The sequence below is a fragment of the Beta vulgaris genome, chromosome 1, assembly GCF_026745355.1.
Source record: "Beta vulgaris subsp. vulgaris cultivar EL10 chromosome 1, EL10.2, whole genome shotgun sequence".
Classification (NCBI taxonomy): domain Eukaryota; kingdom Viridiplantae; phylum Streptophyta; class Magnoliopsida; order Caryophyllales; family Amaranthaceae; genus Beta; species Beta vulgaris.
Window position 1 is genome coordinate 56,378,670 of NC_079202.1, and position 72,089 is coordinate 56,450,758.

The 72,089-nt window shown below is 33.2% G+C and overlaps 4 protein-coding genes across 4 annotated transcripts; 1 reads left to right on the forward strand and 3 right to left on the reverse strand.

Moving 5' to 3' along the window:
• Positions 1-965: 965 nt before the first annotated feature.
• LOC104889507 (transcription factor bHLH110) lies at positions 966-8,805 on the reverse strand. Its single transcript, XM_010674748.4, is given in 8 exon segments — positions 966-1,492; positions 2,771-2,830; positions 3,288-3,353; positions 3,753-3,818; positions 4,331-4,462; positions 7,056-7,382; positions 7,384-7,795; positions 8,288-8,805. Coding segments are annotated over 8 exon segments (1,404 nt in total). The 5' UTR covers positions 8,452-8,805; the 3' UTR covers positions 966-1,315.
• Positions 8,806-23,423: 14,618 nt separating this feature from the next.
• Positions 23,424-32,800, reverse strand: LOC104889499 (cyclin-T1-3). Its single transcript, XM_010674736.4, has 7 exons — positions 32,614-32,800; positions 31,288-31,595; positions 30,937-31,018; positions 27,221-27,355; positions 26,952-27,127; positions 26,692-26,843; positions 23,424-24,324 (listed from the first exon to the last, which is right to left on the reverse strand). The coding sequence occupies exons 2-7, from the start codon at positions 31,497-31,499 to the stop codon at positions 23,777-23,779; spliced, it is 1,305 nt and encodes a 434-aa protein (XP_010673038.2). The 5' UTR covers positions 31,500-31,595; positions 32,614-32,800; the 3' UTR covers positions 23,424-23,776.
• Positions 32,801-34,977: 2,177 nt separating this feature from the next.
• On the forward strand, positions 34,978-38,989 carry LOC104889484 (hypothetical protein). The gene is made up of 3 exons (XM_010674715.4): positions 34,978-35,046; positions 35,311-35,393; positions 37,798-38,989. Exon 3 carries the CDS (start codon positions 37,801-37,803, stop codon positions 38,599-38,601), a length of 801 nt encoding a protein of 266 aa, XP_010673017.2. The 5' UTR covers positions 34,978-35,046; positions 35,311-35,393; positions 37,798-37,800; the 3' UTR covers positions 38,602-38,989.
• Positions 38,990-45,212: 6,223 nt separating this feature from the next.
• On the reverse strand, positions 45,213-50,181 carry LOC104889474 (alcohol acyltransferase 9). The gene is made up of 2 exons (XM_010674703.4): positions 49,452-50,181; positions 45,213-46,322 (listed from the first exon to the last, which is right to left on the reverse strand). Exons 1-2 carry the CDS (start codon positions 49,923-49,925, stop codon positions 45,387-45,389), a joined length of 1,410 nt encoding a protein of 469 aa, XP_010673005.2. The 5' UTR covers positions 49,926-50,181; the 3' UTR covers positions 45,213-45,386.
• Positions 50,182-72,089: the final 21,908 nt, after the last annotated feature.

The following is a 72,089-nucleotide window of genomic DNA, read 5'->3' on the forward strand; positions in this document are numbered from 1 at the left end:
GCTGGGCTAGGGGTGAAGAGGGGGATGCTGGGGTGGGGGGGGGGGTTGGGCGCAGGTGTTGGTAGTGGTGGCTAGAGGTGATCAATACCGGAAATTCTATGGTCAACTGGAAAATGATACTAGGTTTGTTTTTGAAAAAGATGCTTTATAAGGTTTTTTATCGCAAAAATAAACTCGTAAAAGTTTTTGTTTTTGGCAAAATTTCCGCTAATTAATAGTATTGTGATGGATTTTGATCCAAAAGATCTAATGATTATATGGGTCAACTGTTAAGGAGTCTTAAGCCCATTGGGCCAACTTTATTCAGGTCGTAGGGTCTTCAACAGTACGGGCTTTCTGATTTGGGTAGTGGCATGATGGATTTGGATAGCAGTATTCATCTGGGTGACTTCTATGTGTAACGGGAAGCAACGAAATTGGGCCCATGTGTAATCTAAGGGGTTGTGTTACTTGTGTTTGTGACTTCGTGTGTCTTCTATTTTTCTTATAACTCAATGCTTGTTTTTCTTGAATAACTTTTCCATGAGCCCTTATAATATATTCTTTCCGTACTTTTTTAGTTGCTATATTTGCAAATTCACATTTTCGAAATACAATTTCAAAGATTAATATATTAACTATGTATAAGAAAAAGCTTTATAAAATTATATATTTGAAAATTAAATATTGAGACAAATGAAATAAAACTCGACTTACGTACGTAGTACTTTATAATAGAAACTTTAGTAAGGAACAATCTTATAAAATACTTGTTTTTTTGTTTTTGTCTAAAATTATCCTATACCTTTTGTATCTTTTGTTGTTCCCACTTTAATTGTGTGCATTTGCCAATTCAATTCTTTAATCTTACATATTTTTCATTACATATTTAGTAAAAATTATAACGATCGAATATTAAATTTATCAAGTAGATTTATAAATAATGAAAGGATACAAATATACAAATTTGAGACAGGAAGCCAGCATAATTTAATTAGTTTGTAATCCACCTAAAAGTTTATTATGGTTACAACAATATATATCTAACCAAAAACAAGTCTATTTATATGTAATCTCTCATGAGTCATGAATAATGATGTTGAAAAAGAATCGCATCTCTACTTTGAGCAATTAACAAATATAACACAAAATATTTTGCCTTAGATGAATGGATCAAACATGGTCTAACTTGATCTTGCAAAATTATTTCAAGATGACCAAGTTTGCTCCATTAATCATACAAAACATATCTAATTAATAATCACGCATGATTATTAATAAAAACCACCATATTATCTCCTTATTTTGCAATTTGCATGCATTAAAATTATAATTATTAGAAGCCCGCTGCCGAGTTATAAGTAGAAGGTGGCCAAATACTAACATTACTATTAGTGGCATCACTTGCTATATTTATATAGGACATGCATGATACGGGCACAAGGCATAACCCTCGGCTTCTAAGGTCTATTGATTTTTGTTCTTCACTCTCACAATACTCATCATCTGAAACCTGCAAAGTTATATAAACCATTTAAGTTCGATTCACGGATGTACAAATATAATCCATGCATGAGTTACGGGCATGTTCTTTTCGGCATAAAACAGCTGAATTGAACTGAATTGAATTGAACTGAAAATAAGCCGGGGAGAACAGGCGCTACTAGCCTACCAGCTATACAATATATACTACCTTAGGGTTTTTTATATATATATAATTAGAAAATTTGTCAAAAGAAACCTTTTAAAGGTTCAATTTTGCGAAAAAAAACTTATAAAACATTCTTTGCAAAAAGAAACAACAAACTTAATTTTTCTTGCAAGAAGAAACCTATTCCCATTTTCTGGTGTATTTTTTCTCAATTCCGGTAATGACCTTTCTATCTTTTTTAACCTCCGATTTCCATTAACTGCAACACCACTCCTATGCATCTCAAAAATCACACAGAAAATGAGAATAGGTTTCATCTTGCAAGAAAAATTAAGTTTGTGGTTTTTTTTCGCAAAAAACATTTTAAAAGGTTTTTTCTCACAAAATCAAACATTTTAAAGGTTTTTTTTTGACAAATTTTCCTTATATTATTGCAGTTTGATATTTTACACTATTCACAAATTTTACTTTGACCATCATTTATGATTTATACGTGAATAAAAATATAGTCATGTGAGATCTTATTAGATTTGTCTTGATATGTATTTTATTAATATGTACTTTTTATCTGTTTACAAATATAAAATTAAAAGTATTAGTCTTCATAGTTTTGCATTGACATGCGTAAAAAGTATAAACGAAAAGAGTATTGTATTACCAACTTACCATAGCAACGCTCATGAAGTTACCCTAGACAATTAACTTGATCAATCATATTTTCTTAGGTCATTATCTTTCTTTCTTTTTTTTAATGTTGGTTTCAAAACTTTTCCCCCAAAACTTAAAGAAATAAGAGAGGCTATCCCAAAAACATGTTACATAATGGATAAATCAACTCTTTTTTTTTTTTTTTTTTTTTTTTTACAGTTAATACACATATACTACCTCTGTTTCTTTTTAATTGTTACACTTATACTTTTCACGCATGCCGATGCACTACTTTGAACCTTTATATCTCTAATTTTGTATTTGTAAAAAATATAAAAACTACATATTAAAAGATCTCACATGACTATGTTTTTATTCACGTATAAATCATAAACGAGGGTCAAAGTGCAATTTATGAATAGTGTAAAATGTCAAAGTGTAACAATTAAAAAGAAACGGAGGTAGTATGATGCTAGACATCTAAGCACTTACCCTTCGAGCGTTGGAGGCTTTGTTACGTGATGCTAACTTCATATATGGAACACTTAGTGTCTGCAAACACAAAATTCATAAATTTATCAGTTCATCAACAAATATTCGAGAATAAGCTAGAGTTGATTTTCTTGTCATGATTCAATACCCTAATTTTATAATTCTTTAGTTTTAGTAGAATAAAAACCCTCGTCTAATATAATCTTATAATTAGTTGAATTCATTTCGATCGAAAAAATTAGTTGAACTTCATATAGGTGTATCATTATATTCACTTATTAGTTGTTATCTTTCGTCATCTAAAATTAATTTACCTCAAACTTATTATTGTAAGATAAAAGATACAAATTTATAAGCTTTGTTCCTTTTTGTCAAAGAACCAACTCAATTAAAAGTTTAAGCTGATGGTTGAGATACCATGAATAAATCTATACTCTATCACGCCCTCTCATGTAAGAGCCTTTGGGCTTTGGTCAATTTTTTTAAGTAATAATGTGATATCTCTATATGTTTGTACCTCGATTTGGTTTTGAAGGAAATTGATATATCCAATTGCTTCCATCAATACAGAAGCTGTATCTGTCTGCCAATCACACCCACAAGTGCTAATGTTAAATAAATAAAGTATATCAGCATCTTAATCCCACTACAATAGAGAAAATCACACATTATAATATTAATAGCTATCACAACAATTGGAAAAATGGCAATTGTAAATTTGTAATTCAGTTTTCTTAGAATTTTTTAAAAATGCTTATGCCTTTAAGAAAAATCTTAGTATATATATATACATCAGCTTTATAATCGAATATAGGTCAGAATGAAAGTCTTAACTCGTTATTATATTGAAATGACTTTAATTTGATTGATACTCGTTAGTGAAATTTGTGAATAGTATAAAATATCAAAGTGTAACAATTAAAATGAAACGAAGGGAGTACTTGATATTAATTGCAATCACATAGGAGTATGTAAAGAGTACCTTGCCGAAGGGTGCCACTAGTTGTTGAAGTGCCGCGATTCTATCTCCTAATTTCTCTTTCCTAACCTGATGAAAAACATCAATTAGCAACAATGTCATAAATTTACTAATTAAATCATATATGTAATGAAATATTTATAAAAATAACATTTCTAAATTACATTTACTTTAGAAAATGGATTCTTATACTTTCTCCGTCTTTTAAATGTTACACTTTCACTTTCCACGCATACCAACAAAAAATAATTATAAAACCATAGGATTAAAACTAGTAAATTTAAATATATTTAGAAACCATCAGATAACTTTAAGACCAACTATATACTTCCTCCGTTTCTAAATAAGTGCAACATTTGCATAGTTATGTGGGATCTTGTTAGATTCGTCTGAATGTGAAGTTTTTTAATATCAACTTTTTATAATTTTTACTTATTGATAATTGAAAATATTAATGGTTAAAATAATGCATTGACAAACGTGAAAACAAGAAGTGTTGCACTTATTTAGAAACGGAGGAAGTATCTAGAATCAAGCTAATTTAAGGCGCACTGCGCATGCATGCTAGCTATATTACCTACCTTAAGTGGAGGGTAAGAAGTGCCGCGTGATTCAAACCGTTGCTTTTTGGATGCCATTTGATGAACTAAGTTTGGCTCCATCGTATACTTCTTTGATTCAGGTGTGACTCCATTATTGTTAAAGGAAGAAAGCTTTAACCAAAAGAATACTAATAAATATTAGTAGACTACTTAGAAAAGAATGAAACAAAAAACCAAATAAACTAAACTTTGAAAAAAAAAAAAAAAAGAAGAAAAGAAAAAGGCTAATAAAGGTTCTGAAAAGAGAGATTTTTAATCATATCAATGAATAAAGCTGAAAGCATCCTTCTTATGATATACAAAAAGGTAAATTAGGACCATTCTTTTTCTCATTCAATAATCAAACTTCTTCAACTTTCTAAAAAATGTAGCTTTTTCCATTCTACTTAAGAAGTATTTATTATATTAAGGATGTCTTAGCCCAATGGTTAAGATTTAGGTATTGTAAACGATATGTCACGTGTTCGAATCCCCCCTTCTTTTTTTTGTGTAGCATTAATTCGTAACTCATATGGATTAAAAAAACAAGTATTTATCGTAAAATTAATTGATTGATCACTTTAATTTATATATGTATTTAACATATATATTGTCCAAAGTCATTATTGTATGCTTAAAAGACAAACTCAAGCTTGTGAAAGGAGAAGAAACATTAATATTAGAACTTATACATGTGTTTTAATTATTTAGCAGTGTATTTAAATTTTAAAATTCCCAAATTAATCCACAATACAAACTGCAACTAAACGGATACCATTTTAGTTCATCAGCTGGCTAGGGATGGAGATTCTCTCCAATTACTTGATCATTTTATGAGATGATATTAAACGACATTAAGGATTTTTTGTCATAAAGTACTTTATAAATATCGTCAATGTTGTTAAAATCGGGATTATAGTTTGAATCGAAAACGAGATTTAGAATCGAATCGTAAAATCGAATCGTAGAATCGTAAGATTCTATAAACATGTATAATCGAGATATTGCACTCAATCTTCATTGAATATGCTAAAATTATAAGTCAAAAGATCTAAAAATTGGAAAAAATAGTTTTTACCCACTTTATTGACAATAACTAACAATATATATCTCTTATTTTCTTTGTTAGCATGATTTAAACTTGCGAGGTTTTTTCTAGTCAACAAAAAGGTATAGAATCATCTAGAATCGCGAATCGAATCGTCTACCATATTTTGAATCGTAAAATCGTAAGATTTTAAGATTTGAATCGCGATTTTTAATAACTTTGAATGTCGTTTTTGTGATAAAGTACCTTATATAAAATTGTTGTCAAAAAGTACCTTTTACCATGTTATTTATTGCAAAACAACACCTTTTGCCAGATTCCAAAAGTTTACCAAAACTCCAGCATTGACTACACCACGTGCTTGGCCCCTTATCACTAAACCAACCAAAATGACCCACTCCCATCAACCCAACTCATCCCTCACCCACTGCCACCACTACCTCCCCTTCCCCACCCACTATACCACCCCTTCACGACCCATTGCCACCCCCTAATATTCCCACGCACAACCTCAAAATTTCCCCTCGAACCACTACCATCCTTGCACTATGAAATCCCTCCTCCTCCTTCGTCCTTTCGCTTCTCAACCACAACTTTTCCCCTCCCATTCCCCCACCCTTCTTCCACAGTCCTGCAAACCCCCTCCCCTTCCCCCGCAACTCAGCATTGCTCTAAAAGCTCCATATACCCTTCGGAAACTCCTCGCAAAATTACCGGGAAACTCAACAACACTCGCATTCTCTCTTATCCCAATTTCATATATGCCCTCTCATTGAACACATCTTTTTACCCAAAAATGGTATGCGTGACTGCAGGCGGGAAAAGGGAGAAGGGTGGGGTGCACGACTGCAAGGGAAGGGGACGGGGGCTACGAGGGAGAGAGGGAGGTGTTTTCGGTGGATGGTGGTTGTTTTCGGGTGGATGGATAAGGTTTCGTGGGGGTGGGATTGTTTTAGTTGGTGGTATGGTTGTTTTGGTTGGTGCTGGGCCGGGGGTTTTTCGTTGGTTTTGGGGTGGAGGGGCTGACAGCTGTGGGTGGGCAAGGGGAGGGAGAGGTGGCAGTGGATGGGCAGAGGGGTTGTTTTGGGTTAGTTCAAGATCACGTGCCAAGCACGTGGTGTAGTCAATGTCGGAGTTTTGGTCAACTCTTGAAATCCGAAAAAAGGTGTGATACTTTTTGACAACATTTTTTATATAAGACTTTTTCATAAAAACCATATTTATAAGGTACTTTCTGACAAAAAATCCAACATTTAAAAGAGATTATGAACATACGTAGTTCCTCTCTTTTCTATACGTAATACATGCAACAACATGGACCTTATGTGGCCAATTTTTTTAGCTTCGATTTTATTTGCCATATGACATCTTATTATAATTCGTTTAAATTTATATTTTCAAAAAAATAATTTCCTTTTTTCATCAACAGTGTATCTTGGAGGTTGTGTATAATTCAATGTTGCATGTATTAAGAAAGGAGAAAAAAACATTATAGAAGCATTTCTGTCTCTCAATCCAATAATTGGTCCGATGGTTTAATAATAACTGAAGAGAATCCTATCTTTCCCTTGGCTACTACTGGGAAAAAGAAAACAGGTAAAAAGGAAAAAAAAATAAAATAAAGGATAAATTCAGGCAAAGTAATCATAATTAATAAGAGAAAAGGAATGCACTTACATTACTATTAGCAATATTATTGCATACTTTGACATCATTAGACTGCTGCAAATCATAATCAACGCCAAATTGAGGACTACCTTTGAACAGCTCTAGGAGATGATTAGTTGTTGGAGTAGAATGAGTAAGATTATCTCCACTACTTAATAATCGTGCGGTGGCAAAGAGATCAAAACCATCTTGAACATTATTAGCCATCTGATCAATTGTACTTGAGCTTGTAGATATTGATGATAATGAAGACATGTTATTGATCTTTTTATTACTCATGTTTGAAATATTTACACTAGGAAAAATCTGGCTAAAAGTAGTAGTTATTCCATTATTAGTATACATTATTATTATTATGATATTGTATATTTGGTTGAAATAACACTGAAGATTGATAGAGCTCCTTATTATTATTATTATTATGAGGAAGAATATGGTTTTTGTATGTAGGAGATAATGTGTTCTTGAGAAGTAATATTTCAGGATTAGATGAAGTTGAAGAGCTTAAGATATCACTAATTTTGGTGAAATTAGGATTTTCATGATCATTTAGGGAAGTTGAAGATGATGGTTCTTCTTTAATTTTATCATTATTAAGTTGTTGATTATGAATTTGGTGAGAAGTAGATTGATTAATGCTAATATTAATATGATCATTAGGCCAAGGAAAGTTCATGTCTTGTCTTATGGGGTTGTTGAGGGAATGAGGAGGAGCTTCATCACAAGGTTCATGAATATTGCCATTATTCCTGCATACATTAAAAAGAAGGAATTCTTAAACATGCATTCTTAGAAATAATGAAGGATTTTTTTTGAGCTTACTAATTACTTTATTAATAGAAAATACATTTACTCTAAAGGATTATAATTTGTACAAGGGGAGGGTAAACTATTCCATCTTTTTTGGAAATATTTCAAGAATTAGATCCCTAAAAAAGTAAGAGAACAAAGAAGAAATTAGGTAGAACTAACCACATCAAATTAAAAAGGTAATAATGGTGAAACCCTAATTTGAGAAAAATGCATGCAAGATTTTAGAGATTTTTTTTTGACATTGTTTTTAAAAGAATAAATTTAATTTCCTATATTAATCATCAAAATCAGAAAACACTAAAAAGAGCTCATTTATTATATATTCTCCTTAACCTAAAAGACAGAAAACAATTTAATAAATAAAATTTACAGATAAATGCTAAAATTCTCCCTTGAAAAAAAGAGAGAAAATGTTGAAGTTAACTTACAAGAAGAAAGAGGAAGTTCTCCAAGGATGTTCATTATTTGGAACATTGCTAAAACAAGAAGAAGGCAAAGAAGCAACTGGATTAGAAGATCCAACAAGCTCATCTTCATCTTCATGAAGCTGATGATGAAGATTTGTAGATTCCATGCTTATACTATCACACATTTAAGTATAATAATTTTCATAAAAAGAAAAAAGAGAGTTGAAAATCCCAAGAAATAAGAGTATATATGAATAATTAAATACTCTTTCCCATCCTAGCTTGCTCCCTCAAAACAGCAAGAATAGTTTCAGGTGACAGCCACAGCCCACAAACTCCAAGTTTTTGCATTGCTTTTTAACAACTTTAACACCCTCTCTTTTCTCTTAAAGCATCCTTGAAAAGTAACAAAGCTTAACTTAAGAGGAATAAGGGTATTTTATCTTTCTCCTATATAAGGACTTTTTGAAATATTGACAATTAATTAGTGTAAGAATAAACTATGTATGATGCGGATGTTTGCTTACTATGTGTCGGGAAAGTGTTTAGAAAGTTATTGCTAAGTTTATAAACTATGTGTGCATTTATTTGCCTTTTCTCCCCTCTCTCTGCTAAATGCAGCCCTTAGGGCTGCATATAAGCATTAAATACCTTTTCTAAACTAGTATAAAGTTGGTTATTTATGGCAAAAAGCATGCATTTATCAAGGTCATTAATGCTTGTTTTACAAAATAATTTCCATTTATTAAGGGCTGCATTTAGCTTTTCCCATATATATAAAGTTTACGTGAGAATACTTTTATATGAGAAAAAAACAATAAAAATATAATATATTTTAGTGAAAATATAATTCATTTTTAAAATATTATATGATAATTTTTTTTCTTAAAAATGTCTTTTTGAAAGATGGACCCATATGAAAGAAAAGGTTCATTATAATTTAGCTAAGATGAATTACTTATTTTGGTTAAAAAGGATTATAACAAAGTGTTCAAGTTGTAAATATAAGGATTGTTCTCAGGGAAACACATCCTTATCTATATACATATATTTTGCTTAATAATAGAAAGTTGGTAACAGAAAAAAAAGAAGGTAATTTTATGTTTGCAACTATCTTTTTTAGTTTTCATAATATTAAAATTGAAAAACCTAAAACTAAAAATGATAGCTAAAAATCTATTGAATTTCTAATTTTGTTATTTTAATTTTTATATATATCATACTTCATCCAGTCTAAAGTGCACCACTTCACACTAGAAGTTTCAAAATTGGTGCTCCAACATTACCTTATTTAATTAATAGATTTTCTGTATCTTTTCCCAGAACATGATATGGTCCGTTGTCGTTTTATCTCTTTTGGATATATCTTTCTCCTCATATATGAACATCTTCAGTATTATGTAATTTTCTCAATTTTCCCCACATCAGACTTATTATGAAACAGGATAAGTATATAGCTATTTGGCTAGTATACATACATATGACTTAATTTAATTTTTTTGTTATATAATATTCTATGCTTACATATAAACCTCTTGATCAAATCATCATTTCTATATGTGTGACTAAATTTAATTTTATTAATTAGAAAGAGGGAGAGATTAATGGAGAAATAACTAATTATGACATAGAGGTAGATGAAAAGATTGAAATAAGTTTTTTTTTTCTTCTTCAAGAGGAAAGATAAATTTCATTAATTGAAAGTCATACGACATCTACAATCAATATTAAAAAAAAAATGAAGCACAACCTAACTTGATCAAATAAATTCTTCTCCGATATAGCACACACAAATGTTTTTATACATTATATTATATAGTCTTTGTTGTTATATAGTACATATATAAAACATTTTCTATTTTCTGAATAGAAGGTAGTTTGAAAAAAACAAAAACACCCTATCACTCCATAACAAAAACCCAACAAAACAAAACAAAAAAAAAACCCTAACATCTATACCATATATATATGTGATCACAATTCACATTGTCTTATCCTTTTCCAATCACTATCATCTAGCATTTTTCTTACCATTATCTAAGAACAAACGAAAGAGTATTAAATTTGTCGGGCCAAAAAATCTTTTTTCTTTCTCTTCCCAAATATTTGTTTTGTTTTATATATACTCCTGTTTCATTTGGGAGATAGGGCAAGAGTTTTATTCTTTTTGGCAGTCTGCAATAACAGGAAGATGATTACTTTGCAAGATTGCAGCAACCGAGCAAGGTTATGATGATAATTGTCTTTCACTTCAATCTCAAGCCTTTTAAATAAAGGCTGTTAGGCTGTGGTGAGAAATTAATGATGCTACTCTTACCCTTTTTGCTTCCCTACTCTCTCACCCCGTCTTATTTGTATACAACTATACAAGTATGTAGACTGTTGTATTAATCAATTTTCTACTTAATAATATAATACTCCATCTTATGCTTTTGATCAGATAATAATAACAATATCTTATGCTTGGTCGGTTATGAAATATATTTGAGTAATGACTCTAGCTAGGAGCTTAATGGCCCCAACTATTACATCCATCATGAATGTATGTATTAGGGCAATTATGGCTTGTCTAAGCCTTGATTCTCTACCAAGATGAGAAATGATAAACCTCTAACTGCTAGATGTTTATAAACATCTAGCAGGGGTAAAATTGTCAATATACATGAAAAAAAGTTATTAGTCAAACAAAAAAGTAATCTCGAAAATTGGGCACTGTTAGAAAATTTCGATGCTAATATATGATGTTCATGCTACTACAACTTGTGTTCGTGTAACTATAACTAGTGTTTATGCAACTAAAAATAGTGTTTATGTATAAACAGATAATGTTCGTATTTTTTTTAATTGGACACTGTCAGAAGATTCCTATGCTAATATACAGTGTTCATGCTACTAGAACTAGTGTTCGTGTAACTATAACTAGTGTTTATGCAACTCACAATAGTGTTTGTGTATAAACAGATAGTGTTCGTATTTTTTTTTTACATATCTAAATAAGAGATAGAGAAGAGTAAAATAAAAATATGATGAAATTATATCAAGATGGATGTCTATTTGTAGAGAATAAAAATATATGAATATTGATATATTTTTTATTTTTTTCTAAAATATATTTTTTGAGATATACAAGTTTAAAAAATTGGAAAAAGTAATTTGTTTGGATAAAGAATATAATGACATGTGTACCACTTATATGTTGCCACATGAATGTTAGATGTTTGGCAAACATCTAGCAGTTAGAGGTTTATCATTTGTCCTACCAAGATAGGGAGTATAGGGACTATTCTATTTGTTTATAATTAGGGAAATTTCCTGAGGTACTCTTGAGGTTTGGCTTAATTCTGAAAATAACCTTATGCTATGTTTGGATAGCAAGATTTCATTTCAAATCCCGGATTTGGATGAAATCTATTGTTTGGATGACATGGAATTTGAAATTATGGAATTTGTCCAAATTCTCATCAAAAGCCTGTATTAGTAGAATTTGAAATTCAAGCTATTACCTTGTCATTTGATAAGGGTATTTTGAGCCCAAATATAAAGTTCAGGGGTATCTGAGTAATTCCCCAAATATGAGAGGTAATTTGATAATTACGTCAAACTTCAGGGTACTTGAGGAAATTTCCCTTATAATTATTTTAGATGTACAGTTACAAGTAGTATGACAAAACCATAAATTATTGGATGTAACTATTATTATATATCGTAATTTATGGTGTAACAATGCAAACACTATTGCTTCTTTTGTTTTTTTTTTAAAACTCCTCGAATGGCATGAAATAAATGAAAAAATCATCATTATTTGTATAGTACGTCATTTTTGTTGTAGACTATGTTGGCTATGTGTATTTATTACATAATAAGTTATGGCGTAACATTACACTCAAAACGCACTCTTTACCTGAAGACCTAATGTCCATAACATTAATATTGTAGATTGTGAGTGTAATTGCAGAATCAAAGAGAAAAATCAATTAGTAAGTTGAGTAATCTTCAAATAACTTACAAGTTTAAAGGAGATCCGAGATTTGATCTTGAAATTGTATGGACGTATTCCACCTCTTATTCATACTTTTATTTGGCAGTTCATGCCCTTCTTCGGCACCAAAAACAAATAAATTTGGCAGCTGTTGTAGTGCCTTTTTAAAGGCCATTGTTATCAGTAATTAATGCAAGCAAGTCAATCTACTCACGAACTCGCTTCGATGTTTTGTTGTTCTTATTCGTCAGATGGCAGTTGCCTAATTCATCAAATATCTCTAGCGGAAGTTTGAGGTCGTACAGTTCCGTTTGGAATCCCTCGTGTCTATAATATATTGTACCCCGAAAATTTTACAATGATCTATTTGAAAAAAAAAACTATCATAATACTTTAATGTGAGTCACGAATTTGTATACGTCATCAGTATGTATATTCCAATTATATGCTTATATTTTAAGCAGTTTGATGACATTTCAAAATTAGTTATAGATAATAACCAAAATTATACACTATAAAGTCTGAAATTAATATTTTTTATATTAAATTTTGATATGATAAACAAAATTATCCAATTATAATTTTATAAAATAGAACTTTATAATATAAGTAATTAGTTTATAATCGATGGAAACATATGACAATTTACTTAAACATTATTGTCATTCTATGGAAAAAAAAAAATAATAACGAACTTTTCTTATTTTAGTTTTTTTAATATATATAATTTGGTTTTGGATTATTTGTATTGATTTAGCGAGATTAACACTAGGACTATGTTAGGAAATAATGTATATGATATGTTTCCTTATGTATAGAGTTCTAGGTTTATATGGTTTTGTATTTTGTATAATATATATACATGATGATATCAATATAGAAAGGCAAGCAAATTAAACCCTAAACACTTCTTGACATGATATCGGAGCCGTATCATTTTTTCTCTCTCTATTTCCACTCGACCATCATGTACGACGACCAAGAAAAGCCGCTGGAAAATCCTTCTTCTAAAACCGACATTACAAATCCTATTTTCCTTGGCACCGGTGATAGGTCGGGCGATTTTATTACTCCCATGAGGCTTCGTTCGGATAATTATGATGATTGGGTGAGTGATGTTCAACTTGCTCTTGAGGCTCGTCGCAAATACAGATTCGTTGATGGCACAATCCGGGACTGAACTGAAGTGAACTGAACTTATTGGAGCTGAACTGAACTGAACTGAACTTATTGGAGCTGAACTGAACTGAATTGAATTAAATTGAATGTAATAAATATATAAATAATATTTTAAACAATAATAATATGAATATTAAAATAATAATTATAATGATAAGTAATAATAATGAATAATAATGAATATTAAATAATAATAATAATATTTTGGATATTTTTAAATGATAGTTATAAATAAATAATATTAATAATCATAAATTAATAATAATAATAATTAATGATAATAATGATAATTAATAATAATTATTTTATATTATTTGTATTAATATATTAATACTTGATGATGATATATAATAACAATAATATCTAAGAAGTAAATTAATATTACTATTTTAATAATTAGATTTAATAATATAAAATATTTAGTAATAAAAATAATGATTGGGTTGGACCGTGAAAATTACATCATAAACCGTCTTGACGCGATTTGACTGGTTTATGGGCTAAAAAAGTGGGTTTATTTGTGCTTTGACCTAAACCATGTTCCTCCTAATAATAATAGTAATAATAATGAGTAAAACTATAATAAACAAAATAATATATAGAAACAACAACAACAACAATAATAATAATAATAATAATAATAATAATAATAATAATAATAATAATAATAATAATAATAATACTTAATAATAATGATATATATTTTTGAATAATAATAATAATAATAAGAGTAATTAGTAAAATAAATTATACCAACATAATAATAATATTTAACAATGGTTATGAAAGAATGGAGCTGAACTGAACTGAAAATAAGTTGGGGAGAACAGACGCTTAATATGTATAGATTAATTACATATAGTCTCTCTTAGGAAAGGTATTGTAGTGTTTGATAAATGCGGAACAAATCAATGAAATAATATAAGAACGAGAAAATCAATAAAGAAGATAAACAAGAGAACACAAGGATTTACGTGATTCGGTCAAAGTAAACCTACGTCCACGGGTGGGGGATTCGAGCTTCTTCCTAAAATACAAAAGGCTAAAAGTGTGTGTCAAACAATGATCACCGAAAGGGTCCTTTTATAACATAAGGAAACCCTAATAAATCCTAGAATAATCTCCTAGTATAATTCTACTGACGACTTAAAAACATAGGGTTAAAAACAATATAAAAACCCGTGAAAAACACGTCGCCCGGTAGGGCGATAAAAAATCCAGTTCAACAGTTCTTCATAAAACAACCATAACTTTCTCGTTTCTCAGCGGAATCTGGCATATGACCTGTTGTTGGAAAGCTCTTGGAACAAGCTATATCACATCAAAACCATTTAAAAAATTGAGAAATACGTGTATTTAAAGTTAACCTTGTGCCATTTTCAAAAGATTTCAAGTCACAAATAACAATCTCATTACTATTAGTTGCCTATCCCCGTAATTTATTACTATCCCAAAGCTACCTATGAGTTGTTATCAGTTGTCTAACATATAAGCTTCAATAGTATTTACAGTTTATGTAAGAATTGATAGTTGTTTAACAAGTACTCCCTCTGTATTTTTTTATCTTTCTCACTTAGAATCTTGACACTATTCACAATTAGATAGAATCTTTTAGATTTTTCTCAATATATAAGAAAAAATATAGTCATATGGGGTCTTGTTTGATTCGTCTCAATGAGTACTTTATTAATATTCAATCATCATAATTTTTACTAATATGTAATGAAAGATATTTAATGTATAATAAGTGATTTGATAAACGTGCAAAGTCAAAGTAGGAAAGATAAAAAAATACAGAGGGAGTACTCTCGAGTCTCGATTTTCATTCTTTCTAATTTACTCACTTCACTTTGGAGGAGAATCAAGGAAGAAATCCAAAAATAAGATAGCAAAATTGAAAGGCGGAAAAATAAATAAATTTAAGAAGGCTTATATATTTTAAAATACGTGGATGGAAAAAGAAGATAAAATAGATGAAATATATTACTAAAAATAGAAAAAAAATATATATAAATTTTTTTAAAAAAATTGTAAATTAAAAAGAAACAAAAGTAACATAACAATGATTTAAATGACTAAATGAGATAAGACAGATGAATTAATCAGTCCCACAAAAGCTCGCATCAGAGTATAGACCAGAGAGAGCGGGATGATAAAGATAACAGGGTATGGGAAACTTTGGCTTTATTTTGTCACCTTTTTGCTTTTACCCTTCAAGAATCAAGAGTTCAAGGTATCCTCATTCCTCATTCCTCGCCCCAAAGTCGTCCATCCTTCCATTATGCAGTTGCACTTGCACCTCCAAAAGAAAATTCCCATTGATATATTAGTTGTGTGTCTTGTGCTTTTACATAACTTGGTAACTAAAGAAAAATATTAATATAATTGGCCATCGTGTATTCATATTGTTTTACAAACGTGACAATAGTGATGATTTAAACACAATTTGTTAAATGATATGGGTGTACAATAAGTTATTTTGAGAAAAAGAGTAATTTTTTGCGCTATATGAACGTGCAAAACCCTTTGATCTATATCGGAAGCCAACCTGTTTCATAAAATGGTCATGTCGTGTCAACCCACTTATTTAATCGTTTGTGTTGTATTAGTAACCATATTACATAAACGCGTAAAACAGTTTGACCCAAATCCACTAATTTCGTGTCGTGTTTGTTTTTTACAACACTAGTAAAATGTGTACATGAATCAAAATAAGAAGTAATTTTATTCTTACGTTCGAACAATTCTGAATTCATGTGGCTCAATTTACTAATCCGCACCTGCAGTGCACCATTTATGAAATGCTCATTAAGTTATTTTACTACTTATGCAGTACGTTATCTTTATTTATCCATGATGAAACAAAATCAAACCTTGCATTATTTTTAAAGTCATAAATGTCATATAGTATTACTTATTGAAGAGTAATCTACAAGTCTATTTTTTTTTTTGTCGACATCTGGATTCTTCCTTGGATGCATGTGTCTTCGATCTTACAATAATAATGCAAGAAAAAGGGACATAGTTTTCTGCCAAACTAGCTAAAATATGCATAACCACTGCCAAAAAAAAAACGTCATTTGCAACTTATTTTTTTACAACAGATCTAAATTGCGCGAATTACAGTTAAAGTCGTATTAGCAAACGGGTATATCCACGCACTATTAATGGTAGAAATAGAATATATGAGCTATTGATTTTTTATTTAATGGTTAATATTGCTCAAACTCTACCTTATAGAGTTATTTTACAACTCTAAAGGATCTAAACACAGAGTAGATATATCTGTTAGTGATTAGTTCTTGAAGTAGCTACGAAGTTTAGAAGGTAAGTTATGATAAAACTAGCTCTTCATTTCCCCTAAAAAAAATTAGCTCCTTATTTGATTTTTTAGGGATTGTAGTATTCTACAACTAATGATGGAGCAAATGATAAATTATATACTTTTTATGAGAAGTTATCTCATATTCTAACCGCTATCTTTTGGGTACCCGGTCTATTTCTTATTGATATTCCTAATTTGTCAATTTGACTTGCATATATGTCAATGAACATCTTTGACTATTAGTATATGTAATTAAATAGTAGTAAAATCAATGAAAACTTAGTTAAAAAGCCTAATTTTATAATAACGTATTTAATAAACCATTAAAAGGATGATGACAACTCCAATTCAGAAGAAAAGAATTAGGGTTTTTTAGGAGGAAGAAGAGAGAGGGGAGAGGATAAGGTGGCTATGATGAAATCTAGTTGTTTAGAAAGAAATGTCTGAAATCAAGAAATGATGTAAAAGAGAATCGGTTTTAAACTTTTTGTATTGCAAGACTTTATTAACTAAATTTGTTTTTCCAATATTTTCATTGTCGATCAGTGGCTTGACTCACTTGGTAAGAATTCCACCTCATGACCTCAAGGTTAGGAGTTCGAATCCACCAAGTGAGGGCACTTGGAGGAGAATTCCCCTTACAACTCCCCTTCATTCCAAGTGCTTGGTGTCTGTACGAGGACAAGTGAGCAACCTATAAGTTATTCATCTTAAGAATAAAAAAAAAGGATAGGAGCTAGCTCAAGTGGTTAGAGTGTTTCCCCTTGGCCCTTGAGGTCAGGGGTTCGATCCTTACCCCCAGCATTATGCTGGGGTATTTCCTTAGCATGCTATGCATGTCTTACCGGCCAATGTGTTGGTAGTTCCTACAGGCTAGTAGCCTGGTAGGGGTTAGCTCTTGGGCTAACTTAATTTCCTAATAATAATAAAAAAAAAAAATCTTAAGAATAAAAAGAAAAACACAAATACGTACTAAAGAGTATAAGTGTGTGTAATATCTTTCAATATATCATGATCTTTAATTTTTAAACATAAAAGATATCCACTTTTTCCTTAATTTTCTTTCACGATAGCAAAATTGTCTCATCAGAATTAAGCTGCAGAAGTATATCGTGATTGGATTACACTAGATCATTCAACTTTCTTTTAACAGGCAACAAGATCAATTCAAAGATTTAGAAGGCACTTAAAATTGCAGTACCTCTTCTGCATCAATAATGCACTAATGTTAGTCCCACGTTAGCCAGTCCCCATAAAGTGTAACTAGTGACACCATAGTATGTACCTGTTTTTCTTTTCGTTTGGTCCTACTCTTGGCTCGCAAATTAGATCCTACACCGAGGTGTAGGATGAACATCCTACACCTTGCCCATGTAGCTAACTTTTGGCAATATTTTTGAAAAGTGGGTCAGTTCTTTCTCTCTCATCACGTGAAACAATTTTTTTAGAAATGCATAGGGGGTATAATAATCTACGAGTGTACATTTGGGGATTTTCAGTGATCAAAGCAATGACCATCAATGTACATTGTGATTTTATTGAATTTCGGTATGAGATTGTAATTGTACATATTGAATTTCATTAGTGAACAAACATCAAAACACCAGTGTACAAAGAATGGAAATTACTCACTTGACATATTTCGGTATGGGACTGTAATTGTACATATTGAATTTCATTACTGAACAAACATCAACACACCCAGTGTACAAAGATTGCAAATTACTCACTTGACATCAACTTCATGAATTGGGTTACTTTCAGCTGGGGGTTGTCATTGTACATTTTGATTTTATTAATGAACAACCACGAAGCCAAGGATGTACAAGGAGGTTGAGTGTGGAAAAGAGAGAAGTGGTGAATTTCGGTATGAGACTGTAATTGTACATATTGAATTTCATTAGTGAACAAACATCAACACACCCGTATACAAAGATTGCAAATTACTCACTTGACATCAGCTTCAGGAATTGGGTTACTTTCAGCTGGGGGTGTCATTGTACATTTTGATTTTGTTAATGAACAACCACGAAGCCAAGAATGTACAAGGAGGTTGAGTGTGGAAAAGAGAGAAGTGGTGAACAGTATATGGGGGACATCAAATCAGTTATTAAATGGTGAACAGTAACTGTCAAATCAGTTACTTTTTGTATTTTTGACATGTACACTGGATGTAGTGGGAATGTACATTAGCTGTCAAATCAATTACTTTTTTGCATGTTGAATGGTGTGTTTCATTCTTATTTCCTTGCGTTTTGGAGCTGGTGTAGGATACTCATCCTACACCTTGGTCCATGATCTACTAATTGCTCTTAGTTGTCAAATCAATGTACATTGTGATTTTATTGAATTTCGGTATGAGATTGTAATTGTACATATTGGATTTCATTAGTGAACAAACATCAAATACACCCGTGTACAAAGAATGGAAATTACTCACTTGACATATTTCGGTATGGGATTGTAATGTACATATTGATTTTCATTACTGAACAAACATCAACACACCCAGTGTACAAAGATTGCAAATTACTCACTTGACATCAACTTCATGAATTGGGTTACTTTCAGATGGGGGGTTGTCATTGTACATTTTGATTTTATTAATGAACAACCACAAAGCCAAGGATGTACAAGGAGGTTGAGTGTGGAAAAGAGAAAAGTGGTGAATTTCAATATGAGACTGTAATTGTACATATTGAATTTCATTAGTGAACAAACATCAACACACCCAGTGTACAAAGATTGCAAATTACTAACTTGACATCAGCTTCAGGAATTGGGTTACTTTCAGCTGGGGGTTGTCATTGTACATTTTGATTTTGTTAATGAACAACCACAAAGCCAAAAATGTACAAGGAGGTTGAGTGTGGAAAAGAGAGAAGTGGTGAACAGTATATGGGGGACATCAAATCAGTTATTAAATGGTGAACAGTAACTGTCAAATCAGTTACTTTTTGTATTTTTGACATGTACACTGGAGTAGTGGGAATGTACATTAGCTGTCAAATCAATTACTTTTTTGCATGTTGAATGGTGTGTTTCATTCTTATTTCCTTGCGTTTTGGAGCTGGTGTAGGATGCTTATCCTACACCTTGGTCCATGATCTACTAATTGCTCTTGGCTATCTCAAATTTTTGGGTTGCATTACTTCTTTAGAAAATAATTCCCACTTTCCAGAAGGTAAAACTAATTTCTCATTATAGGTTGGAGATCAAAAAAAAAAAAAATTAAGCTGAACTACTAAATGAGATAACGATTTTAATAATAAAAAAAATCTTTAGTAGAGTGAAAAAAATTTCAACGAGTGATATGGATAAGTTGTGGTGAATCTAAACTAAACCACTACATCCGATGGCGATTTAACTAAAATAATTCACTATATGAATTAACAATTCATGAATTTTGACCCGCTAAATCAGGTAGTGGTTTTTTAGTAAAACTAGTACCTGAAATAACTGTTCTTATTGGCTAACTGCTAATAAGTCACTTAGAGCATTCCCAGTGGTGATGAGTTTGATCACCAAATTTTTCTATTTACTCATGTTTTGATCATTTCATGATCAAATGTATCACCTCCACCCCACTCATCAACAAAAAAAAACCATCAAACTCTATTTTATCTCTCCTACTTTTCACTACCTCACCTGAACTTTCTCTCTCCTATTTCTCTTTCCTACTTCAATAAATAATATAATTTACATATTAAAAATAAAAATGAACCATCTTATGATTACTTAAAATTATAATAATTAATTACCAAAATTAATTATCATTATTGGGTTATTAGTAAAATAATAATTAATATAAATATCTTTAGAGAAAAATGAAGTATAAATATTTTTAGAGAGAGAAAGGTGAAGAGGAGAAGTGTTTTTTTTTTGTTCTGAAATATATCAATATGGGTATCATTTTATAGAGGAGAAAAAAAAAATGAATTTTGGTTTTTTTTTTTTTTTTGAAATAGGAATTTTCTAGTAAATTCCGTGGATATTTCCACGAAATTTCCCAAAAAAACACAGCAGCAGCCACGTGGCAGCTTGCCACTGGCTGGCTGTGTGTGACAATTTTGTCTTCAATTTTTGCACGGTTCAAGCTTGCCACATGGTGATGAGTTTTTTCACATGGTGAGCAATGACATGATTTGTTACTTGGTGATAGGTTTTGTATCACCAATGGGATGCTTGTTTTTTTTTGTTCAACTCAAAATTTCTGATGATGGATTATATCACCATTGGGAGTGCTCTTTTGGGTTGAACAAAAAAAAACAAGCATCCCATTGGTGATACAAAACCTATCACCAAGTGACAAATCATGTCATTGCTCACCATGTGAAAAACTCATCACCATGTGAACCGTGCAAATTGAAGACAATGGGATCCTTGTCACACACAGCTAGCCAGAGGCAAGCTGCCACGTGGCTGCTGCTGTGTTTTTTGGGAAATTTCGTGGAAATTTCCACGGAATTTCCCAGAAAATTCCTATTTCAAAAAAAAAATATACCAAAATTCATATTTTTTTCTTCTGTATAAAATGATATCCATATTGATATATTTCAGAACAAAAAAAAAAACTTCTCCTCCTCACCTTTCTCTCTCTAAAAATATTTATACATCATTTTTGTCTATAATTTTTACCTTCTCCTCATCACCTAAAAAGAGGAAAAAAAAACTCATATTTTCTAATAAATATTTTACCTTCTTTTACTAAAAAAAAACATCTTTAATCCTCCTCCCTCTAAATAAAAATACCAAAGTTCATAATTTTTGTTGTTGTTGTTGTTGTTGTTGTTGTTGTTGTTGTTGTTGTTTTTATTATTATTTTATATTATTATTACTATTATCAGTAATATTTGATTTTTCATTATTATTACTATTATTAGTAATGTTTTATTTTTCGTTATTATTACTATTATTAGTAATATTTTATTTTTCGTTATTATTAGTATTATTAGTAATTAATCATCGACTAATGAAAGTAATTATCCGATAATAATAATTTTTCTGGATTTGATACGCGATAATTATAATTACATTATCGTAAGTAATTATTATTTTACCCGCCATGCGATAATAATAATTAATTTTTTGTAATTAATTATTATTTTACTAATAACCCAATAATGATAATTAATTTTGGTAATTAATTATTATAATTTTAAGTAATCATAAGATGATTCATTTTTATTTTTAATATGTAAATTATATTATTTATTGAAGTCGGAAAGAGAAATAGGAGAGAGAAAGTTGAGGTGGGGTAGTGAAAAGTAGGAGAGATAAAGTGGAGTTTGATGGTTTTTTTGTTCATGAGTGGGGTGGAGGTGATACATTTGATCATGAAATGATCAAAACATGAGTAAGTAGAAAAATTTGGTGATCAAACCCATCACCATTGGAATGCTCTTAGTGATTTTGCATCATTGTTTTTCTATAACATAGCGCTCTCTCTCCTACATGGACAATATGCAAGGAACTGTTTTTTAATTTAAGAGCAAAATGAAAATTGTTATGTAGAATAACACTATTGTCGGAAAAAATTTCGCCATCTCTATATGTTATAGTAAATTCTTATTGTTAATTCATTATTTTATTTTTTTGAGGGGGATATTATCATTTATTTTAACGTGAAGTATATATAAGGTGAATTCATCTCAAAAGAATAAGTCTTTGGATTGATTAGCTATTATAAGGGATGGATATATTTAGGCCTAATCAAGTATAAACATAAATGAAATCATGACTAATCATGTTGAAGAAGTTTGATTTGAATAAGTTTAAGTGAAAATATGTGCGACTCTTAAGGCACATTGAATTTTTTGTTGAACGAAGTCACTCTGATTGCATTGAACTGAGCCAAATTTGACATGATATAACCTAGTATGATTTGATCTGATTATAACAAGTTCAAACTCGTTGAATAGCTAGTTTGAGCTTGGTCCCATAACAAATTTTCGTGTTTGAACCAGCCTCAAACTTTGCTCCATAAACAATATTCAAAGAGTATCACAAGTTGTTATTCCTTGGCTTTGTAATAGTATGTGACTTGGCCAAAACGCTATAACATATACCTTTTCTTTGCAAGTACATAAAAAAGTTTTAGCCCCCGGGAGCCAGCACTAAGAATGTCAAATACTTTAGTATATAAGTATATGACCAACTAATTGACTCGAGTGGTAAACAATTTAATACCGTTTAAGCCTTTAAGATAGGTTTTGGAGTCAAATCTCACCGTATGTATAACTCTTAAAGAGACTCACCCACCATAAGCTAGGTGTGCAACCCAAATAGATCCGGATGTAGTAGCAACTAAGCTCTACTGAACAGGATATGCTATGCATAAAAAAAACTTTAGAATATGGAAAAAACAACAAATATTTCCCTCGCTCTTGTAGCGTTCTGTATTCATTTTGTTACTATAGCTTGTCATCTGTCACCACTTTAAATCTTTAACAAGGGAAATAGCACACGATTTCGTGGATTAAAAAAATTACACAATATGCATCATGAAACTTCATGGAAAAACAACTATTTGGGATAAACAACACAATTGTAGAATACAAAAAATGATTTATGTTGATGCCACTGCCATTTGTAAGTTATTACCAGCTTACATTTAAAAAAAAAAAATTAAAATGCTCTAACTCAGGAGCTGGTGAGTTTTTCCTTATGTATCATTAATTCATTATTTCATTATATACAGAAAATCAAAATTTTGTGCCAGCATTGCAAGCAGGGCTTAATATTTACATCCAGATTTACTAGCATACAGCTTTTCTCCATCAAGGTTATACATAATCATGCAATACTTGTAAAGAACAAGGCAACTTTAGCCGGTTTGCTGTTTCAAAAGAAGGGTACTAATCTAATCTCTAACTAGACCACCGAAACGAAACCTAAATGATTAAAACGAATACCTCGATGAGGGGTCGAGATGAAATCCATTGGCAAGGAAGTCTTACAGCCTCATCCGAGGATTGATTAAATAATCACGAACGAAAATCCGCCTAGAAATATATCAACTTTCACGTCAGTCTTGAATCACCTTCTGTCTCTTGGCAGCAGTCAGATACTCGAGTTCTACTCCTTTCTCAAGTTCGCTCTCTATGAAGAGATCACTCTCCAGTTTGCTTTCTGCTGCTGCCATGCCCTTAATACTCTTAGCGCATTTTACACGCTTTGCTCGCTGAAATGCCCCTTTGAGACGATCCACATCGATTTTGCTGAGCTCATCATCTACCCGAGCAGCTTTGGAGCTTGTATCAACACTTTCACAGTCAATGACACTACTAATTCCACTACAGCAATCACTTGACAGATACTCTGATGCTGCCTTCTTTATAAGTTGGTTGCTTTCAGTTTCAGCTGTCCCCTTCAGCTCACACTTGTAAGGTTGAGGTTTCTGGTCCCGGCTAGCTACTGGAGCAGCCTCCTCCTCAGGATCTAAGCCAACTGTAACGCCACTCTGTGCACTCTGACTTTTGGCATTTTCAGTATGCTTTATTACACTGATAGGCACTTGTTGGACTTTCTGTTTTTCATCATGCTTGAAATACCGCAGCATTTGTTGCGTAACTTCTGAGATAATGCCAAGGAACAAGACAAAGCAAAGTTCAGTCAAGACGCATGAATCATACCAAGAAGCTTCACTAATTTTGCACTTTACAAGGGGCCAAGCATTTCTCCTGACAGCCACCCCCCTCAAAAGCATATGTTTCCCTATTTTTACAAATAATCCCTAGGTGCCAGAGGAGTTTGCATTGACGCCATTTAGCATGGTACTAACTAATTTCAAAGCATTTGTGTCACCAAAAAAAAAGTCATGCATTATTTTTATTAACCATACAGCATCTGGCATCAACCCAACATTGTACTTTTAGAATGTAGAGTGAGAAGCTTAATACTTCCACACCGACCTGTAGACCACTCAGTACTTGCTGCTGATTAGAGATTGTCATTAGAAACTACATCTAAAAGACAGCATGCACTCTTAAGGGATACTTTTGGTTGGGTTGGAAGAATAGACTCGCAATAGACAGTTCATCCAATTCCTTGTGTTGTATGTTACTGTAGAAAACTACTGGGCCAAAAACTACTCCACATGATCTTGCTGAAACCCAGAAAGGACGGAACCAGTTCCATCAACTCCAAACCCCAGATTAGCTCACAAGTTCCCAGCCACAGCACCATCACCATTCTGAGATACCCACACCCAGGGCACCACTCTCCAATTAAACCACCTCCAACAGCCAACATTTCCCCTCCCTCCCTGCTCTGCCATGCCCTTCTTACTCGAAAGACAACTTTTTTCTCTCTCAACTATATATGCCCACCTAATCTTACCTACTCTGCATTACATCTCGCAAGCGTGTATAAATTGAGCCATTCAAAGTAGGACATATCACCAAACAATATATATAGGGCAATCAAAAGCCAAATTAAGGTCACCCAAGATATCAGGGTGAAGGCAAAATGATGGCAGTGAAAGACTCCAAAGATTGTTTGAGGATTGTTAGCTCGAGTAGGGGCAGAAGGTAGGAAAAAAGAAAATAAAAAGAGGCTGATAATAATTAAAAGGTGGGAATCAACAAAAGCAGATTTGGGGGGGGGGGGGGGAAGCCTCAGGTCCCATAAGCAAGATAGAGATTCAGGCAGCCTTTTCCAGTAAAGAATAGTTGTGGTGTATCTGATATCTAATAGAAGAGAGATAAGGTAAATAGGAATGAACTGACTAGACAAATGTTTTTTGTTGATAACCTCAGACCAATTAATCGAATATTGATTAATACGTAATCGATCGAACCACTGTAACATAATTCGCTATATATAATTCGCTTTTCTAGTTCGCAGTTAACCCAAAATGGGGAAAAAATAGGCGAACACTGACCATAATGCGCTTTTTTCGAATCACAGTTCGCGGGGAGATTAAGGAATAATGTTACATTGGATCGAACACTACTTGAAAACGACTCTTCTGCTGAGAAATGAATTACAAATGACAAGCACTTAAGAACCAAAACATAGCTTAATGGCACGCTTGGTAAATGGTAGTAATGGTAATGAATTTTGTTATAGTTTGGTGAAAGATTTTTTGTCCATAACTACATTAATTACACTTTTTCTGCGAGAAACTACCATATTTACAAAATTTTGTACAAAACTACCTTTGTTACGTTATTGTTTGTTGACCACTACCGAAAAACTTTTCAAATGTTCGCCTGTAGTTTTCCGGTGAGTAAAACCCATGTGCAGGTCATGTCACTTGTTATTTTCCTTATTTTATTCCCCCATTATATATTATTCCTCACTTTGTACAAAACCCATGTGCATCCTTAGTTAGGTGAGAGAGAGTGTTAGTTTAGAAAAAGGAGGGAAAAATAGAAGGGGGAAATAAAATAAGGAAAATAACAAGTCACGCGACCTACACATGAGTTTTACTGACCTGAAAACTATAGTTAAACTTCGGAAAAAGTTTTAGGTAGTGGTCAACCAGCAATAACGTAACAAAGGTAGTTTTGTATAAAATTTTGTAAATAAGGTAATTTCTCACAAAAAATAGTGTAAGGTAGTTATGGACAAAAAATCCTTTGGTAAATAAAAAAAATCATATCTATGTCCATGGTAATAAAAATCCATTTCTCTTGCTTGCTTACTTTCTTCATAAAACATGTTTATGAATAAGATATCATTACCATGGTCCATGGTAATGGGCAAGTCATTTTCCTTGCAATTGCATGTATGCTTATATTGCCTTTCACCAATTAGTACTACCTACCAAACGAGCCATAAAAGTTCACAAAATCTCTTAATGTTCTCTAAAAACATGGAGTCCAAGTTTTCCAAGATTCAGGTAATATTACCTTTCCTTAAGTTTGACTAGCCAGTCACAGTTTCCATAGCAGACAAAAAGCATCTGAAAGACTTGAAAATCCAAAAATTACAAACCTTCTAGTTGCTTGGGAGATACATCAAACTGCAGCCACCAAGCTTTCCCATCGATCACTGGTAGTTTGAAATTCAGAAGCTTGGCCGCAACTGACAAGGAAGCAGCAGCAGTGTAGTGGGGTTTATACTGCAAGCATAATGTTGTTCTAAGCCTACAAACCATATTGCATATGAGATAATTTAGTTGAGCAATTACGAAGTATAAATACCATCTTCAGCCCAATTGCAGAAACTTGAATTATACAACAAGAAGTCATTACCATTCATTCACAAGATTCCAAGCTGCCTTTGCAACATCATTGTTTGAGATCTTCAGTCTTTTTAAGGCATCAACAAGAGGCCTAAATGGGTGTTGAATAGCCATATCAAAGTCAATTGTTACTAGTAAAAGGTTTTCCGCAACTAGAATCAGCTCCTTCTGCTTATGATAAACTTCCTACAAAATGACAGCATAACAAGAACTTCAAAGTCTGCAACACCGTGAAGAACATCTAAAGGACATAGTAGGGATGCAAAAGGACCAACATACCCGTCGTTTGATTCTATCAGAAGCAGAAGGATCCCATTTGTAGATTATTTCATATGCCACCATGGTAACATCCCTTAGTGGACGTAAGTTGTCTTCCACTTTGGAAGCAAGAAACATGCATGCTGTTGCAACTGTCTGCATTTAATGCGCCATCATATTGTGAGAACAGATCATCTACGAGAAAGTACAATGAAGCAAGAATCTTTTCAAACCCTACGATCTGCTGCTGCACTTAACAGTGCCTAAAATACCCTTGATTGTGTATGCTTAGTTGTGTTAACTTGAGATAGCTCACTGGATACCCATTTCAAATAAGACTTTCACAACATAATGATGATTATTAGAGAACTCCATTAACTTGAAAAACTTGAGGAGGAACCTAATTCAGATACATAAAAACTGACGTTAAAGGAAAAACTAATTTAAGAGGGATAAAAAATCTTAATAAAATGTTCAGCATTGAAATCTCAGCTCTTTATGACTGAAACCTCGTTTAATAGGAAAAATTAAGAGAACGAAATCATAAACAACCAGTATATAGGCTGGCAACAAATATATTAACGCACTTCTATTCGAAGACTTCAAATCTGGCATGGCTGCAGAGTCCAAAATCCAGACTACTTGGCATGTTTGCTGTGAGTCTAAAGTCATTCTAGATAAACCCATATTATAGGTTCCCGAAAATCTTCCAATCTATCAAGTAACAGGAGATTTTCGTTATCTTTACTATATTAAACTCCTCTTTAACTTATCAAATACTTCCTCCGTTTAGAAATAGTTGCACCATTTCATGTTTTCACGCTTACCGAAACATGGTTTTGAACATTAATATCTTTAACTATCAATAAACAAAAATTATACAAAGTTGATATTAAAAATATATATCCACTAAGACAAATCTAACAAGATCCCGTATGACTATGTTTTTCCTATAATATACTTCACTATGCAAATGGTGCAACTATTACTAAACGGAGGAAGTATATATAATCTCATGTGTTACCTGCAGTAATGATGAGCATCTCCTTTTAGGAAAAACTGAGCCTCAGATCTTCAGAAATACAAAAAATTAAGTATCTATTCAAATATGCCTGGTCCCTTGAAAGTGGAAAAATTCTTCTGACGTGAAGAATTATTCTCCGAGTAATACTTGTCATAGATGATAATGTGCTAGACTGCTAGTTATTCATGGTAGGCTACGACAATGAAGTCAGTGGGTTTTTTAATGAAGAAAACTGCAAATGTAAGCTTCTGCTTTACCATATAAAGTATAACATAATTATCGATGCAAAGAAAATGACAAATTTTTAATAGAACAGGGTTGATGAACGGAAGGTGTCTAAAACAGAGATCCAGGCCTTTCCCAATACATACTTGAATAATATGATAAATTACTTGTATCATGAACACACGTAAGCCTACTTCCTTAGCATGCATTTGCGTGGACGTCGTTTAAAACATTCAAGTGATTTTCCTTTTAGACTGAATTAGATAGATATTAAATAATAATGAACGAAAATCAGATTGCCTTCACTGTCCAAATTGTGCCTAGAAAAGAGGACTGACTACCAAGTGATAAAGAGACGTGAGAGAAGAGAAATAGGAATTGAAGAAAGTAATAAACCCATGTCGAAATTTGATAGACCCAAATACAACTGAATGCCCGACTATTTAAATTTTGAACAGAAATAGGTAAACTGGAGATGTGGATACGTCACAAATTGAGCAACTAAGAAACTGATAGGTTAGGCTAACCTATTTTGAGTCAGCCAGTTCTCTATGATAATAAAAATATAATCATGACTGCTTCTTCCATTCTTGCCCATTATAACCAATCCCTCATCACCTGATCTATATTCTATACATCTCTATGGTCTTGTGTTTTCTGTGCACATTATTGTCATTTGAGATCTAATATCTTTTAGCCTTGAGTTTTCCTTTTAGCATGATTATATAATCAAATCAAGTTAAAAAGATCAAGATGAAAGCATAACTGCATACCAACAAGGAACAATCTAATGGTAAAAAGGTATTTTCCACCCATCAGGGTGTCAAGTTAGTGCAAACCCAAAATTTGTGGGGTCAGAATAGAACACTTGACCTCTGAGGCTGTGACACAAAGATACCCGAACAAGAAGCTACCCAACCTAAACCTGTAGGTCGGCATAGTGTAAAGGAGAATAATGAAAGAGACAGCAGAATGACTTATCATCTATTCCAAAACTGAAACTGAAGCATTTGGATGTCAATTTATTAATAGAACGATGTGGAGCTTTAATATTTTCTAATGAAAGAACAAAAAAAATTGTGAATAAATATAGAAAAAAGCAACTACTACAATATCTCCCTACAGCCCTATTACATGCTTTCTATCTTGCGGATATGTTTCTCGATGGGAAAAAGAGACCTAGAACTCTAGAAAAGGATATAAATTTAGACTTCAACAAATAAGGGTCCTAGGCTGACTCTCCAGGTAAAAATTGCAAATTTGGATCATCAAGGTAATAAAAGAAATATGGATTTACAACTTGAGGAGGCTTCAGATAGATCCATCTCCAAAAAAAGCAATTGAGTAAAATTATGTGTTAGGAGAATGAGAAAAAGTAAGGTCAAATATACACCTCAAAAGACAAAACGATCAGATGTCTAATGAGATTATAAAATCAAGGGCAGAATGCAAAATAAACAAATTAATGGGACACGGGGTATTGATCCCCATACCTCTCCCATGCTAAGCGAGCGCTCTACCACATGAGCTACATCCTCTAATTTAAAAGATGAGGGGGGAGGGGGCAATGAAAACAAAGCTAGAAAATCTAATTGAAAAATATTATGAATGAAATATAATTCAGATCCTAACCGTAAGACTGTGCGGAACTCATACTAGAAACTCATTCCAGGAAAATTATAGAAATAGATTTAAGTAACTATTCTGCATTCATAAACTATGTTACTCAGACTCGGATAAAGTGTCTACCCGGATATGGATCCAGGTTGTCGGTGTCAAATTCTTACATTTCATAGAAAAATGCCAAGTTTTTGGTTTGAAATGAAGTATCCAAGTACTGTGTCGTGTCGGACATGACAGCCGACACGACACGAGTCCACACACGACACTTAAGGTGAACGAAGGTGTCGAAGTAATAGAGATCATAAATATTTTGGTTTCTGCAAAACATAAGGTTCAAAATGAAAGAAGTTCAGAGCTACAGTCAGGATCAACTATCCATATATCACAAGCAAGGACATTACGTACCTTATTGAAAGGGATGGTACTATTCTTCGAGATAATTTACAAAAAAGTGTTAATGGGTTCAAGAAGTCTCAATATAATACAACGGAGACAAAAAAATATCCAGCAAGGAGGAAACAGAAGCAAGGCAGCAAAGGCGCTGCAATCAACTTTCATGGAAACTTCTAAAAGGTACATTGTTATCGTGGTCTCGATTTTGATAAATTTGAGGCAAATCCTACAGAAACAAAGCTAAGAGTAAGCAAGAGCGGAGAACAGAAGATTAAAGAGAGAGAAAGAGGGGTGATAAATGAAGGCTGAGGCAAGATAACATTCCTTGGTAAGTTCTCCCTGTAACTACAAAGCTATGCTAATAAATCAATAAAATGAACTAAAACAAATGGGAACTCATATAAAATAAATGTACAGTGTCAGTTGATGTATTAATTTAAACAGCCAGGTGGAGCCGGGGTTGCGACTTTACCTGCCAATCATTCTTCGCATGAGATTGGCGCATATAAAATCGATGACAGAACATCATGGCAGTTGCTGTTGTGACCGGACTCCTGAAATATATATACATCACAGTTAGTTGACGAGTGGCATCCACAAGCATGAATGCACACATCATATAGTGGTCACAAGACCTACTAAACGTTATCTTCCTAGCTGAAACCTAGCTAAAAATTACTGAAGGCAGTTCCATTCTTCCCCTGCCCTTTAAATAGGATTCTAAAATGATACTTGAAAGATGGATTTGATAATCCAAACCTTCCCTAGACATTGGGCAAGTAATCTTCATATGTGTAATAATGAAAGCAAGAGAATCACTTACACTCGGAGCTTCATGCCGAAATCTTTAAGAAATGAACAATATGATTTGCGCAGCGATGATTCCCTGGTGCGATCAATCCCGTCCTTCCTAGAAGGTGAATGATTGTCTATTTCATCTTTTGAAAAGTACCAACCACGTGTGCCCAGATGAAGGTCAGCAGAAAAATCTTTACATGATGCATTATTCCCATGCTGAGTAGAATTTGCTGACATTCTTACTATAAGAGGCTCCTCCCACCACAAACGTATGGGAAAGGTGCCTCTAGAGTAACTGCTCAATTGATTGCGAGGGCTCCACCAACAAGATTGCTGCACAATTTTTTATTTTAAAAAAGTCCAAAAAAAAATAATCAGCATCTACAACAACAATATGTTACGACATCTAATAGCAAGGGAGGGGAGCACGAAACGATTACAGATTACTTAAACATTACACCTCCAAACTCTTTACATGGCATTTAAACAAGAATAATTCAGAGAAGAAAATCTCAAAGTAGACTTCTTTCTATATAAGAAGTATCAGCTTATTTTAAGCTAAATATGAGAGACTCAAACTCAAAAAGAATCATTCATACTTCAATAACGAAAGACGCTTCAGAGAAGCAAATCACCCCGTCCCCCGAACACAGCGATGATGAAAAAAATCCCAAAAACCTAGTTGCAAGTCACTCTCATGATTTTACAATCAATGTAGCACTGTATTCAGGAACCATTTCATGTGGAAATCCATGCAAATACAAAATTTATGGAAAAAAAATCAACAGAAAAGCAAAACCCTAGAATCAATACTTTTCCCTTGTTTGGTTGTTTACAGTTAAAAACAATCAAAACTTAAGCTATATAACCTAAATTGCCTCCTATCCTAGATTCAGTTTCCCAAATTATCCAGCAATATTACTACAGATTCACCAAATTCAGCTCGTAATTCTCAAAGTCTCACATATTTCTCCAATTCGACAATTCCATATAAAAATCAAACCCTAATTCGTCCTACAACAAGAAACCTTCAGAAAAAATTTGATCTTTGAAACCCTAATTCACCCGCATATTTAAAAAAACTAAATCTTTCACTCACCATGCGAATTTCAAACAACCATTAACATGATGTATTTAGAACACATACCAAATCACGTCTATAAAAACATATTCATCAAAATTAACGCGAAACACCAATTACCGAATATTCATAAAGAGAGCAACAGAATTAGGCAAAAAAATCACAACAAACCCTAGAAATTGAAATTACCATTAAAAAAGGAAATCTTACTATTCTAATAATTTCACGAAACATAATAAAATATATAAAGGTAAAAATAAAAATAAAAACCTGGATATGATGGATGATGAAGGTTTGTTTGAATGATAATGGTGTTGATTAAATTCGAAAAGAATTGCAGAGAGAGGTAAGAGAGAAGTGTACGATATAAGAAGTATTTGAGTTGACGAAGACTTGATAGTTCACACGTTTTTTCAGATCGGCCGTTTTCAGCCGTACGTATGGTCGGTAATTTAGTAGAGTAGTAACTTCACTGAAGTACTCCTACTACTTGTTAGATATTTTTCCTATTTCTTCTTTGTTTTGGATAAGACCCAGTTTCTTTTTGGGTGCCAATTTAGATGAAGATTTTCAATGGAGATTTGCTTATTAGCTCTAAATGGTATCTTCGAAACCGATAACATCTTTATAAAATGGGTGAAAATATATTACGAGTGAAATGGATGACGGGTTTGATTTTAACCTGGTCGAGTGGTGGTACTATATCTCATGTGTCACCGTCTATTACCACTACATGTTTGTTTTCAATTTTTGGAAAAAGCTAGCTAATAAGTTTTTTTAAATTATCATTACTTATTGTCAAATTTTCCGTTGAGTAGCACTACCAAATAACGTAAATGGTTAATGAATTATGTTCATAGGACCTACATCCATCTTCCTCATGCAATTTTGTAGGTTATGCTCGTGAATATTCTATTTTTCCTATGCATAGCATCAAATTGAAGACTAAAAATATTTGAATTGTGCATTTCGCAATATAAGTAATTGCATATTTCTTCAATGTACAAAAATTTGGTGTTAGGTTTTTATTTCTCGAAAATTTTGCAAATTAGGGTTTTCAAATATTGAAAAATTGGGCGTAATTATGCATAAGAGTTATGAATTAGGAAGAATTGTTCATCGATTTAGACTCAAAATTTGAAATTAGAGATCAGTTTTGCAAATCAGGGTTTTAAAAATTGGAATAAGGGGTTAAGTTTTATTTGATATCCACTTACAGAATTTTTTGACGGTTTTCGTCATTTGATAATGCCACTCAAAGAAAAATTGATGATATGTACTTGTTTCTAAAAAAACTTATCACGTAGTTGTTTTCAACTACCAACTAGTGAAAACTAATAGGTGGTATTTTACAATCTTTTCTATTTTTAATTACTAAAATTTCCTTAGTGAGATATATACAAGTGAAAATTAATTGTAACTTGCTTTATTTTTGTAAAACTATTTGTAATTTTTCTCTTGTTGTTTTTACAAATTAAAGTATTTAGTGTTTAAACAAGTAAGCTTTTAAGGCTGATGTAAACATATTTTTAAAAGATAACTTTCACCAGCGAATGACGGACGGGAAAATATAGATGATTATGTGGGTGACGGATGAATGGTCCGAACGGATGGGTGTGGGTAAAGCTCCACTCGATCCGAACCTTGGTCCTTGACATCCCTACTACATCATGTGTTATGTCCTTTTTGTGTCATGCTCAGCTCCACTATTACAAGTCTAGTTTGAATCATCTAAATGAGTACATTAAGAATATCAAATTTTTATTTTTTTTATTGGTATAAAATTAAAGATATTATTCATTCATATGCTAGTATATTAGTTGTTGAATACATGTCAATATATATTACCAAGATTCAACTTTCTATGATTTTTGCTAATAGATAATTAAAGACATTATTGCTTAAAGGTGTATATTCATTCATATATGTAAAAGTCAAATAATGTCAATTTGTAGTGATAGGATGAAAAGGAAAAAAAATTCCAGTCTTATGAAATTGAATACCCAACATGATATGGATTTTTAGAGGATGGCAATTGGGCGGGGTGGGTGTGGAGAATGATCCCTCCATACTCGCACCCGCATAAAATTCTCATCCACATCCCCTCCCCACCACCCAATTGCAGGGGAAAATTCCAAACCCATCATTGGCCCAGTAGGTACGCAGGTACAACCATCCCCGTCCTACTTCCCGCATAGGTACTCGTGTCCGCTCCGTACCCGACTTCGTATCCACTTCACACCCACAATTGTCATCCCAGTAATCTCAAATAATCTATCAATTATACAGTTGCAAAATAAAATCATCAATAATATAAGTATATAAATTAAATTTAAATAATAAATATTCTAATGTATAATACATTTATTTTAATAGAGAGTAGGGTATGAGATGAAGGAGAAGCCATGCGAGTAACGGAGTAAGGATGGGGCAAGGCGCATGATGAGGCACGAGGTGGTACAGGCAGGGATGAAACAAGTATAACATAAAATCTGCATCCGCTATATCACATATGGCATGTACAATTTTCATTTCTACCCCTGCCATACCTGATCTGTTCCACTTCAGCTAGACGAGGATGGGACGGATCTCCTATCTAACCGTCCTACTGCTATCCTATCGATATTAGTTGGGCGGCCCATCGGCGTACTCGACTCACGGAGAACAACACAATCCTAAACTTGTCCGTGGTCCCCGTTAAAAGTAAAGTTAAAAACTTGTCTCATCTCATACTCATAATTCATAAAACTCGATACTCAATAGTCAATACTCAATTACTCATCCATTCTGTCAACAAGTCCTAAATCACAAATCCGCAGCAAACCTTTTTACCAACAATTTACAACCCAAATTTTCATCAATTGAGAATTACATCGAAAAACACATTCTTTATTCTCATATCCACTGAATTTTATCATGTCTAACAAATCCCTTCAATTTATGTAAACATTTGTCGTTTTTTCCCAGGTAAATCTCAGTTTATATGGTGTCTGTGGATCTGCTTCAAGAAACACAATTTATTTTCCGGACGAGGAAATTGAATATCTCAGGTACCCGCTTTTAATTTTTCTTAGGTTATTATTTCTTGATTATGCATTTCAGACTGTAATTCAGAAACTGGAAAAAAATTGGGTTTTTTCTTGTTCTTTCATTTGCTGAAATTAATTACTATATCTTTGTTTAATTGCTTGATTTTGATGCTCAAAACCCCATAAATTTCCTATCTTTATCTTTCACTTTTTGTTGCTCTATTCCTTGTCAAATATTTGATGGTAGAAATTTATATATGAACAATTGGAGAACTCGGTGAATGTGCCAAGAAATGAAATTCTTTTTTTTTGTTGAGATTTTCTATGTTTGCAGTGTATATGGGGTTGGTAAATTATGTACAATTGGTAGGGTTGTGGTTGGAACTTATGACGGTTCGTGTTAGTCGACCCCATATCATTTTGGGACTGAGGCTTTTTTGTTGTTATTGTTGTTGTTGATTCTAGGATTGTGGAATTTGTACAATTCTTAGAGGAAGTGACAAATTTCTGTTTGATTGGGTAGAGTTTGATGAATGAGGTACTGAGTGCCTTTATGGGGGCAAGTTGATGGTTGTAGGCATATAGGTTGGACACAAAGATTGATTGAAGATATTGCTTTAGTAAGATATGGTGGGTTGTAAGTTGTCTAATGGTAGTGTTGGTGATTTGGCTTGCTGTGGCAATTTGCTTTGAGAACCAAGCCTTTTGTGTTTAGAGTTTAACTAATTTTGGAGAAGTTGGGCTGTGGGTATGACCGCGAGTTTTGCTTGTTAATAAGTGAATTGAGGAAAGATCGAGATTGAGTTTGTCTAGCCAAGTGATATTTAAGCTAAAATTAAGTAGATGTTGGAAGTTTTCTTTTAATATAAACTTGTGTGGTCGTGCTTATAGATTCATAAGTTCTCTACAGCTGGAAAATATGATGATCTGTGTTTTCCTTCTCGTTGCTGGAGATTCAGAGATTTGCAGTTTGTTTAAACTTTAGATAGCAATCATGGAGGGAAAGGTTGGGGAGGAAAGAAAGGGTTGAGAAGCATGTGCTTGCATTTTCCTACCAAATCCTTACAACATCTGAAGAATTTGGAATATTGAAATTTAAGAGGGGAAGGAAAATGAATCCCTCCGTTCCCTTTCTTTTTTGCTTCCACGTTTATCCAAACAAAGGATAATGAATCCCTCCCCTTCTCTTTCCTTGCTTTCCCTCCAAATTACCCTATCCTCACACTCTTCTGTAATTTTCTAGTTGATGGCGTTGAGCTTTGGTATATGGTATGGACCAATCAAAACTTAAGTGAATGAGAATGTGACAGATAGCATATAAAGATGCTTACAATATGTTGTACATGTTTCCATTTATAATTTGGCAATGGATTCTAGAGTAAAGAAGCTTGAATTCATTTTTTGTCTTATTTAATAGTATTAGCATATTGTTTGATACACATTCAATTTTGACATGGCCATGCTAATTGGGTATTGACTTGTGGATTGAGCATAAGTAATTACTGCTAAAGGCTGCACTATGATGTCCATCTATCATTTAGTTCTGTTAGCATACTCGATTTGATGGGCTTGATGCCTGTTCATCCAGCTTTGTCTAGTAGGCTTCCGGTACTTTGTCTGTCTCTCTACGATTTACGTTCTAGATACCCTTTCAACAGTCTGACCATTCTCTTCATATCGTTGTAGCTCTGATTTCCTTCCGCACTCTGCTTCAGTCATTCTTGTTTTTACAGGCAATCATCTCTTAATCACAGCTGGGAGTCTTGGACTGAGGTTGCATAAGTCCTAACCTCTGTAGACATTGTCTCACACTAGGATCCACATTCTATGTAGACTTCAAAATGCTGTCATTGACAAGTTCCCGTACCTGAGAGAGTACAAGAATCTTCATTTACCCCTAAATCACTGAAAGTTGAAAGAGTTCTCTTCTTTCTCATGATAATTTTTGCCTGCTTGCCTCATGGGTTATGATCCTGATTTCTCATCCTCCAATATTGATATGTACTCCTGTCTATTTTTCATTCTGGACAATCATGTACTCTTTCGAAGAAAATTATACAATAAATCATGCCCCTGCTAATAGTCCAACTTAATTTTAGTTGAATGTTGAAACTTGTGTTATTCCATTTGATTCAAAAAAGAGAAAAGTGTTTGTCCGTAGAAGAGTCTATGTCCTAATTGTGTGATTGATAGTTCCCAGATAAGCTATGTGGTAAAGTTCCCAGCAGAATTGAGAGAGAAGATATTGAATATCGCATGAGATTTGAAAGTTCCGGTCTCTAATTTACTTTCCTTGATTCTTTTTCTTTGAGAGTTTGCATTTTGCACTAGTATATGATGTATCTGTCAGAGCCTTTCGTCAATGTTTCAGATCAACCTTGAAGTATTTCTGACCTTTATCATTTACATTTCTGTTTATTCATAGTAAATGTGTGAGCTGTCTGCTGCTGATGGCTTTGTTGAGATAAATGAAAACTTGGGAGATATGATAAAGTACGTGGCAAACGAACCTTCTGTAGGATTATACTACATCCAGCAGCATGCTCAGAATGCAGTGCCTAACATTATCAGGCTCAAGAAAAATGTCTTGGAGAAATCACATGAAGTGAGTTTGCACACCGAAGATCTGGAGGATTCCATAGCTATGACACGGACAATGAAAGAGTTTGGATCCCCCGTTTTTGATGAAATGATCCGAGATATAAAGGCATCTCTAACCATAATGTCAACTAAAGAGCCGGTGAGAGGTGTAATCCCACAACGACGCAATTCAAGTTATCATGCTGGCGGGGCCAGCTCTTGGGGGCCAGCTACATGGGCCCGCACAACAGGTAGTACTCAGAATGAAGGTGAGAGACCAGGTAGTTACTTTTCAAGTGTGTTCAAGTCTGCTAAAGAAAAGTCAGGTTATTTGAAGTGGACACGAGCCTCGGAGCTCGATGTGAAGGAGCCTTTACCTTCTAGAAGCAGTAGTTCCACTCAGGTGGAGGAAACCGATGAGTTGCCGATATCTAGCCAGGTTGAAGATGAGGGGGTTGCAGGAGGTAGTGGTAATTTGTCCATTGATGGAAAGTCTCAACTGATATTGCCCAAAGAGAAAGAATATAACGAATTGAAGGCTGATAAGGAAGCCAGACTAGAAGAGTGGCTGGAAGGTTCAGGCAACATTTTTGGGAATAAAAGTATCGAGGCTGAAGGACATGGGCATCATCTGCTTGACAGTTTATGATGTCTGAATCCAGCCGTTTAGTCTGATATTAACATGTAGATTACAGTAACGGCCTTTGAAGTTGATGGTTGCCTCTTCTATGAGTGAGAGTGAGTGTGAGACAACGAGAGATGGGGGTAGTAGAGTTATACGTCTACCCCATCTGCTTGCTGTATTTACAATTGGCTTGTTTGCTTTGTACAGTTTAGAATGTCTTGAGGCACAATTGGATCATGTTGTACTAATAAGCGAGCACGGTTGATGCTCGCGCTAGAGCCCCGTGTCGATCGTCACCTTCTTCTTCCCTTGAGGAGTTTATTCGGATCGTTATCCTGGGATAGGATAGCGAGTATAGGCCTCCTCTTGAAATGTTGTATTAATACAAGATGAAAATAAATTGTTGTATTAAGCTTGGAGTTTATATGATCTATTATATTTTCTTCATCAAAAAACCATATGTTTATCACACAAGATAATCCATATTCGCATCACTCAAATTTTGCTACTATCTATACAAATATATTAAAAGACGTGCGAAAGGAAGCTTCTCCTCACAAGATATCGAATATGTGACATTTGAAATGAAAAGTAAGAGTTTAACCATCAATATACTATGACTTTTGTTGTCTAATATTTCAAATAAATTATGATGAAGTCTTGTAATAATAATAATTAACTAAAAAGACTTAAACAAATATATACATCTCTAACACTCTTATTACATAACTGAAAAGTAGCAAAATAAATTATGAAATTTAGAAATAATAAGATTTTTTTTTATTGTAACTTACATGAGGTATCGTCCGCACAAAAAAACTAGTTTTATTTTCTAAAAAGTGTAACAAAGCTGACTAAATAAAGAGAATAAAATCAAGGAAAAATTGATAAAAAAAACAGGCTCAACTATTGGACATTTTCCTTAATCGGTCCCAACTTTTAATTATTTTTAGTTGGGTCCAACTTTTAAGTCAGTTTGACAAAAACAGTCCCCTTAACCTGGAGACCTGCTGTAGTATCTAGTATGTAAACCAAAAGTCACGTGAAACTCACGTGACTTTTAATAATTTTTTTTTTTATGTTGTCACTTTTCTTGTTTTCTTTTCCTCTCTTTTTCTGGCTTCCCCTACTCCTCTGTCTCTTCCACTTCTCTCCATTCTTCTTTGCTTATTCTACTTCATCATAGCATTTAGCAGCATCAACATCAACCATTATCAATTTGTAAATTTGTCTTGCATTCTTCTTCTTATACTTCCTCATATCAACAACATCAATATGGTTGGTATTTTGTGGTGGAGATGGGTTTTCGGGTGGGGCGGTGGGGATGGTTATTTGGGGAGAGAAGATGATGATGACGAACTGAAGGTTGTCAGGGAAGACGGACCAGGTTGAACAGTCGGCGAGTGGGTTTTCAGAGGTGGGCGTGCATTTTCGGGGGGGGGGGGGGGGTTGAAGATAATGATAAAGACTTGAAGAAAGAGAGGTAAGAAGAACTGTCGGGCAAGTGGGTTTTCGAGCGCTGAAAATGGGTGTTTGGCGGTAGGTTTTCATGAGTTGATTGCCAATGTTTGTAGTGGGGATGGTTATTTGGGGTTGGAGGATAGGTGGCGGTGGGGGTGGGGGTGGGGGTGGGATGGATTAACCTGTGTGGGCATAAGCATTTCAGGGGCTGGAGATGGGGTTTTAGGAGCAGTTGGCAAAGGGATTTTTGATTGGGTGGTTGGTGTTTCTGGTGGGGATGGATCTTTGGGGTTGGGGACATCCAGATCGATGGGGGTGTAGTGTGGGTGGGTTAACTGGGTTGGGAATAGGGGGTGGGATTTGGAAAAGCCAAAAAATAAAAATAAAAATAAAAACAAAAATGGGAAACAAAAATAAAAGTTGTAAAAGTCACTTGTAAGGGTTGTAAACTAATACTCTAGTCTAGGTTATCAGGTCACCAAGACCGTTTAGGGCAAAGTCATGTAATAGTTGGATCCAATTGAAAATAATTAAAAGTTGGGACTGATTAAAAAAGATCGTCAATACTTGAAATTATTTTTATTAATTTTTCCTAAAATCAAATATATATACTTTGCTTATCTAGAGAAAATTGAATTTGGAAGTTCCACTACTTCTAGACTCAAAAAAGTAGGAAGAAAGGAAATTTGATACTGCCTCTCACAAATCTTACTGTCGGCATGGTAAAGCGTTCAAAAGGGCCTACTAAACGAGGCCTTATGTTTTAGAGCAAAAGGCAAGGAAAATGTACGGGAGAGTGCAATGATTAATTGATTAATTCCTAATGTGCTCTCGTTTTAAATGCTTCAGCTTCAACGTAGCTAATAATTGTTCAATACTTCATCTACTGTTTAATTTTTATATCTCTTTCATTTCGAATTAGATGTAATACTATTCACAAATTTCACTTTGATTATCGTTTGTGATTTATATGTGAATAAAAATATAGTCATGTGGAATTTTGTTAGATTAGTGTTAATATGTATTTTTTTGAATATGTAGTTTTTGTAATTTTTACAAATACAAAATCAATATGTTCTCAAAGGTTTGCATTGACATGTGTGAAAAGTGAACATGTTCCAACTAATTTGAAACGGAGGAAGTAATTTGATTTTTTCAGATTGTAAGAGATATTTTTGTCAAAAAAATGTACATGCCTTATGTTTTTGAAACGCCGGGAGTAAAAAATTTATCAGCATACGAAAATAAGATTGAGTACATGCATACACACAGGTGGAATAATTTGTATCCTTTCCCTTTCGACTGTTTTTACAAACAGTTTGACATATCTAGTCTTTTGCATATATCTTCTTGATCTTTCTCGTGCTCCTACCGTCTTAAAATATGAGATTCATCGCATTTTTAAAGTTGAGTTTCATCAATTATGACCATACTTTTTCAATATTAGGTATATATGAAGAATATATTAATGTAAAATTACGTTAAAATTATTCAAAATATATTTTGAGAGCATCAACTTCATGAAACTTTAAATTAGAATGTAAGTAAACATATCAATTGTCAAATAATATGTGTTTTGGCAATATTTTAAGAGGGAAGAACTATTATTTACTTCTGCCAAAAGCTATAAAGAAAAAAGAAAAAGAAACTTCATGTCACGACAATTGCAATGATATTCTTGTTGAATACAAATCTTTTAAGATATAAAGGAGAGAAAAAAAAAAGATCACCAAAATTTAATTGCTGTCATCCGTGCTTAGAATATTAGACTTCCTCATTATAACAACCCTGAATTTCGGATGATAAAATGCTAACTTTAGGATCATGCATTGTGGGTCATACATGCGTGAATATCATGCAATGATAATCCCCGTCAAAAAAAAATCATGCAATGATAATCTAAGTTTAATTTCAAGTTAATTGTGTTTTCGTAATTAGTTTGAGATAACTTACTCAATCCGACTTGCGTGGACCCGGTTCACACTAAAAATAGTGTGGACCAGGTCCAGGCACGTGACTCGTTATATCACTTTAACATACACTATATCATTTTAACATACACTATATCATTATAACATACACTATATCACTTTAACACACCATATATCACTTTAACATACACTATATCACTTTTAACATACACTATATCATTTTAACACACACTATATCACTTTAACACACCCTATATCACTTTAACATACACTATATCATTGTAACATACACTATATCACTTTAACATACACTATATCACTTTAACATACACTATATCATTATAACATACACTATATCACTTTAACATACACTATATCACTGTAATATACACTATATCATTTTAGTGAAAGTATTGGGTCAGACCGTCTGACGTATTGTTTACTGTCAGACGGGCTGAGCCCAATACATCTTCTCTCTACTTCACTTTTTAGGTCACATTCTCTCTCCTCTTTCTTCTTCTTCTCTGGATTTTCATATAATCCACCCAGTTTTAATTCTTGTGCTGCAATAATTTCATAATCTCCTTTTATAATCCCAATTTGTCGTTTCTTTCTTCTTCTTTTTTTCTCCTTCTTCAACTTCTACAACCTTTTTTTTCTCTATATTTGTGGAATTTATTTTGTTTCATTTCTTCAAATAGTACAACCATCCTTCAATGGTAGAGTGGTTCGAAGAAGGTAAGCAAGATGATATAAATTTACATCGACGGATTATTCTGCTGTAAAAGAAACACAGCTTCTCCTATCTTATGGGAACAAACACAGCCAACAGTTGAAAACATGAAAAAAAAATCCCTCTAAATGCAGCATTTTAGATTCATGACATACGACATTGCATTCTCATAGGCAAACTCCTGGGTAGCAAAATCACTATACACAGCCACCTTGATTTTAACAATTATTACAACATACAATCAAAGTAATAAAGAGATTAGTTTAGCCAATACAAGAGTCCGGCAACGCTTTGAAACAGGATGAAATGTACAAGGAGATCTTATTGACGATATGAGACAAGTCAGGGGCAAATTGTGGACATCTTTTTCTATATAAAAAAAGGTATTGCTGGCAATTAGCATGAGTGATTGAACACTCACAGGTGACAACAGCAAATCAGAGGTTAGTGTTTTGTTTTTCAGTTGGACTTTGTTTTGTTTCAGTTGGACTTTGTTTTCTTTCAGTTGGACTTTGTTTTCTTTCAGTTGGACTTTGTTTCGTAATATGTATACCAACTGAAACAAATAATGGACCAACTGAAAGAAATAATGGACTAACTGAAAAAAAATGAAGACTACCTGAAAAAAATGAAGACTACCTGAAAAAAAATTAAGACTAACTGAAAAAATTGGAACCAGCTGAAAGTCGTCCGACCAAAGATTATGGTCGGACGAGTCCGACACAATACGTTCTCATCATTTTAATATACACTATATCATTTTAACATACACTATATCACTGTAACATACACTATATCATTTTAACATACACTATATCATTTTAATATACACTATATCATTTTAATATACACTATATCATTTTAATATACACTATCATAAACTCACGTGATATGGATCGGGTGCACACTAATTAGTGTGCACCGGGTTCATATTAGTTTTTTTATAACTTACTTCGTAATCTCTATTATGTAAGGAAATGAGAAGGCTATAGTGTTTCCCTATCAAATTACTTAAAAGCTTACATAATTTTTTAAAACGTAACCAAAAAAAAACCATCATTAAATTTTTCTATAAATCAATTCAAAAAGTCAAAACGAATAGGAGCGAGTTATCTCACAAATATAGATCAAGGTATCTTACACACATAAATTGATTATAATATTTGTAATAAACATGAATTAGCAATAAAAATTAGGGAAAAGCTATATGCAATCCTAATAGCTGTATATAATAAGAAGCTAAAAATGGAAATAAGTTGCATTAATTGATCATTTATTATATCAGTTGATGCACTTTTTTCCATAAATTCACAACTTATTTCAATTTTAAGTAGTGTATTTATTTCTTATATGCAACCCTAAAGACTGCATATAGCATAACCCTAAAAATTAATCAACTCGAAAAAATAAATAAAATAAAATAAAATAGAACAATATTACTTGAATTACAATTAAATTTAAAACTTCCACAAAATCACTTGTACAACATGGCATGGACGCATCGCGTGCAACATGTACTAGTAGTTATTATTTCTAACTTATTGGTCTATGTATTAATTAACTTGACTACTTTTGTAAAGTTTTTGGCCGTAGCAATTTATCTATAATCCTATATAGCTTAAATAGCACATCGAGAAAAAATAATATTGGAAAGACTTGATTAGGGTAAATTTCTTTTAACTTATATTAAAAGCTTATTATTTATTTTTATTACAATAATCATATTAGATTGAACATTTTTTTTAATTTGAAAAGGTCAGGCCAAATATTTTACAGATTATAATGAAACTTATTATTATTTCATATAGATTCAAATCAAACCAAATCTTAAAAAATTATACCATATTATTGTCTATTTCAGGACAGACAACACAATCTTAAGCTCATACTTTTAGCAAACTCATGGTGTGGTATCCAACTAAGACAAAAAGTAAAAAAGAGCACCAAAGTACAAGAGATTCTCGTCGACAACACAATCCATTTTTTTCAAGTGATAAAAGTTGTGACAAATGATATATGTGATTCAATCTTTTCAGATTGCCACTTTTTTTTTTTTTGACCTCCCACATATTGAGAGAAAGTTGTAACAACACAGTACAAAAAAGAAAAAAAAGATCATCATGCTAAATTTACTTTCATATACAATCATGATAACTAGCTTATCTGTGACAAAGATATCGAATTTACTCCTTGTATCTTAAAAAAAAATACAATTATGCAACCTTGTTATTGTCTTTATATAATTAATAATACAAGGTTAGAGGAGGAAATTTAACATGCAATAAGAGGGAGAAAATTTAACATGCAAGGATGAAGAAGGGTGCAAGATACAATCTTATTATGTTATCATGATCTATGTTACTCCGACACCTTCAGTTATCTCAAAAACCAGGTATCGTATCGTGTCGTGTCCGACACAACACTTCACTTGTATACTTCATTTTAAACTTTAAACTAAAAACTTGTCTTTTTCTACAAATTGTCGAGTCGGACTCTTAAACACCCGTATTCGAGTAGATATTCAATAATCAGTGTCTGAGCAACATAGATCATGATAGATTCTAGCATGAGACTCAACACCTAATCTAATAATTGAAGTCATCTATCTTAAAAGTTTGTAGAATACTCATCAGAATCATCATCCATACATAAAATCACCACTGCTTCACCATACACATCCCATGTTACACAAGTATCATTCTTTCTTGGTTATGATATCCATTTATTTGGATATTTTGGTCACAATCCAAATACTGAGTCATGTAAAACTCAAACTTTTCGGCCATATTCTGAGGCAATGATACCAAAACTCTCACAGACTCAGGATCATTAACTACAGGAAGAAATAAGCAGTATATGTCACTAGCTACAGGACCCATTTGCAGCGGTTTTCCTGAGCCAAAATCTACATCTTCTAAACCAAATCTAGACCATTGAGAAATTACCAATGTTGCAGAAAGATCTGTTCTTACCTTTTTATCCTCCAACAAATCTATCATGGATCTTATATAATCATCATTCAAGCAAGATTTAGCTTGTTGCACCAACTTAACACCATGACATAAGTTTTTTGTGACCAAATCTTTTACACTTGTTTCAGCACATCCAAGCACAAATCCATTCCCATAATACCCTTGTGGTAATTGTGGTTCAATTCTTTTCCTAATGTTAACAGAGAAAAGAAGCTTAACATTAATCAAATGTAATAAGTTTAATGATCTAACCCAAGCTTGCCATGTGTGAGATGCAAGAACTTCAAATGTGGTACATTTTTGAGATGGAACAATTTTCTTTTTTAGGTTAAGGATTTGAGAGGGATTAAATGTTATAGATGTAGCAATAAGAGGTTGAGATTGTAGAAATTTATTGAGGGCAAAATGGGAATTTTCTCCTATTTGTGGGATAAAGTTGGTAAATACAGGATGAGTAAAGGTAACTTGTGGTGGGATTCTGGGTTTCAACACGTATCGGCTATGAAATGGCTGGATTGGTAAATCAGAATTGGGATTGGTAGTGATGTGGGCCCATGCATTTAGAAACTGTGATGTGCCAATGCCATCACATAGGCAATGATTGATGGCTGTGCACAAGATCATTCCACCACACCTGAGGTTAGTTACCTGCATTATAGAATTATTTGGTTAATAACTCCGTTCTATAATACTCGCAGGTGAAACATACGAATTGAGCATAAGATTTAATAAATATTATTTTTAAAAGCCAAAAAGTTAATAATTTATAAATACCCTTTACATTATAAGGAGGAGAGAGAAAAGCAGACCATACAAATTTGTAATGGGTACTCTTGTCATTTTGTCACTTTCTTTTTTCTATTTAAGATATGTTTCACTTACTTTGAAATGTTCTAAAATAGAACGGAGAAAGTATTAAATATCAGACAATTTTTGTTGACATCGATAAAACGTGCAAAGTAAACAAAACCAAAATTAGAGTAGACCCTAAGGGAAGGAAGTTGAGCCTTCCTGCCGTAGGTGGTGAGATCATGAGCCTATTGAACTTGCGAGTGCAACTTGGTAGTACGACACCACGAAACGACTTACCAACGGGGAGACAATTTCTTTGATAGTGGAATAATTTGATAAATTAAAAGGAAATTTAATGGTTTTTGTGACACATCAAGAGAACGAGAGATGGATCCAAGATTTTAGGTGTATTTCATTCAACTTCTTTTTTCTAAACTTACATAAATGTTTTTGAACTTTGCTTAATCTTTTAAAAAAATTCTAATTTTTTTAAAAAAACTTTTAGAACTTTTGAAATACTATTGACTTTTTCCCCTGTATTATTATGAAATTCTTAACTATTACTCCTTAACTTTTCTTAATCATTATGATAATAAGTAAAAGTAAATTGAACCGAATAAATCCTCTACAAATCTGAAATCTAAACGTCTGTTATTGATATTTTATTCGATAAATCAATGTAAATGTCGATAATCACATATCTAGAGGAAAGATAGAAAAAACAAAAATTTCACCTACTATATATATAGGATACAACCAAGATAGGGAAAACAACATCAAAGAAGCTAGAGATGCTAAATCCAAAATAGCAAATTCTGCACATGAATTGTAGGGTCATCCATGGCTTTTATGTCATTTTCTTGAATAAAGCTAAAATTATTAAAGGAAAGTTTTTTTCTTCTTCTTTCTTTATATATTTGGATATAAAAGAGCCAAAAAGAAGTAGCTAAGGGGGACAAGGAGAGTAAAAGAAGCAGAAGGACACGCCACAAATTGCGAGTTCATCCCATCTTTCAAACAATTTCTTTACTTCAATTCTCCCAATCAAAAAGTTTATCATTGTTCTCGTTTATTTGCATCACTTTTCCAACAGCAAGTAAATTTTGACCATAACACTTTTATAACTATTTACTTGTCTAAATATTTTATTAAATTCTAACCATATGATTAGTCAAAAGTTTGTCTCTTTGTCAATGAATTTTTCAGTTTGTCTAGTGATGATTGACATATGTGCTACGTTCACATCTAAAATTTGCTTTTGTCAAAGAAAAAAAAGAAAAGTCAAACTCGAACTCTTCTTTACTACAATTCTACAAACAATGATCTTATATGAGTATGGAGTATAGTATATATGTTAAATTTCATGCATGTGTATATTTCATGGAAGAATAGCTTAACATAATGGCTTAGTTCAAGTCACATTTTAAAAAGATTAGATAACTTCATGTAAAGGCTTTTAAATTTTCATCTTTCGAGAATTTAAGAGTAATACGTAATGTCCATAAGTTATAACAACAAATAAATATGAATAATTCAAACTTTACGCTCAATGAAAAACTATATTTTACGAAACAACTCTTATACGAAACATATGTATATAGTAACTTATTGTACGTGTACAAGTTATCCTTCAAAACGTAATAAATTACACCATAATAATTAAAAAATTAGTCATCATAACGTGTAATAAGTTACTATTGTGAGTTCGCCTCATATAATCAATAATTTTTCTATTACAAACATATTATTGTGCTTGTGAGAGTAGAGACATTAATATCATTTAATGGTTTCAAAACCAAAAAAAAAATGAAAATGTGGGGGGAGAATATAAGCATGTGATATTTTGACGTTTGAGCGTTGCAAGTTGACAGAAGGAACATGCAGATATATAAATTAGCGAATAAGAAAAATCAGAGACAAAATAAAAAGTTGCTTTCAGCATATTTTTGTGTCTGCTCTTTGGTGGGTTGGTTGGAGGAAAACACTAGCTCCCAACTCCTGAAAGCCAACCTATCCTTTACTAAGTACGTTGTCATCATCCAATGACCAATATGGGATGATGAGGATAAGAAGTTTCAACATTATTACCTTAAAATGGAGAAAATATCTCAAATTTTATTTTGCATATTACATAGAACAAAACATGATTATTTGTTATATATAATTAATAGGAGTAGCATAAGTTATTTTTTTGTTTTTGTCTAAGATCATATAATAACATTTTTGAAAGGTAGTATCGTCGTTGTAAAGGTAAATTTAGCCTGGAAATTGACAATCGCCTTCATATTATTCTAGAAAAAACATGCATGCATTATCATTGCTGCAATTGCAAGATCAAATATTATTCTAGCTAAAACAACATTAATCACTTTATATTATTCACAGATACGTTTTTTTCGTTCAAATTAGTTTTAAGTAATCGTACAACTTTTAAGAAATATATTAACATTTAAGGAAATAATATAACAAGATCAATTCACTTTAAAATTTTCTTATAACATATAATAAAACAAAACAAAAGGTGATGTAGAGCATTTTTGTCACTATTTTCTAGTACTTATGACCCTACTCCTTTTTTAAAGTCTTTTTAATAAATTATTATAAGGGTTTTTTTAAAAAAAAAAATTGGCAACTAATAATATTTGCTTATCATTGCTCCTAGCTTCTCACTATTGAGCATTTGGCTTAATTGTATCTTTTTAAATGCTTATTTTAAAGTCAAGTTTCGAAAACTTAAATAGCTCTTTAATCTTTATGTTGTATAGGACAAAACATCAGTTATATACAAAATCTTATGTGATTTACATAAGACTAGTTTTAAAGTATATTTTTCGAATATCAACTTTCTATAATTCAAATTAAACCAGCTACTCGTAATAAGTAAACGTTGTATCAGTGTGCATTAAAGTCCGTGAACATGCCTTTAGGTTGAGAACTACAAAAACATGTAAAAAATATTTTGTTGTAGAGACAAGTAAAGCAAACCTGAACAACAAGAGGAGGAACATCCAAGAAGGTAAGAGCATCAACTGTGTAGAGTAATTTTCTCCAGGACTTGTTTGGCTTACCAGAAAACTCCAAAAATTCAGCAACAGTGTAATCAAGAAAAGCTTCAGCAAAAAAAGCACCTTCACCATTACAATCAACAACAAGCTTTTGATGATCATTATTATTATTATTATTTTCATGATTAACAACATCTTGAGCTCTTAATCTCCCAGCTAAAGGGTAGTATTCAGTAAGAAGTTTAGAAAGAGAAATCTTTAAACTTTCAACACAAACACTTTTCTCATACAAGAAAAGGTATTTAATGGAAAATCTAAGGAACTTTTGATCATCAAGATTAGAGAGATAAAGTGAATGTTTAGGAGTTGGAAGATTTGGGGTGATTAATAAGGGATTGTTTGGATAGTAACAACAATCTGGAATTTCTGGGGATTTCTTGTTGTCTGCTGTCATGGTTAGTTGATTTTATTTTGCACCTTATTTTTTGGGAGGAAATAAAGAAAATAAAAGAGGGAGAAGATTTGAAGAAGGTTGAGAGTTAGTTGAAAGAGATGGAGGAAGGTTAATTATTTGTAGAGGGAAATCTAGAGGTGGATATGCTCATGTCATGTACGATGAGATTCCACTTAATACTGTAAGAAGAAGGGGATAGAGACTAATGAGCACCTTGGGAGAAGGGTAGGGGTGATTTTTGCCACAAATTTTAAGTGGAGCATGGAGTTTTATGGACGTTTCTAATATGGTTTTTGTATGGAAATTTTATTTTTACTATTCTAAAAAGAAGAGTTGTACTAGTATATATCAGTAGTACTTTGGTACTATGGAGTATATATAATTGTATTCTCACTTATTGTATTGGTTTAGGTTTAGTCGCGATCTTATGGAAATGGTTAGAGATATGAGTGTACATGGTATGAAAGGTTATAAATTGAAAAGTGACGAGTTTAAAAAGATTAATTATTGGCTATGGGTTTTACTATGAATAGTCATTGGTGTTTCCTATTTTATTGTTTTGTATGAATTGCATTCATATATAGACTAGAACTCGTAAGGTTATAATTGGGAAGATGCCACATGTAAGATTGTTAAAGGTCGGAGATAATATATCTTATTCTATTTATTGATTTAATAAATATGTAATATAGTTACTTTGACTTTCTTTTAGGGTGGAGGAGAGGTTGGTGAGGTGGTGATTGTTCAATGTTGAATCTCTTATTTTACTATTATAGTGAGTTGTAACTGAAAGTGTTTGTTTGATTGATATAAACGTAGATAGATAGAAATAGATACTTGTAATAAGTGAAAAATCATAATTAATTGGCTTACAAAATATAGAGAGCGAGTTTTTGCTTTTTTTGGACATTTCGATAATTCATTGTGGGCCTAAAAACATGAAAAGTCTTTTGAATAGTCGAATTAATTAGACATTAGAACGTATATACTTGTGTCTAATATGTACTACGTACTAGAGTCTGAGTAACACATGCTTTAAAAGGCTTTACCAATCTAATGAATCAAATTTACCATTTGACGCTTTTCCTTATTAAATTGGTACTCTAAGCAATTCTTATACATGTGACATGCCAACACAATCATATTATAAGTTTTGAATCCACGACCTTAAAACAAATATTAGAGACAACTTATCTATAATTCTTTGCCATCTCAAAGTCCATGCAACACATTCGCCCATATCTAAAAACTAATTTGTTTCACATAAAGTGTATGTTCATCCAGAACACTTAGCTTATTTATATGGAGCCTTTCACAATCTTATAGTTCGTTCAACTGACGTAGAGGTAGGCAGGTAGCTACGAAAATCCTGTTGATACAGTCAACTAACAATAGTGACTTGAATGGTGCCTTGAAGGTGTTTGGTAGAATGCGTGAAGAAGGAATGACATAAGGCTGACTTTGAATGCATATATCTCTCAATATATAAATGGTTTTGATGTGATTCAAATTGGAGGTGATAGCTTGTTCCAATAGCTTTCCAACGATAGGTCATATACCCAATTCCGCTGAGAAACGAGAAAGTTATGACAGTTTTACGAAGAACTGACGAAACACAGGTCGGGCGTGCAAGCATTTCTGGAGAGCTGGGTTCTGCCCGGTCGGGCGGATTTCGCCCGGCCCTCCCGGGCGGGACGGCGCTTTATGCGGAAAATGCGGTTTTGGCCGTTGAGTATAAATAGGTTATGTATACCTAGGTTTTAAACGCCGGATTAGTCTCCATTCTCTCTGTAATCTGGTTTTCCTCACACAATAAAATATTCTCTCCCTCTGCCGTGGACGTAGCCAAATTGGTGAACCACGTAAATATGTTGTCTGTTTTTATCGTTTTTGTATTCCTAATTTGTTTCTCTCTCATGTCCGTTATAACAATTTTCTTGCTGGTTGCAAAAAACAAAAATAAAAAAGCAAGCCTACTTAGATAGAGATTAGAGAATTAAAAAATATAAAAATTTCTTTGATTAATAAGAGCGGCAGCTTTAATTAATTAAGAAAAATGTAATGTGAAAGAGTTAAGGTGGTCCAATTAAGGTGGTCTTCTAATTCTTGATTATGATGATGATGAACACTTTATGAACATGTTTGATTATTACATTTGCACTCTGGTAGATTATATTATCGTTAATTGTTGCTAATCCACGTGGGTTGATCATATTTTATAATCTTCTAATACGTGGAGGCCTAAATATTTATATATGTTATAGAGAATAAAACTCAATTTCTGACATGGACAGATTTCATTCAACAACAAAATCTAATAACATATCATGCCAAAGTCACGCGATGTATCACTCTTATCTAATCATAAGCCACATTGGTAGAGTTTATATATAATCATGATACTACTTGACATGGCTATAATTTTGCCTACCACATTCTATGTTTTTCTATTTTTCCTTTTTTAGTCTTATCTGTTTACAAGAAAATAATGGAATTTTCCAATTCTTTCAAGTAGTGGTTTCATTCAGGAATACAACAACAACGTTGAGACCTCAATAGAGTATTTTATTATTGGCGCATCAAACTCAGTTGCTTCTCCTCATTCGAGCCACTTTAGACTGTATTATGTTATGCGTGATCTGGTCTTAGTTGATATCTTTATTGGTCCATAATATCGCTGAAACATACTCAAACTCTCACTTAAGATAACTTGATTAATCGTCCAAAGAGGACAATATATATTTACCAGTGGGTTTTTACACACTTAGGGGTCTTACAGATGATATAAACCTAATCAAATGAGCCCGGCCCGTGGGCCCGACCCGATTTATTGCGGGTTTTGGGCAGATTTTTCTGGCTTTGCGCAAGTCAAAAATGACTTTTCAATCTATTTTTTGACTCGGCCAGATTTTGACCTGAAAAGCCCGCTCATTTTGACCCGAAATAGCGGGCTTTAAACACAAAATTTTGGCCAGAAATTTGGCCTGGCTCGACTAATGGACAAATTTTTAGGCGTGACCCGACCCGAACACGGCCCGGCCTAGCCAATGATCACCTCTAAGATGGTATTAGAGTTGGACCCATTCCGCTGTCCAATAGTGCCTATGGAACGTTGAGGATAGAGGTGGACATCTCAACCTAATAGATGCCTTTTGTGTAGAATTCGATCCTAAAGGGTGTTACAGTCGGTTATGCTCCAAATTAGATGTTATTTGCCAATCATATGACAATCAAACTTGCTACTTCGGAAGACTACTTGACATGGAAAACCCAATTCATGTGTATTCTCACATCATTTACTTAGTGTTGTAATTGACTCCACGATTATGATGCATTTTCGTCATTTTCTTGTTGAATAAGGTACTTTTTTCTCGTCCAAATCCAGATTTTAAGAGTATGTATCGATGCGGATGGATCAAAATTTTATTTCTTGGATTTATGCTACTTTTCTCGTGGTGTATTAACTGATGTGGATGATTTAAGTACTTCGTTTCAGGTTTTTAGAATTGGTTAAGACTAGATTTAGTAGGGTTAGATTAATGGATTTTAACTTTAAAGTGTCCACTGAAACCACTTACTTTAAGTTAAATTTAGTGCTACATATCTTATCTTATTGCATTTGTTTTTTTTGTTTTTTTTTTTGACATCGAGAAAACATACCATTTATAAAATTAAGAAATTTTTTGAAAAGAAGGCCGACGATTCACCCTACACCATCTTGCAAGATTATGCGCAGATGCCACCTACTGCCTATTTACCTTCATTATACGACAACAACAAAAACTTGTATCCAGGTTGCGGATGTGGGAGATTGTCCAGTAAACTGTAATATCTTTTGCCTTAGTACATTGCAATAATTGCACAAGTAGCGTTGAGTCTGTGTGAAGGGAGATATGTGACAAGCCTTCATTTTTCAACCAGCATAGCTAGACTACATGCCTTGACTTCAGTATGCAAAGCGGAGCGAGTGAGCATAGAGGAAAATGCCTTGCTGGCGAGGGATACTCGACCAAGGAGGGTAAGCATACTACGCTGCACCCCCATTTTTGTGTGCTTATCCCACGACCCATCAAGTTGAAAAGTAGTCATCAAATTCATGTAAAGGTGCTCCTATAGATACAACTTGGAATCTCGGAGGAGCATACAAGTCGGGAGTCCTACACAACGGAGTTGTAGCCACCTGAGTAAAAATAGTGTGTTGTTTGGCAGTTTCTTGTATGTTGATTTTGAGAGTTCGTACGGTTGTTCTCAGTTGTCGAACACTTGGTCATTTCGCCCAAAGGTCGCAGTGGTAGATCTTGATCAACAATTTAACAGGCACCGAGTTAATAAATTAAAAGTTTTAGTGTAAAATTTTAAATGATGAATAAAAACACTAATACAGATCAAAATATAAATATACTATTATTAATGGCTACAAAGAGCTTGTAGCTAATGTAGAGGTGATCATTTTGGCCCGGCCCGCAAGCCTGGCCCGTTTTGGGCAGATTTTTTCCCGGCCCGGCCCAAATTTTTTTTGGCTTTAGGCAAGCCAAAAACGACATTTTAGTCTATTTTTTGGCCCGGCCCGTTTTGGCCCGCAAAAGCCCACTAAATTAGTCCCGAAATAGCGGGCTTTGGGCACAAAAATTTGGCCCGAATTTAGGCTCGACCCGGCCAATGGGCAAAATTTTTTTGTCCGGCCCGACCCGGCCCATGATCACCTCTAAGCTAATGTAATAAATCAAAATCTCAAAGGTGCAATTTTCAAGAACTTGTTTCCATTTATTTACTTGACCATTATGAAATCTTCAAGTTCATTAGCAAGTAAATAAACTATTACAGTAAAAAAAAGCTAAATAAATTACCAAATTGCTTTCTTAAGTAAAAAAAAGAGATAAATTTGTATTTTATGATTGTTAGGAATGAGTTTGAGGAAATAAAAAGTACTATTATGGTTTAATAAAAAAAAAGGAAGTTTTTAAAGAAGAAGAATATAGAAGATAGTACAAGCAATGAATTTCTTTTTTCTAAATTAGGCGAATTGATATAAGTCAAAGATAAAGAGGAAGAAGAAGCAAAAAAAAAAAAAAAAAGAAGGAAAAGGAAAAAGAGAAGCATTTAAAATGAAGAAAAACAAAAAAGTACAAATGTTTTGATTGGTTCGAACTTGAAAACTTAAGCACTCAAACTTCCTTCTACACCTTGCTTTATTGCCACTGTGCCACAGTTTGTTTTGTGACATGAACTGCAGTTTGATTAATTTATCTTATATAACTATGGGGGGACAAGCCCTCCACCCGCCCCTTCTATAATCCGCTACTGCCAAAGGGTACCTACAAATTAAACTTCGAAAGGTGCTTACTATTGTAGTCCTCGTGAGTACAAAAAATTATTATCCATTCTTGTAGCCAGAACTCAAAAGGAAGAGGGTTTGTTTTAGATGGTTGATCGAACATCTAGCTGGCTTATGTTCCATGCCTCTGTAGCTAGTGGACATTTCCAAAAAAGATGTGGACAATCCTCAACTTCGTATAAGCAAATCGGGCAATCGTTACTAAGAGTAATCCCTCTTATGTAGAGGTTGTGTGTGGTAGCCAGACCATCATGACATAGCATCCATAGGAAAAGTTTTCATTTTGGCATGATGTTCAAACCCCAAAGTCGGCGAAAAAACTTCGTCAGTAGTGGATCTGTCATGCTGCAGATTTCATTTTGCTGTTGGAGTACTATATCATACCCTATTTTGGTTGAGTATTCCACTGATCTAGATACCCTCAACTTAAGGAACTTTGGAACTTTTATTGAATGCAACTGACCTTTTTGAAAACTCTTAAGATATAAACATAGAGAAATATGTTTTCAGTTGGTGGAATGCAATGAGGCAGACTTCTCTTTCTATATTGAAGTCTTCTCATGCCAGTTCCACTTGTTCATCCACTAAGTGTGAAGCAGTAACCCACATAGAATTAATTTTCCACGTTCACACTTCTTGAGGAACAAGCAAAGTAATGGACAATCCACTAACAGTACGTGGTTTTAAATAGTTGAGGAAATAAGGAATTTATTTAGGAAATCCATTTTTTATTTATCCAGTAACAAAAAAAGGATCTTTATTTAAAATAAAAACTATTTTATTTATCAACAATATTTCCTAAAAACTCTCAGTTAAATACTTTTTAAAACCACTGTTGCATTAATTAAATTCCATGTAGTCCCTTAGTACTAAGCAACGTAAATTACTTACATAAATCCTAAGTACATACTCTTGAACTTAGATTTCATGTCATCCCTTTAAATCTTCAACTCTGAAGATCCATACGTCCCATCTCGGGAACAACAGACAGTTTCTTGAAGGAACTGTAAAACACGAATGCATCCGTCAAGGAACAGCAGGTAGTTCCCGAGGAACTGTGAAACGCAAATACATCTGGGAAGGAATTGCAGATAGTTCTTTGAGGAACTGTGGATTGTTCCTTGAGGAACAATACAATAGACTTGTAGACAGTTCCTTGAGGAACAGTGAAACAAGAATGCATCCAGCTCAAGAACAGCAGACAATTCCTTGAGGAACTGTTGAACAAGAACTATAATCATGAATTATCACTTAGGAACTTCGTTCTTCTCTTGGAGTTCCAACTCAGGAACTTCACTTATTATCTTTATAAAGCACCATTATTAATCACTGAATCTTGCACACATAAAACTTATAAACCTTGTTAGTTATTACTTCAGTTTGTCATCATCAAAACCCATAGTAGCTCAACACTATGTTCTAAAACATTTGATATCTAATCGTTTTTATACTATTACTCCTCTTTAACCAATTTTTTTTTTTTTTTGTGAATTTCTATTAAAGGAAAAAAAATAGTCACGTGAGATCTCGACATCTAGTTCCAAAATATCAAATTTGTACAATTTTCACTTATAGAAAACTAGAGATATTAATTAATAGAGTTAAAAAATATTGGGAGAAATGTTTCAAATACTATAGAAAAGAGGAAGTATAAACCAAGAACATAAACAGATGTAGACTATCTAAATACTTGCATACTGTGCTAGGGCTTTCAGTGATTGAGCCATTGATCTAAATAATTTGTCATACACCATATGGCAAAGTTACGAAACTTTAAAGTAAATATCGATCATTGCTATTCATCACTATTAGAGGGCGTTTGGTTGGGGGTATTGTGGAAAGGGTAAGGGAATCAAGAGACTTGATTCTCTTACTTGTTGTTTGTTTGCTTAAATCAATGAAACCCTTTACCCTCTCCTTACCCCCAAAGTCCTCTACTTTCATTCCCCTACCCCCCTAAGGGTTTCACTTACCCTTTCTTTGACTTATTATTAACCTTCTCTTTGACCACCCCAACCACCCATTGACCCAACCATTCAACCACACCCGACCACCCAACCACCACCATCTGCACACCCTACCACCGCAACCCGTCCCCTCCACCGCAACCAGCCAGCCGCTGGAAACACCCTAATCATCCAACACCTAAACGACGCAGGGGAGGGGAGAGAGAGAAGGCGGTGCTGTAGGGGAGGGAGGGGGAGACCGCGACGGCGCAGGGGGAGGGAAGGAGAGACCGCGACGCCGCGACGCTGCACGGGGAGGGAAAGAGAGACCGCGACGGTGAGGGAGGGGAGAACGCGACGGTGAGGGAGGGGAGAACGCGACGATGATGGAGGGGAGAATGCGACGCGCAGGGTAGGGGGACGACGTGACGGCGCAGGGGAGGGGGGAACCGTCGCGGGAAGGGGAAGACCGGGGGGCCGACGAGGTGGTGTTACTGGGGTAGGGAGAGGCGGCGTGGAGAATAGTAACAGAGGGAGGAGTGGTGGTGCTAGGGTGGAAGAAGGGTAAGAGGAGGAAGAAAGAGGAAGAAAGAGAATTAACATTATCTTAACCAAACACCACTCTAAATCTAAGGGTTTTCTTTTCCTTTCCTCTCCTCTCCCTTTCTTGATTCCATTCCCTTTACCCCGTTGCAACCAAACGCCCCCTTAGTATGCTTAAAGGTCCTAAGCCATGAACTTGTTGTGTGACAATTGTATCATAAGATATTAATGGCGATCAGTGCTCATGATTCTCTCTCTGCGTTGCTTGTAACTATTCTCTCTTTCGCCTCAAGCGTGCTTTCTTCAGGCGACTAATCGACATCGCCGAAACCACAATAGTTACAGTGATCCAAAATATTAATGATGTTAATTCACATAATCACTAATCAAAATCCATAGAGTATTTCTATGAAAAAAACATTAGTAGAATAAATGCTATTTGCTGCGGTTAAAAAGTGCAGTATTGCCGCGGTTTTGGGGGCGCAGCAATTAAGAGGGCAGCAATAGTATTAACTATATTGCTGCGGTTTTAAACCGCAGCAATATTTGGAGATATTGCTGCGGTTTTTAAACCAAACCCGCAGCGATATTTATTTTTTTTAATGTTAAAAACGTACACATATTGCTGCGGTTTTGAGCCAAAACCGCAGCAATATGTGCACTTGTTAAAAAAAAAATTTTTTTTTTAAAATTAAAAGCTTCAGTATTAAGAGTACTTAAAATGTAATAAAAATTAAAGATGACTAAAACAGATCAATCAGCAAAAATACAACATAAATATAACCTAAATAACTCATTCAAGGAATGTCACCAACAGATATATTTCAATTTTAAATAACAATATTATACAGGAATTCAAAAATAAATAAAAACAGAAGTTTAGATTTAAATCGAAATAAAACTAAAAATGAAGAAAATAAAAAATACAGGAATTTAGATCTAAAGGAAAAAAAGAAATAAAAAACTACAAAAAGAATTCGGAGATCCGGAGTGTTCGTTTGACAAAAAAACTCGAGAGCCGCCAATTATTTTCTTCGTCTGGAAGGAGATCCGGAGGTTTTGACGAACTTCAGCACACCGGCGGTTTTGATGAACTTCAGCAGTTTAGCCTCGACGAAAAACTCTCAGAGGCTCGACGAGAAACTCTCAGAGGCTCGACGAACTTCAGCACACCGACGGTTTTGATGAGATGAAACGCACACCGGCGGTTTTGACGAACTTCAGCAGCTTAGACTCGACGGTTTCAGAGAAAGTGGAAGGAGATCGTGCGGTTTTGACGAACTTCAGCAGTTTTGACGAAGGGGAAGGAGGATATTGCGAAGACGGAGAGTCGTGCCGGGCGGTCGCCGGCCGTCGTTGAATACGAAAGGTTCTTGCTAGTCGGCCGTGGTAGAAGATTGTGGTTGAAGAAATGCGAGAGGATGAGAGATAGGGACGAAAGGTGGTATGGTGATTGGTGAAGAACGCTGAGGATGAGAGGAGAGAGAGGAGAGAGGAAGGAGAGAGGCGCTGAAGGCGTGAGTGAGATATGGGTGAAAAAACCCTAACTTAAACCTGCCACGCCTTATATATTTTTTTAAAGTATTTTTAATGATATTGCTGCGGTTTTTGTCAAGAACCGCAACAATATATTAAAATATTATTTTTTTATATATTGCTGCGGTTTTTTGTCACAAACCGCAGCAATATTTTTGGTGAAATAGTCAACTTTTTTCAAAATTTTTTTTGTTGACACAATATTGCTGCGGTTTTTGGCCGAAACCGCAGCAATATCCTTATTTCTTTTTTTATATTTTCTTTTTACGTTATATATTGCTGTGTATGGGTAAAACCGCAGCAATACTACCGCAGCAAATAGCAATTATTCTACTAGTGAAAAGAACCAAAATTAATGGCAATTTATCGAAAAACTTTGTGTGTGATCTTAGGAGTTGTCATGTATCAGATTAATTTAATACTGACTAAGACCTTAAAGTGAATATTGCTATTCCTTCCTATACACAAAATAGAATAATAATCTCGACGCATAAGATCGATGTTGCAGTAGGTTATATACAAATGAAGCTTTATTTACTTTAACTACTTTCTATAAAGATTTTGTCTACCAAGTAAGTGTTGGCCCAGTGGTAATGTGACTGGCTTTGGTAGGACGGACCCGTGTTTGAATCTCCGCAACACCCTTGGGAGAGGAATGGAACCTAACTACCCCGAACTTGGCCTCGATCCGGATATCACCCGAAGGGTGAACCGGGTGCAAACACCAAAAAAAAAAAGAAAAAGATTATGTTTCATTTCTAAACAGAAATATATTTGACGATTTCATCCCCAAAAAAGGAAAAAAACCCTCGTAATGTAGACAGAGTTCGATCGTCATGTTTTGGGTATTATTCCTATCAGATTTTACCAAATAAGATAGACGACATTCATATTGACCAATAATTAGTAGGCATGTTGGCTAGTGTCCTATGGGTTGCATCTTTCTCAAAATAGACTTCTACTCAATCCATCGATAAGAAAATCCAGGCCACAGAATCCTATATATATACTATCTATGTTTTTTTTTACTTGTTATATTTTCATTTATTTGCTACTTTTTTATTTGGTAACCTGTCATGGCCCATCAAAATATACTAGTAGTATAATTTTTCAACGCATTTTGCATACTAGTAAAATCGAAATTATAGGTGTGGCCGCATGCACGACACCTTTTCAGCCCGTCAACTCATTTTCAGATGGTCATATCTCACTCGTTTCTCACCGGAATCAAGCTTTTGACCAGGTGTTGGAAAGCTATTGAGACAATTTCATCTACAACTTGAATCTTCCCAAAATATTAAGTGTGATGTGAGATATGACCTTTTGAAATTGACTCTTGTGCATAAACCTTTATGAACAAATGAAATTACTTTTATGAACGAATGAAGTTACTTATATGAATACATGGTTGCTCTTACCAATAAAAATGTGTTACTCTTATATACAAATGTGGTTACTTTTAATACAAATATGGTTATGCGTATGAAGAAATGAGGTTACTCATAGGAATAAATGGGGTTACTTTTGTGAACAGTACGTGAGGTTACTCGTATGATTAAATGAGTTCACTCTATGAACGAATGAGGTTACTTGTATGAATAAACGAAGTTACTAGTATGAATAAATGAGGTTAGCCATATAAGATTTTAAGGTTACTCATATTAATAAATAGAGTTACTTGTGTGAATAAATGAGTTTACTAGTATGAAATAATGAGGTTACCGATATGGATAAGTAAGGTTACTCATATGATTAATAGAGGTTACTCATAGGAACAATTAAGGTTACTTATGTGAACAAAATGAGGTTACTCATATGATTTAATGGGGTTACTGCCTTATTGGTATGAATAAATGGGGTTACCCCTATGAGTTACTCGTATTAATAAATACGGTTACTTATGTGAATAAATGAAGTTATTAGTATGAATAAATGTGGTTATCGATATGAACAAGTAAGGTTACTCATATATCTAATATAAGTTACTCATAGGAACAATTAAGGTTACTCATATGAATAGATGATGTTACTAATATATGGTATGGTATGAATAAATAAGGTTACTGATATGAACAAATAAGGTTATTGATATGAACAAATTAAGTTACTTTAATCTTACAAAGTTACCTATCAAATGATGTTTCATATTTGTCCTGGTCAGACTAGTTTCCACATCCTACTACTTCAAATCCCCTCTTCCTCACAACTAATCCATGTTGTTTTGACGAAAGAAAAGCCTATCTATGGCTGCATCACATCATTCATTTCTTCAAAAGGATTAAAATGATACTAAGAAGATGGGTCATATCACCCGCTAACGGCTAACCTAAATAAATTCATCTTTTATTTCTTCTTACTCTCAAATCTGTTATTTCAGAGAGAAATTTTCTGATACTTTTTTGGGGGGTTGCAAAATGTATCAGAGGAGAGAGAAAAGGGAGTAGTCATGGCGTGGACCAGGGGCGGCTTTTAGCATGTTCAATATGTTTCATGGAACAGGGCCCCTTAATTGTGGGGGCCTCAAAATAGAGAAAGTTCAAGTAGTAAAAAGAAAAAGTTTATCTACTTATTTGGACTATTTTTTTTTCATTATATGATTGTGTGAAGTATGGATGAGCTATTACATTATTGAATTCTTCAAATACGAGATCGCACAGGGCCTCTATATAGTTCGACACGGGTCTGGCGTGGACTTTGTGTGAGAGGCAGGTTTGTGTTAGTGGTAATTCGATTCTAGTAACAGTGAAAGACGTGTGTTATTATTTGTTGGGATCATTATTTCAAATTGAACCGGGTCGGCCACACGCGAAATTTTCGATGTGACCGGCCGTATATAAGAAATTGTGATAATTTTTTAGTTTTTTCATCTTCTTATATATGACTTTTTCAAATATTTGTTATTTTCTTAGAAAGTTATTAATCTCGTAACACCTTTCTCATCTCCTAATTTTCTGTTTTGAAACAATATAGCAAATAATTAAAAGTGAATGGATTATAATGTACAAGTATTGAGAATGAATTGTGTTAACCTGGATAGGCTAACCCTGACATGATATATATATGAGAGTATATTACATATCTAATACTAAAAGAATTTCTTTATTTCTATCTAGTGTACATACAATATTACACTAATACTAGTAATACACCCTCAATCTGTACAGGGTGAAACAACAGATAGATTGGAACAAATCAATAGATAGACCTTTAGTAAAAATATTAGCAACATGTGACTGAATAGGAAAATGACGAATCATAAGACCTCATTTGGCAACCATTTCACGAACAAAATGATGATCAACATCATTATGTTTAGTTCGATTATGATGAATTTGATTAGCAGTGAAATAAGTAGCAGAAACATTATCACAATACAAGATCACAGGTCGTCGAAGAAAATAGTCAAGGTCAGCAAGAAGTTTTCATAGCCAAATAGTCTCTGCAGCAGTATATGCAACAATCCTATATTTAGTTTCAGTGGAGGATTTGGGAACAGTGGCATGGGTTGCTTTTTCGAGCGTCGAAAAATCAATTTTTTTTCTAGAGAAGACAGCATAACCTGTAATAGAATGGTGAGTATTAGCCCGTTCTATCTGGTGTACCTACACTATTACACTAATATAAAGAATGTCAAAGTCACTAGCAGCCGCCTTTCAAATCCAAGAGATGCATGCTCAAAGATTACGTTCATAAAAGAGAAAAATTACTATTTAGTATATATTATCTCTGTGTTTATATATAATCACTTATTCACTTGAAATCGAAAGCAACATTATATATTTACTACTCCATTTTCCTATCAAATAAATCCGAGTGTCCAATTATTTTGGATGATGCTAATTATGGAATCATTCCTATATTTTACTCTTTTACCAAGTCAAAATAAGGCAGCATATATGCATTATATTTGTTATACTTTTGGCCTGAAAAGGAAAATCGGTTGGAATCTAATTCGACAACAATTGATTCAAATAGAAATTCAACAATTCTGCTGGGTAAGCAATTGATTGTGTTTTCTTTTTTTAGAATAAGATAAGATTGGTGCTTTGTTTTTTTTTGAGTGAATCTAATCATCTTTGAATTATGTTTTAGTTGAGAGTTAGTGGGATATTTCGGAAGTGCTTCTGTTCAAAATAATGATTTATGATACTAAGGTCGGTTCTCTCCATCTTATTTTCAGTTCAGTTCAATTGCAATCACTTCAGTTCAGTTTAGCTCCAATTATCATTTTTACTAATTATAATTTAATTTATTTTAGTTCATTTCAATTCAGTTCAGTTCAATTTAGTTGCAATTAGTTTAGTTTAGTTCAGTTGTCTTATGTCGAAGAAAACAGGTCCTAAATCCTTATGATAAAGAGAGGATTATACATGAATTAAAGATTTCGACTCAATTTAGAGAATTGACTAATCAAATCATTTAATATTGGTGTTTGGTAAATAGAGGATTGAACTTTTTTGGAACCAAATCTGTAATTTTGAAATTGCTGGTGGTGGGTTCTTTTTGTTGATCAAGAATCGGGAATTTTGAGGTGAAATAAACGATATTGAATACAATTAGCTATTACAATAAACTATTATTTATCAAGCACTCTTATACAATAAGCTAATATAATCAATTAGTCAAACCCGTTAATATAATTAGTTAGTTAAACCCACTAATACAATCAACGAACAAGTACCAACTATCTCCTAATAGACAAGGGGGGCTAATTTTTTATTTGGGGGATTTAGGTACACCCAATGGATTTTGATGAGATAAAATAGGGGGGTTTCGGAAAGAGAATATATGAGCCATTGATTTTTTATTCAATGGTTGATATTACTCAAACTCTACCTTGTAGAGTTTCACTAAAACTCTAGAGGATCCGGACTCTCTTTACATTCAACGGTTTATGCCAAAGTATTTTTGATTTCTTATTTTTAGAGGATCCAGGTTTGTTCCACAAGTCACTAGTACATGGTTTGTTTTGCAATGATTTTCTTTTCCAGAAGGCAAAAGGTACATGAAAGTTAGGACAGTTTTCTTTTAAGACTGAAATTTAATTAACTTATCATCTACAAAAATAAAATAAGAGAATTTCACAATACACATTGCAAGATACAATTTTTTCAAACCAAGTAATTAGTTCCAAGGACGTGAATTTGCCCTGCAAAATATTAAAATGTTGAGTTTGTGGCCCAATTTTTATGGCCCATTATCAATAGTCAATGTTGGTGCTAAATTGTACATGCAACACTCATCAAGATTTCTCTAGAAATCAAGAGAAACAATTTGAGGATATCTAAGCATTATATCAGCAAAAATAAAGCATGTTGGTGATGGAGAATTCTAGACCAATATAAATTAATTGAGCACATTTTTTGCCGACTTATTACACCGCCATTACACACCTATAAATAAGGTGTTTATGATCCATTTGAAACCAACCAAAAATCATCCACCAACATCCATAAAAATTCAAGAAGCTATACATACTAAGCCTTCTTATTATATCAACCCAATTTGTATAATTAATCCACTATTTCCTTTTATATTACTTTTTTGTGAGTTTGTATTATAGTGAAAGTTTTATTATATACTCACCCTAATAAAATTTAGGGTTCTTGTACTCTCCTATTTCATATAGTGGATTTTGGGTACTCCTTATTCGTGGGTTTTTTTGCCTCTGTTTGAGGATTTTTCCTACATTAAATTATGTGTCCATCTTTTACTATTTTTCTTGTCACATATTTCCAACTCTGTTTATTTGTCTCAATCTCTACCTCTTTAATTTGCTTCCGCTACGCACTCACAACCCTAACATAATACTTATGACTAATATCAACATATTTATCAAGTACTCTCTCTGCATTATATTTAATTTGCTTATTTTGACTGTGTAGGTTTATCAATGCAATTTTTTGACCTTAAATCTCGATTTCGGGTTCCCGATCCAATCTGTCTAAAGCTGAAAAATTCCAGTCCGGACTGGTGGATTTGAATTTTTGTTATTTTCGTAAAAAAAAAGTTTACAAGTCAAAAAGAGTATAAAAGTTATCTATTACCTCAAGTTTTATTGTTATTAAATTTTAATGTATCTAATTTATGAATATCTTAAAATCAAATATATATTTTTTTTTTAAAATTTAGATTACAATCCAATAGGTTCAAAATCGAAACGGAAAAATCAAGTTCAATCCCAATCCAAAAAATCCCAGATTTTGAATCCACTGATCTAGTCGATTCCAGACTGGTCCTGGACTAGTAAACACCCATAACTTAATGTCCATCCTCTTTTACTATTACACCCTTAACTGAAAAACAACTACTATATTTCCTTTTGTGTGTCTCTTTTTGTACAATGAAAAAAAACTGAAATTATAACTTCTCCAATTCTAATATTTTTTCTTAAAAGAAAAAATATACAGTATATCAAAAGATTTATATTTGGTTTGAAATGCATGGGATGCATATAAAAACTAGTGGATCGGAGTAAATTATAACATGGGCAAAAACCAATCTGACGAGCCCATCAGCAGCTTCCCCTAAGTAAGAAGGAAACTAGACTTCGTTTGGACAAAAAGCATTCAACAACAAAATAAATGGGTTCAGCCCATTTTCCACTAAACCCGAAAGCAGCCAAGGAGATCCAATTGCAGCAGTTGGTGATGTTTTCTTCAATTTTGATTTTTACTCAAACTAATATGAATCCGGTACACACTAACTTAGTGTGCACCCGATTCATATCACGTGACTTTATTGCCTTTTCAGTTTTGGTGCGTTTTATCTCTTCTAATATTTTCTCTCTCCTCAGATTTGTTCAGATACTGTCTTGTTTCATCTTTTCTCTCGTCATAACCTCCTCCCACTAACTTGTGCCCTAAGTTCTTCATTTTCTCTCTCTTAAAGTTCAGTTTTCGTGAGTTCTGGTAAAATTTGAATTTAGCGATGGGAAAGAAGACGATTGGTAACCGAAATGGTGCAAAACGTAGAGGTTTGCGTTCATCGCTAGGTCTTGGTGATGGTGCAAAAGTTCCGGAGGTTACTGGAACTTCTCACACTGATGGTAATTATGTTGTTGATTTTAGTTTTTACTATAATTTCTTATAATTTTTGTAGTTTTGATGTTTTGTAGTTCAATTACTCATCGTTGATTTTTTGTGCGATTTTTATTGTTTGGATGATAAATTTGTGTTGATTTTTGTTCGATTTTGGAGTTCTGCTTTTTTTTAGGTTTATTTTTAAATTAATGTTTTGTAGTTGTGTGATACGATATAGTAGTGTGACATTATAGTGTATTTTCATGATATAGTGTATGTTAAATATGATATAGTGTATTTTCTCATCGTATAGTGTATTTTGAAATGATAGTATTGTTGTGATAGTTGTTTGAGACATCAGATTATGTGTTTTTGATATGATATAGTGTATGTTATATTGATATAGTGTATGTTTCAGTGATATAGTGTATGTTACATTGATATAGTATATGTTTCAGTGATATAGTGTATGTTTAAGTAATATAGTGTATGTTATATATAATCATATAGTGTATGTTACAATGATATAGTGTATGTTACAATGATATACTGTATGTTTGAGTGATATAGTATATATTGATATGATATAGTGTATATTGATATGATATAGTGTACGCTATAGTGATATAGTGTATGTTTCAATGATATAGTGTATGTTATCTCTGATATAGTGTATGTTAGAATGATATAGTGTATGTTATAGTGATATAGTGTATGTTATAGTGATATAGTGTATGTTTCAGTGATATAGTGTATGTTTCAGTGATAATAGTGTATGTTTAAGTGATATAGTGTATGTTACAATGATATATTACAATGATATAGTGTATGTTTGAGTGATATAGTGTATATTGATATTATATAGTGTATATTTATATGATATAGTGTATGTTATAGTGATATAGTGTATGTTACAATGATATAGTGTATGTTATAGTGATATAGTGTATATTATCTCTGATATAGTGTATGTCACAATGATATAGTGTATGTTATAGTGATATAGTGTATGTTATAGTGATATAGTGTATGTTTCAGTGATATAGTGTATGTTATAGTGATATAGTGTATGTTACAATGATATAGTGTATGTTATAGTGATATAGTGTATGTTTAAGTGATATAGTCTATGTTGCAATTATATATTGCAGAGCACATTGGACAGCAGGATAGAAGAAGTGATCCTGGTGTTACTGAAGCAACTAAAGTTAATCAAATGATAGTAATAAAAGAAGTACCAAAAGTCATGAAGAGGGTAAGAGATCCAAGTCTGAATCAAACCTTGCTATCTCTGAAGAAGAAGAAAATATCCGGTGTTGCTCAAGAAAATACAGTAAACCCATTCAGAACTAATTGCTGTGGTAAAAGGCTGTGTGAGTTGAATGAAGCTTTTACTTGTTTTTCCAATGGTTATTAATTCCTACAAATGGTGCACAAATAAGATTATACTTGTTTGTCCTATATGTAGTATCAAAAACCATAACATCTCCAAAGATTGTATAGTCCTCAAGCATCATAGAGTCTCTCCAAAACAAGCAGCAAACCTTTCCTTCATCATTCAATCTTACTCTAAAGAAGAAGTTACTATCTGTTTGCATCTGTTCATAAAGGTTATCAACAACTTTTTGTGAATCCTTTCCCTCAATTGGTTTTATTTTGAGTTTATAACAGCAGTTGAAGTGGTCCTTCATGGAATGACCCAATACATCTTCACCACCTGCTTCTGTACTCATATATCGCAATGAATCTATTGGCCTCAGCCCACACTCTTGCATAGCTTGTATGGTTTGTTTCTTTGGATCACTCATCTGATGCTCAGATCTATGAAGGTAATTTAATGGTTCTCTAGTAAGTGGATGATTGTGTTTTATAACATGCTGCACAATTTCATAATGTCCTTCAGTGTTCATCCTTGCTCTAATCAGTGCAGGACATTCAGTTCTTGTGATCATAACTCTTCGTGTCCTTTGTTTCTTTGATTTGTTGTCTTGTATTATTATATATGTATTATTCTCTACCTGTTTTTCTTTGATTTTGGTATTTCTTTTCGCTTGAGCAGAGCAGACATAGTACTTTTGATGCACAACTGATGTCCCTTCTTTTTTTCTGTTTTTGGATTTTCTAACACTGAATCCTACTATAGCAGCATGCTGACAATATAGCTCATGTATATCATCCAATGTTGATCTTACTTGTCCAAGTAAAACTCCTCCAATTTCATTTTTATTCAGTGATTGGCTAATTGAACCTGTTATAAAAGAATGAATATATTTTTGTCACTTTTATTATAGTGTATGTATATATGATAAGTGTATCAATTTATGATATAGTGTATGTTGCAGTGATATAGTGTATGTTAAATGATATAGTGTATGTTAAAGTGATATAGTGTATGTTAAAGTGATATAGTGTATCTTAAAGTGATATAGTGTATGTTATAATGATATAGTGTATGGTAAAATGATATAGTGTATGTTAAAATGATATAGTGTATGTTAAAATGATATACTGTATGTTAAAGTGATATAGTGTATGCTATAATGATATAGTGTATGTTACAATGATACAGTGTATGTTATAGTGATATAGTGTATGTTACAATGATATAGTGTATGTTATAATGATATTGTGTATGTTATAGTGATATAGTGTATGTTATAATGATATAGTGTATGTTAAAATGATATAGTGTATGTTTCAGTGACATAGTTTATGTTATAGTGATATAGTGTATGTATGTTATAGTGATATAGTGATATAGTGTATGTTATAGTGATATAGTGTATGTAAATGTGATATAGTGTATATTATAATAATGTGCATTTTCATATAGTGTATGATTTTTAACAGGAGCTTCATGGTATATTAAAATGATATAGTGTATGTTACAATGATATAGTGTATGTTATAATGATATTGTGTATGTTATAGTGATATAGTGTATGTTAAAATGACATAGTGTATGTTAAAATGATATAGTGTATGTTTCAGTGACATAGTTTATGTTATAGTGATATAGTGTATGTTATAGTGATATAGTGTATGTAAATGTGATATAGTGTATATTATAATAATGTGCATTTTCATATAGTGTATGATTTTTAACAGGAGTTTCATGGTATATTAAAATGATATAGTGTATATGGATATTATATAGTGTATGTTATATTATATAGTGTATTAAATATAATGTAACTATGATTAATATAGTGTATTAACGTTATAGTGTTACATATGATATAGTGTATTTATATTTTATATAGTTTATTTATGTATGATATAGTGTAGGTAAGGTTTTATTTTATAATATAGTGACTTAACATTTCGTATTTTAGAACTTTATGTACGTCACGTTTTCTTAGTATGGCCATAGTTAAATAAAATTAAGCCAACTGTAGTTAAGCTATGGTTTATTAACAAAAAGTAATAATTACTTGTGTTGGGTACCGCGCATAATCTTCTGATGATTTCCTGAGCTGCAGTCACTTCATTTAAAAAGAATGGCACCCTTTCATTTCTTCTCAGCTATTTCCACTAAAAAACCACCATACTAAGCAAGGCATTTTGAAGGCATTTGAAAGCGATTTGAAAGAGATTTTTGAAGTATCTCATTTTCTTACTTTAGCAAGGTACATTCATAATTCTCTTTTTTTGTAGTTTATGTTAAATTTTATGTGAATTTTTTTTTGGGTTATCATACAGTTTAGGTTTTTGTGATAATTATTTTAATTTTTTTAGCGAATTGTTATTAATTGTTAGTAAACAAGTATAGTTTACATTTCCTTTGAAATGATGAAGTTAAACTCAACAAGTTAAAATTAAAAGAAGGTGTAAAACAGAGGGTAAAAGAAGGGGTAGTGTAGTGTTGGTTTGATATTTGTTTTATGCTGATTTTTTGTATTTTTTCGAAGGTTAAATGGCTTCACTTGATCAACTTCATCCAGTCCTCTCAATGCATGAGATTCTACGTTTCCATTTTTCCCTCGACTTTCTGACCCAAAGGACAGAGAGTGTGTGGAAAGTGTGTGCAGAGAGTGGAGGGCCATTGCAAGGTATGGTTTAGAAGATGCCCACGAACTGTTGGGTATGGAACAAATTATGTCCTTTCATGTGTTCTCTAAAGTATCATGTTGGTATTCTGAAGATGTGATGAATGTCTGTAAAACATGGAGGAAGTTGTGGAAAGTAAGGGATTCAGTTCATTGGATGCCCGAGTGGGAGGACACCTCCATGAAGGCCTGGGCTCTCAAGTCCATAATTTTTGATGATGGTGTTGATTTTTGGGCTCACATTAGTGGTGAGTGGTGGGTTTACTGTGATGGGTTCCCAATTTTATTTGGTGAAGAATAAAGCATTAATTAGAGTTAGTTAGGGGATTAGGGCTTGATAGGAGGTTTTTAGTGTGTCGTTAGGGCACTAAGAACCGCTTTCCAAACAATATTTATAGTCCTAACAAGCAATTACTAAGAGAATAGTAAGGGCAAGTCAATGGTCGATCCACAGGGAAACAGGGATTGGTTAAAGTCTAACAAGTCTAGACTGCCTAATTGAAGAAGTTTTTGGGGGTTTGAAAGAGTTTTGGTATCAATTAAGTCTAGAACAAGCAACTAATACGAGTTTAAATATCAAATAAAGACACTAGAGTTAAGGCTACTAGTATGAATAAGAACGGATGATGATTGTTAATGCGATTGTGAAGCAACAAAGACGATTATGCAAGGTTTAGTTCTTCTCTAAAATACTTGAGTCCTCTCTCGAATGGTCCTCAAGAGTAATCGCTTAATCTATCAACTAAATCCTCTCTCGAATGGTCTTTAGTTAATTGATTAAGAGATTCGATAAGTTTGGAAAACCCCTAATGAAGGATCCCCTTAATTTCCACCCAATATCTTGGTATAGAAATTAAGTTGATTCTTGGGGATGATAAAAGAGTTCAAAATCCGGTTTAAGAACGTTTGAAATCAAAATACCAAAGTATAGGTGTGATCAATATCTATCCTAAGGTCTCAAAACACCAAGATCAATGCATAATTTTCTCTGAATAATCACAATCACATCAACATCATATTTAAACCCTAATTCATACTTTCACCCTAACCCTAGATTATGGAACTACTCACTAATCATGGAGTTAAAGCAATTAAACAATGAATCTATGACTAATCTAAGGTTAAACATGATTAAGAAATTATTAAACTAATAGAAATCGCAATTATTAAACTAAGAGAATGAAGATCTTAAATAATATGAGAACATAAACAAACACCAAGAGAATGAAATAAAAAACAAAACTTTGAATTGAATTGAATGAAAAGTACCTTGAATGTAAATCGAATCACAAATTATGATCTCTAATCTCAATTACCAATGAAAACTAAAGTGTTTTCTCTCTAATACAAAACCCTAAAAAGTTGTGTAAAAACTAGAATAAAGCGTCACCCTCAACTGAAAAGGAAAAAGGCTTTAATGATCGAAACTTTTTTTTTTCGGAACGCATGGTGCGGGCGCACCATAAGTAGGTGCGGGCGCACCATAAGTAGGTGCGGGCGCACCATGCTCAGGTGCGGGTGCACGAATGTGAAGGTGCGGGCGCACCTAAGCTTTTGCCTCAGCTTGAATTCATCCGTCAAAATGTGCGGGCGCACATAGAGTTGGTGCGGGCGCACCAGACGCAGGTGCGGGCGCACCTTGTACTTGGTGCGGGCGCACCAATGTCGTTTGTTTTGTGCTGCAATGTTGGTTGATGGTGCGGGCGCACCAATAGCGTGTGCGGGCGCACCAG

Bases quoted from the DNA above. Each gene is read 5' to 3' on its own strand.
- LOC104889499 (XM_010674736.4), bottom strand. From the start codon at position 31,499: ATGTCAGCAAATTCTACTCAGCATGGGAATAATGCATCATGTAAAGAT. The intron at 26,844-26,951 runs GTAATGACTTCT...TATGGTTTGTAG, and splicing joins TGGAATCTTGTGAATGAATG to GCTTAGAACAACATTATGCT. The intron at 24,325-26,691 runs GTTTGTAATTTT...GCATTATCTCAG, and splicing joins ATCTCCCAAGCAACTAGAAG to AAGTTACGCAACAAATGCTG.
- LOC104889484 (XM_010674715.4), top strand. From the start codon at position 37,801: ATGTGTGAGCTGTCTGCTGCTGATGGCTTTGTTGAGATAAATGAAAAC.
- LOC104889474 (XM_010674703.4), bottom strand. From the start codon at position 49,925: ATGACAGCAGACAACAAGAAATCCCCAGAAATTCCAGATTGTTGTTAC. The intron at 46,323-49,451 runs GTTTGCTTTACT...TCTATAATGCAG, and splicing joins TTCCTCCTCTTGTTGTTCAG to GTAACTAACCTCAGGTGTGG.